Source organism: Silurus meridionalis, chromosome 12, assembly GCF_014805685.1.
Source record: "Silurus meridionalis isolate SWU-2019-XX chromosome 12, ASM1480568v1, whole genome shotgun sequence".
Classification (NCBI taxonomy): Eukaryota; Metazoa; Chordata; class Actinopteri; order Siluriformes; family Siluridae; genus Silurus; species Silurus meridionalis.
In genome coordinates this window covers 7,103,208-7,161,990 of record NC_060895.1, presented here as the reverse complement: position 1 = coordinate 7,161,990, position 58,783 = coordinate 7,103,208, and the positions used below count along the sequence as shown (strand labels likewise).

The 58,783-nt window shown below is 38.8% G+C and overlaps 1 protein-coding gene across 1 annotated transcript; it reads right to left on the bottom strand.

Annotated features, from left to right (window-relative positions):
- Positions 1–224: 224 nt before the first annotated feature.
- On the bottom strand, positions 225–24,362 carry med13b (mediator complex subunit 13b). Its single transcript, XM_046862893.1, has 30 exons — positions 23,765–24,362; positions 22,215–22,449; positions 19,621–19,789; positions 17,821–17,966; positions 13,826–14,023; positions 13,532–13,723; positions 13,272–13,428; positions 13,067–13,174; positions 12,245–12,901; positions 11,855–12,062; positions 10,731–10,761; positions 10,488–10,612; positions 10,199–10,289; positions 9,895–10,103; positions 9,617–9,816; positions 8,454–9,349; positions 8,170–8,337; positions 7,849–8,072; positions 7,540–7,732; positions 6,877–7,240; positions 6,576–6,792; positions 6,303–6,494; positions 5,342–5,565; positions 5,111–5,253; positions 4,864–5,022; positions 4,367–4,525; positions 4,127–4,281; positions 3,698–3,862; positions 2,830–2,930; positions 225–1,083 (listed from the first exon to the last, which is right to left on the bottom strand). The coding sequence occupies exons 1-30, from the start codon at positions 23,828–23,830 to the stop codon at positions 951–953; spliced, it is 6,285 nt and encodes a 2,094-aa protein (XP_046718849.1). The 5' UTR covers positions 23,831–24,362; the 3' UTR covers positions 225–950.
- Positions 24,363–58,783: the final 34,421 nt, after the last annotated feature.

Below are 58,783 nucleotides of genomic sequence, written 5' to 3'. Positions count from 1 at the left end.
TAAAGCACTACACACTGGAAAGACTTCTGTAGAACAAGGAATAAGATAAAGATCTGCTGCCTAGCGGTTACTGCTCACCCCGAGCTTAACAATAACATGAAATGAATAATCTATGGGAGGAATAAGAATTTCAACTAAGTTTTATGGTACACCATAGAAGTCTGATGCTGAAGAATATGCAATTTGCAAGACCAACAAAAAACAAAAACGCAAACCGCAACCACTTCAGGTTGACGCACTTTATTCCTAAAATTGGCTGCACCATTCATAGCGGTACAAGATTGTATGTACATATTTTATATAGATATTTACACACACAATTCTCTAAATCTGATATAAAATATATAATTTGACAATGTATCTCTTGTTCTCTTATTTGAACACATTAAATCGCTGTACAGGTATTTCTGCAACTACAGCCTATCCTGCAGTTTCCATCACACAAGGCTAAGAACAGCTTCAGCATACTTCATTTGTACATCATGGCAATAAAAATTGTCTCTCCACTCTCAGAAAATACTCTAAAAGCAACCTACTGCAAATACATTTGTCAGTTCTTGCCTTGCAATTAAGACAATTACATACATGTTAGAACATTTTTTAATTTTATAGGAAGGCAATATGTACCTTCAGATATATATATATATATATATATATATATATATATATATATATATATATATATAAAAAAGATTAAGAAATTACACATTTAAAAACGTACAATAAATAAGATATATGTAGGCATTTCATTTGCAAAAGATCTTACCCAGACCAAAATATCAGGTCTTTAAAAAGAACATTTCAGTAGACTAGTCCCTTTAGCTCCAGTTGGTTTTTTGAGACGGACTCTTGGCAATGCTAATGTATCCCTGCACTTCCCAAGTGCCCAGACTGACTGCGCGACGCGTGCTATGGTCTGCAGAAGCAGTGCAGCACCGCGTGTGATGGTTTCACAGCACGTTCATGATGAAGTTGTACATCTGGTTAAGCACGACAAAGTGCACGGGGAGACAAGAGCGGCGGTCCTGTGTGGCAGGGTCACAGGTCAGCCAGGAGAGGGCGTTGTACTGCTCCAGCACGAACCTATGCGACCAGCGGATGGAAAACAATTAGCTTAGGTGTCTAATTCACAGCTTATTAGGATGCAGAGATTCATTAGGAAATGCCAAATATTATTGCGGGCCAAAATGCTGCAATCAAATGCTGAAGCAGATTTTTCCTATAAAAATAGACTGCATTCGGAAAGTATTCAGATCCCCTGCACTTTTTGGAATTTTGTTATGATGCAGCCGTTGCTACAAAATCTTTTTTCCCCCTCATTCATTTACACCCAGTACACCATAATGACAGTAAAAAAAATCAATCATTCTTGAAATATCTGTAGATTGTTTAAAAAAAAAAAAAAAAAAACCCTGAAATATCACATGCACAGAAGTATTCAGACCCTTTACTCAGTACTTAAGTTGAAGCACCTTCGGCAGCAATTATAGCCTCGAGTCTTTTTAGCGTTTTGCAAACTTGGACTGGTTTTTTTTTGCCATTCATGCCAAATACTCTCAAGATGGGCCAGGTTGGGTGAGGACCCTAAGCCACTCCCGTGTCGTCTTGGCTGTGTGCTAAGGGTTGTCGTTATGTAAGAAGTTGAACCTTTGGCCCAGACTGAGGTCCTGAGCTCTGTGGAACAGGTTATTATCTCTGTACTTTGCTCCATTCAGCTTTCCCTCAAACCTGACATTGCCAAGTCCGTGCCGCATAAACCACCACCTCAGCGTGATGATGCCACCATCATGCCTCACTTTTGGGATGGTTTAAGCAGGTGATGAGATGGTGCCTGATTTTCTCCAGACATAACATTTAGAATTGAGGCCGAACAGTTCAATCTTGGTTTCACCAGACGAGAGAATCTTGTTCCACACCGTCTTCAGGTGTCTGCTGGCAAACTTAAAGCGGGCATCCATGGGTTTGCACTGTGGAGAGAAAGGCTTCTATCTAACCACTTTGTCATAAAGCCCAAATTCAAGGGGGGTGGCTGCAGTGATTGTTGTCCTTCTGGAACGTTGTCATTTCTCCACACAGGATCTGCAGTGCTCACCCCAGAGTCAGAGTGACCATCGGGTTCTTGGTCAACTCTCTTACTAAGGGTCTTCTGCCCTGATTGCTCAGTTTGGTCGGGTGACCAGCTCTTGCAAAAGCCCTGGTTGTGCCAAATTTGATCCATTTGTGAATCATGGAGACTACTGTGCTCTTGGAAACCATCAGTGCAGCAGAATACGTTCCCAAATTTGTGCCTTGCAACAATCCCGTCTCTGCAGGCAGTTCCTTTGACCTTTGCTCTTAGATGCATCGTCAGCCTTTGTGTGCCTTTCCAAATCATGTCCAATCAAAAAACCCTTTCCACAAGTGCACTCTTAGCAAGGTGAAGAAACATCTCAGGCACGATCAAGAGAATTGGAAGGCATTTGAGCTCGTTCTCAAGCGTCACTAAGGGTCTAAATATTTATATACATGTGATTTCTCAGTATATTCAAATATATACTTACATTGTTTATATTTTTTATTAAAATAAATTACTAAATTTTCAAAATGCTATATTTACATAAAAGATTTTGAAATTATCTATGGTTTTATTGACTAGATTAAGCATTTAAAAAGATTGCACCAAAGATAACAGATGCTACTTGCTGATGTATATCAGAGTTAATTTTATAACAATTTTTTTCTTTTTTTTTTTAATAAATAAACCATATTTAAAAAGTATATTTTCCAAAATAAATAGGCAGCTTAAGATTAAGTGATGTAAAATAAGGTTTTCAAAAAAATTGGTGTTACCTGAGCACATCTGAGGTGTGGATGGAGTCGAGAGGGTGGGAGTGTTTACTGTGCAGCAGGTCATCGGACTGCACCAAGGAGACGTGCAGGTGTAAAGATGCCTTAAAAACAAAAGTATCACAAGGTCACATGCATCTGCTGGCGACGCCCACCAAATCTAAATACAAGAGCGGTAGCATCTTGAATAAGCTTATCCTTATGACTTGCAATGATTGCACTTTGGAACAACTTAAAACTCTTTATATTAACCCTAAAACGCTAAATATATCATATTTGATATATGTGTTTCGGAGACCTCTGCACCACCTGCATTAACAATACTTTCCTCAAAAACCTGTTGCAGAAAATCTGAGACTTGTCTTCTGCCCCCTATTGGATTTATCTATGCTCTGCAGTCAATAGCAGGATTAGGGCAGGTTTTAACAACATGGCTGCCTCATAAATTGACTTGGACATTTCAGATTTCGAAAAAGTTGTGGTAAAAATAAACTTTTGTTACTGATTTTTTTTTTTTATGAATATGTTCAACTACAATTTATTTTATTTTTTTTAATGTTCTCATAGTGTTGAAAATATGTGCAGCAGGTACATAAGGTAATTTAGCTTGGTACTCAATGTATTGCATTTTATGATGCAATCTGCATTATTCCTGCCACAATGTCAAATACAAAATACAATACAAATCAATAAGATTTTATTCATCTTAAAAATCATTTTTAACTGGAAATGAAATATGTCATTTTCGTACATCCAATCTAATTTTGTAGCTTGCTAATATTTGTCTCTTCAGTAAAACAAATGAATAATGATCATAATCTACATATTTACCAATTCGCTAGCTAGAAAACGCTGCTGCATAATGGCTCACCTTCAGGAAAAGGGGGCACTGGTTCTTGGCCTGAGGGCAGGAGGACCAAAACCAGTCAGGCAACGGTCCTGCTTTGGCTGTGGAAACAAAGTAACCCAGTGCCATTGGCTGCTGCAGGATGTTGGGAGATTCATCGTGAGACTCCATGCGATCTGTGCTCTGGCCCTGAGGAAAACACACACACCCATACTTTCCATGAGAAAAATGGTGTTGCATAGATCATTCTTTTTATCTTTATAGCCTATGATATAGCTAGTAAACACCTGAATCTATTTCTTTACTAGTTATCAAAAAAAAAAAAGTGTAACATAGTTGACAATTCCTCAAAATAAAGACATTTGATTTGCCATTTTGAAACGACTGACGCCGGACACTTCATTCGAATGACCGCCGAATAATACTGAGCTTAAAGTTAAGAAGAGAACCAACCTTGCTGCCATCTCCACCATGGTGGTAGTGTGAGCCAGGTGAATGCACTGGGGAGGTGTTTGGAGAATTGGGTAGTATGTTGATGAGGTCAGGGTCCACGTCGTTCTCCAGCATGTCCAGGATTTCATCCATGCCGCCCATAGCATCTGAGGCATCTGACGACAGAGGATTGATTAAAAAAACCGAAACAAGAACAAATGGCAACTGAAGCTGTGAGGGTTTTTAGTGCTTGAGACTGACCATGAATGGGATTGAAAGGTGTGTCGATGACCTGGACCACAGCAGAGGTGGGGAACACTAGTATGTGGGTGCAAGATGTGTCCTGAGGGGTATTCAGCTGTGATGTCTGCATGTTCAGTGCAGTGCTGCGGCCAAACACTGATCCAGTAGATACAGAGTCTTCACATAAACATACAAAAATGAGACGTCAGAGAACTGTCATGGCTAAATATTTTGCAACGGTTAATAAATCTTAAGTTAAAATTATTTTCAAGTTGTTTCCCTGCATTGCCTTTAGGCCACAGACTCAGATACAAGTATTACTATTTATAAATAAACAGTTAACTGATTATAAAAAAAGAAGACAAAAACTATGCTTGCAATAGAGATTTAACATACCACTTTAACCTGGCCTGGGTTTGCAAAGATATATTCATGCTTGTGCTACTGTGGCTGCCTTTTAAGATTCTAAAAAGATTTTGTTTTCCTTTGACTTGAATCCTTCATATATATCCTACCTGGCATAATGACAAATGTTGCCTGAGGCTCAAGGGCAACTAAGCAGGCACTAAGAATGCTGGGACTGTCTGCTGACGAGATGCCGCACATCCTGCACATCTCCTTTAAGCGGCGGCTCAGAGACTGCAGGTTACGCCTGCTTAGCAGGATGCTCCAATCTGTTCGAAATCAAGCAAACCACACATTCAAAACTTGCATGTGTGACACAACTACTGCAATAGTAACTGTACCCTAAAGGTTACCTACCCTGCAACTCCCCATGACCCATTCTTCCAAGCCGGCCAATTACAACTCGCCAAGGCAGTGAGGTCACCTGGACCAGGCTCACACACCACTCCCAGAGCTTCTGAAGGCCAAGTCGGCGGGCTGAGCCCTTTTTCCGCCGAGCTCTGTGGGAGGAAGCAAATTTCTCTCAGTTACATGGAATTAACTAGAGAAATAATAAGATGGAAAAAAACTATTTCTTTCAGCACTGACCTGTTGGGCACGTCTATGCTGATGATGCAAGTCTCCAGCAGCTCTCCGTACTGGTCGGTGCAGCTGGCCAGCAGCCAGCGTTGGTCGTGAGACAAACAGTAGGCCACAAAGAGGACGTTGTGTTTTTGCGCTGCCTCACCAAAGGTCTCGCCCAGCTCTGTCTGCTTGTCCTTTACTGGGGCCAGGACGAATGGTGGTGTGTAGAGACGCACAAACTCTGCTCTCTGAATGATGATGCAAAACAGAACACTGGTCAAGTGTTGTACTTAGAAAATTATTTTCCCATTTTTTTCAGAATATAATCTTAAATACATGTCAGTGCGTCCCTATCCAAAATGATTACTTGATAACCAATGCAAATTTCCCATTGGGATGAATAAAGTATCCAAGTATCCATCTATTTATCTATCCATCTACCCATCCATTCATCTCTATTGCTCAAAAGAAAACGAAAAGTTTGCACTGATTATTAAAACAAATTAAAAAAAGGGTGGGTTTGGTGCACTTGAAAATCAACAGTATGCATAATTCATTTCACATACTAAATAACAAGCCTATATGAAACCTAAAAGCAAATAATAAAAAGATAAAAACCCTATTATACATATGTTAAAATGCTTAATTTATAACAATTACAAAAAAAAAAAAACCAAAAAACGTCTAAACAAACAGATTAGAACATCATGGAAGCTAAGAGTTAAATACGCAGCGTGTAACGAGAGCCAATTATCTAATGAATTTGATTTCTTTGTTTAGTAAATAATGAAAGCCAAGCCAACCTTAATCTCATTTTAATATGATTAGGTATGCAGCCCTAATAATAACTATTTAAAACTTGCCTAGAAACAAAGGAATTCAAAGTAGCTTGTTAGCATCCTAAAACAGATGTGGTTAACTATTGACCGACTAAAATCGCAAGCTACAGAAAAAAAACAAAAAAAACAATCAAAAGCTGTAATACCTCAGAGCTCTGTAATGCAGTGTCAATAGCAAGTCCAGGGCCAAAACCTGTTAGTGTTTTGACGTTGGTGGAAGTTGGGAGAGGCCTCCGGCATTGTGTGTACACAGAGAAAGCCAGGGACTTCAAATGCTGGGCATATATATGCCTCTGCTCACTCCGTACCGGCTGCAGCAGATACTGGCAGGGAACCACCTGCATTACAATACAGAATGTCAGCCATTTTAATGTTTCAAATACTCATTACAAAATGTGACGAAAAAAAAAAAAACTCACCTGCACAGACACTGCATTCCTTATATGTGGAGGCAAAAATTGCAGCATCTCCATATAGCAGTAGAGGAGTCCCAAACTCCAAATGCTAGAGTTGCAGCCTCTGCTCGTGTCCTCATAGCTAAATGGGTCCACTATGTAGACCACTATAGCAGGAGGGTAGCTGACAGCATGAGAGTCTCCATCTGTTGGAACTCCCACTTTGTCCCTCTCCATAGTGCTGTAAAAAGGAAATGCTCATCATCAACTGGAGTTAAAGGGAATAGTATATTTTAAGCAGAGACGTTTTATTAGAATTCTGTACCTCTCCGGTGGTTCAGGATGAGCCTGTGGCTGGCTGGTGGCTGATGTGCTGTCCCCTACAGTGCCTGTGTTCTGGGCTCCAGCATGCTGAATTCCTTGAGGACCAAAGGGAGGGAGAGAGCTGGGCTTATTAGATCCTAAGCCTCCCAAACCCTGAGAGTTAGAGGAGGTGGCAGAGGTGGGTGCTGGGGTGCTATTGTTACTGCTGGCTGTGGAGGTGCTGGTGGCAGTGGAGGTGTTCTGAGGGCCTGTTGAGGTGTTGTTGGAGCTGGCAGGTTGTGATGTCGAGGAGGAGGAGGAGGAGGACGAAGGGTTCCGCTGAGAGAGCAAGGAGCTGTCTAAAGACTGGGCTGCCAGGTATGGAGCTGAAGGGAAAGAAATGCAAATATGAGGGGCTCGACTGTAGCAGTTACTACTTTGAACACCAGGGTCAATACCAGCCTGGCGAAACGGCATTTTCAAAAATTATCCAGCTTGAAAAGCCATATTTTCGTTGAATGAAAACACATCTCATTTTGGACAGACCGGCCAAAAACGTGCGTTTTTTTTTTGTAACAGGGAAAACCTATTCTTGAAAAGAACATTATTAGATGCACTGAATTTTATAAGTTTACAAAACAAAACAGAGCATTAACACAGAAATTAGATTTAGAAGAAATCATACCCAAGTCATGCCGGCACACTTGGGCGTAGAGTTTAAGTTTCGTCACTGAGTCACTGTTGATACTGTTGCACATTTTAAAGAACCAGTCGCTGAGAGGTTGCTCTGCCTGAGGCTTCAAGCCAGCAGTACTCACTGTTACTATCCCATCAGCGTGAGCCCTGCAGATGGGCTTGTGCTGCCCAAGCCGACATGCCTGCATGATAAGTAAGGCATAAATTGGTGTTATATTATATAATATGGTGTTATGTTCCTTTAAAATGCTAAACACGATTAATCGATCATCATTTAAACAGGTTGCACTGCGTTTACCTCGTAGACTGCAGTCAGGTCTCTGAAGAACGTTTTAGCACCAGTCATCAGAGTCTCATTGTCAGGACACACAACAACATAGCCAACATCTCTCTGAGAGCCAAAAGGGTCCAGTAACAGCTTCTCCCAGTAGGGCAAAACAAAAGGCGACAGAACCACAAAGTCATACTCGTAACCAACTAGGAAAGTCGGTATGGGCAACGGCTCTGGAGATTCATCGGTACCTAAAGAGAGAGATGATGAATTTTGTTAATCAATCTGAAAAAATGTGTGCAAAAAAATAACTACTACCCCACGTGCAGTGGCTGGAACTATACATACCATAAGATCCCCTGCCAGCCATCTTGTGAAACTGCTGCCAAGTAAGGGGACCCTGGACGCCCCAAGAGCGCACTGATCGCTTCTTTTGGATGGCGTCCTGCAGCACAGGCTGCAGAGACAGTAACATCCTTAACACATCCTGAGAGAACAGCAAGCTCACATCCATGGCTGAAAGGAAAAGGAGAGAAAGGCTCTGACAACTTGCATAATAAAGAGGAATTTATGCAAATCTATATACTAGGGTAAAATATATAATTTTGTGTCACTATGGAATTATTCCTCACCGTTGCGACTGGCCCAAGGGTGCAAACATGAGTTCTTGACCAGCGTTTCATCCACTTTTCCTCCAGACATGTTGTCCATGAATTGACGACCATGCTCCAGAGCCAGGTAGCAGTCACTGCAGTAGTCCCTCTCCTCCAGGCGGCGAGGTGGCCGTGGTAGTAAGCTGACTCTGGGCTTTGGCATGCACAGAGCAGGAAAGGGATTGGAGCACTGTTCCTGCAGCAGGAGGAGCAGCTCATCTTGAAGGTGCACCGAAGAAGCACGGCGGTGTGCTTCCAGGTGCTTTTCTGCCTCCCGGCCAGCGTCAGTCCCCCTGCCAACAACATCTAGCTCGTCCTCAAGAAAGAGGCCGGCGCCGTTTGCGTAGCGTCGATTGGCGACGGCACTGAAGCCACACGAGCAAGTTTCTGTGCTGGAGTATTGCGAATCCAGACCTGCGTCACTAATGTAAACACCTGCATCAGCACCCTTGATATTCATGTTGCATACACACACACAGCAACTGTCAAAATTACAGTCTTTAAACAAGTTCATAGTCGAGTCAGAGAGGATGAGTGTGACATAGAGGCTGTGGGCCTCAGGCACCGAAGGAGCTGTAGCTGGTTCCACTGAACTGAGCGGCCTGAGGGTGGAGGGGGTGGAGGCAGGAGAATACAGGTCGGAATTGTCGTATTTCATTGAGCCCTGTGCGCTAGCAGGGCCACGTGGGGTGCGGGGCGTACGCGGCGTCCTCGGCGTCGGTGCTGAAAAGCGAGGCGTGGCGGGTGAAGGTAAGATGCCCGCCCCACTGTTGCTAGGTGGGGCACTGCTAGACTGGAAGGGGGTGTGGGTCTGAGGGGTGTAGGTTTGCGTGTAGTCTTGCAGCTCCATGGCACTGCCCACACTAGGGATGTTACTGTGAAAACAGACACGAGCCAAAAACCACACATTGCTTATTAACAAAAAGAAATGGTGGGAAAGAATGCAGGGGTAGCTCCCGATTTTATAAATGCATCATTCCTTCCCCGTTACTTTATCCTAAGTCGTTTCCACCCACTAGCGGCACGATCGAGAGAAGGAACTCATGCTTTCTCTGAGCCATGAATTACACAACATCCCACTTTTACATCGAAACAATTTAACTGACTTCTCATATTGCAACTTCCACATTCTCTGTATTTACCTTTCCTTGCCATGGAAAGACATAGCAGGCACTGGCTGGAGCATCTCGAGTTTGCCCACGGTCCAGCTGGGCCGATACACACAGTCCTCTGGCAGCTTAAGAGAAATCAGGCATTGACTAGGAAGGGTCTTTAGGGGAGCATAGAGAGAGCTGCCCACAAAAACCTGACTTGGCTCTGGCTTAAATACAAAAGAGAAATCCTGAAAGAAAAAAAACAATATCAGTACTGGACTATTATAAATCATCAAAATTGCATATCAGTTGCCACTTGCCCTCACCTTGATCTCTGAGGGTTTGGGGCTGCAAAGGCCTTCCTCCACCTCCATTTTAAACGTGCCAATGAGCAATGGCCCATCAGCCATAGAGAAGCCTGGTCCGGTTTCCATGGAACCACACTCTTTACTACCTATGTTCATGGGGGAGTAGCCCATGATGTGCTGCTCTATAGATGGAGGTGTGGGAAACATCTGGTGTAGATCTGCAACACCTAGACATGCACAAACACACAATTAGTCTTCAGCCAATGCTTAGGTGTATTAATGAAGTCATTTTTGACTAAAAGTAAACGTCCAACAAGCATACTTAAACATGACAGAGTGTCTGCTGTAGCTGGTTTAGACTCCTTGCCACCAAATTTCTCTTCAGTTCCACTTCCAGTTTTCCTGGCTCCGGGCTGCTTGGAATAATTGGAAATAAAAAAAAAAAAAAAAAAAAGCACGTTCACATGCATGACACTGAAATGACACCATGAACTACGTGCAACAGTGTGGCACATAATAGTAAAGACAAAAGGCGAGCTGTCTGTCTAGTAAGACAGCAAGCGCAACCAAACTGATCTACTGTTCGAAGGAGCATGTGAGGCCCTACTGACCGTAAGCTCATCTTCATCAGAATTGAAGATATTATCCAGATCGTTTATAGACACAGCCAGGTCAGTCTCGTGTATTAGGCGGATGGTGGATGGGACAGGTTTGCTGCAGGCTGAGCCATGAGTGTCTGTTGTGACAAAAAAATTGAAATCAAATGCTTAGAAATACTGGGAGGGTAAAAAACAAAAACAAAACAAACAAAAAAATTAAATGAATTGTTACAATGAAATATACAGCATACGCACCATCAGTGGAAGAAGTACTACCGTCATCCCTCTGAAAAAGTCAAATTAAAATCAAATCAACTTGCTGAAATGTAGCAAATATACAATATATTAGGCTCTTGTTTTATTGTTTGGCACAAAAAAAAGAAACCACGGGATATTGTCGGTTATTAGTGGTGCACTTGTTGAGTAAATCAGGCATGACCCCGGATTGGAGTTTGGACTGTGTCAGTCACATGATAATTGTACAGTTCTTCTTCAACCATATGACAGACAGAAAGAATGAGTGGGAAATATTGCATAATGTCAAACTTAGGCAAAGCGTTAGACAAAAAAAAAATGCAATCTGTGGACCAAGATGTGTTTAGCCCTGAGAAAGCTCATTCTCTATATCTAGCCTGACTTATTACACCATCACGGTCATTAGCCGCTACATTAGCTGCTAATACTCGTTTCTGCTATCCAACTGCACTGTTGAACAGCTCTAAATGTGTGTAGAGCTGACTATATGTTGTAGATATCACTCAATATTAATGTCAATAAATACTTTTTTAAACGCACGAAAGTTGGAATCTCAACATGGCAGCACAAGCACCCAATAGCATCTGTTTCACAATGCATTTATTTAAGTACAGTGGCACTGAAACCTCACACTGCCACCTTCATTAATGCATCATGCCATATCTGTCTCACTGTTAGCACTTCGCCATGCAGTATTTTTAGCACAGTGTAAATGATTCAGTGCTGCAATCGTTCCTCTATGCCTGCCCAAACCGAGATGCTTATTTCCACATCTCATTTGTGGTTTCTCTCATTGGTTGAGTTTGGAAAAATAAGAAGCCAAGAGGGCTCAAAACTGAGTTTGGTTAAAATCCGCACTCCTGCTCTCCCTCTCCAAAGAAATGCTTAGCTGGTGGAAAGCAATTTCACTCTTCAACTTAGCATCCTACAAAGCTGCTGTACAATTAAATGAATGTAACCAGGATCTTTTTTTTTAATCACTGTTCCACTGCCTTTACATCATTATTCACACTGAAATCGCTATTCTGTTTGTACAAAACGAGGTACTCAATTCGCATTATTGAAATGCTAAACACAATCAATCGATTGCATTAAACTAGTGACAAAAGGGATGCGTGACTGACTTTGCTTCTCTTTGCCGGTTCTGCTCCAGGCCTCTTCTCCTTATCGGTGAAGGAGAACTCTTCGTCTCCCTCCACGAAAGCGTAAGGATCTGCATCCAGCTCCTGTTCTCCATCACACACGGATACCGAGAGATACTGGTTCTTCTTCTGCATGTACATTTTCACCCGCTCCTCTGATACCTTCAGGGTCGCAGAGGAGGCCATCATCCTGTAAATCATAAATGTTATGTTATGTTATGCTGTACATTACGTTTTCCTAAACGCTTTAAATCTGGTCCATAGTGGTGTATTTGAGGTTGTCTGCTACTTTACACAAATGATATGAATACTATAAAGTGCTAAACAGAAACAAACAATAATAAACGTTTCATTTTCAAAATGTGTGCTTACTCTGTGACAGAAACGATGTTGTCCAGGTTGTCCTGCTTCAGTTTGTCCACAGGAAGCTGAGGAGGCTGTAGGTCCATGTTTCTCTTGCCTGGAAGTCTAAAATACCTCCAGGGGTTGTGGCTCATATCCTCGTTGGGGCTGATGGCAGAGCCAACATACACTATGGGCTCCAGCGAGTCTGGGTAAGCTGTAGCGTACTCTGAGGTCAAAGGGTCAAAGGAAGAACGATCAGGGCTTTTTGAAGGCAGAAGGCATGTCTCCGAAGATGGAGGGTAGAACTGTTGATGAAGAGGGGTGGAAGAGCGTTTCAACTCTGCTGGTGTCTCTTCCTCTCGCCCACAGGGATGTGGGCTGAGTGGTGGAGGCTGCGGGGAGCCGACCATGTCCCTGGATGATGTGTGCAGGGTTTGAGTTTTGCTCGAATCGACATCCCCGTGGTGAAGCGTACGGTAATGGCTGCCTCGCTCATCCGGCTCCAGACTCAAATCCTCGCCAACAGAACTGCGGTGGTGGAAGGGTGTTTGAGGCCGCTTCTGCTGTTTCTCTGCCTTTTCTGGCTTCTCTGCCACTTTGTATTTGGAGGGAAGTTGAGAGGGATGGCCAGCAGGGAGGGGGAGTCCAGGAGTGTTACTTGCACGCTGCTTTAGGTTCTTGTGTCTGTATTAAAAAAAACAAAACAAAAAAAACACAACATTACATTCATGTAACAATGTTTCAATCTATTTACAACCACCTTGTGTCTTGATGGTTGAAATAAGAACGAATAACAAAAAGAAGCATCAAAAAAAATTTTGACATGTGAGGAATTTATGCCCTCTATACCTTGAGCAATTGCACTGCATCCTTTGATAGCGTTCAACAAAATCCCAGACGCCAGCTTTATCCATCTCCTCATCACACAGACCACTGGCTAAAGCTGAAAACTTTCTCCTGTAAAAAAAAAAAAAAAATAGATCAATTTTGCTACTTCCTTCAATATACACTAGCAGGATAAACAGAAAGAAACAAAAAGAACAAAAGGTCATACTTCTGAGAACGGTTGACATTGCATTCCTGCCACACTGCCTCCAACAAATGACTGGCCAACCTGCGAGGAACTTTACCCCCATGATGACTAGTACAGTCCAAGCTGAAGCCATCAGCAGCTGAGGAAATTTTTGTCCATCTGGGAGCAGGCTGAGAAACTACAGAAAGGGGGGAAAAAATTAACCACATAAAAACTGCCTAAAATCAACAGAAACTGTTTACTAATAACCAAACAGACGTCTTCAAAAAGTGCAATCATACCTTTTTGAGCTTCCTCTGGTGAGGTTGGAGGAGTTAGTGTCACTGATGAGAGAGCAGAGTCTCTGTGTATGGCGTGATTATGATGGCCTCCGGGGGCAATCGTAGTGCCGATTGCGCTTGCTGCAGCCGGGGCTGGAATATCTGACTGGGCTACAAGCACCAAGCATGCTGGGTAGACCATCCTCACTCCGGCTGCCAAAGAAAACAAACAAGAACGTCGAAACCAAGTCTACCTAAGAATACAATCTAAGAGATATACAGAATCGTCAGCTGGTAATAATTATTGTTTCATACCAACAAGAACCTCCACAGCAGCCAAAGAGTCATCTTCCCAGTCCAGGTCATCCAACTTATCTTCTGGGGTCTCCTTGGTGTTAGGGCCAATGGGATAAAACTGCTTCCATTCTTCTATTAGCTTCTGCGTTGGTGGATCAGAAAGCTTAAAGGACTGGCCTGTGAGTGTACCATTCAGACCATATGGGCTGAGAATCACTGGAAATAGAAAATTAGGATTGGAATTAGAGTAAACATCAATAGGAAATATTTCTTTGTTGTAACACTAAAGTATACAAATAGTATTTTTATAGTACTTTACAATGTTTTAATCCACTTGCTCGTTTATACAATTGAACAGTATAACTGGGCTTTTCTCACAGAGCCCAAGCAGTGACAGCTTGCTAGTCCTGGGATTTGAACATCTTATGCCTTAAGCTGCCCACTCTCAAAAAATGTGTGTCAAGGCAGGGGAAGTGGTGCGAAAAAAAAAAAGAAAAAAAAAAAAAGCATTCTTGCTAAGTCATGTATACAGAAGAGGGTTTATGGAAAGAAAGGAGGGAAAAAAAAAAAAAAAAAAAAAAAAAAAAAACCACTCCTGCAGTACAGCAAGAGCAGCAGTTAAAACATTTTTTTTAAATAAAAATTAACATGGGGAAACATTAACAAAGGAATTTTGCATGTGTGCAGCCCTGTATGTATACTGTAGGGTAACAGGGCTGCACACATGCAAAATTCCTTTGTCACATGTTATCATGGGGGAAAAAAAATGTACACAAAAAAAAAAAAAAAAAAAAAAAAAAAAAAAAAATGCACACTGTCCCACACACAGTTAAGAAAATGGTGATCGGGGAAAGGCAGACCAAAGATAACAGCTTTAGAATTGCAGTATAGACGATTTCTTTGTCTGTTAGGTTTACATTTTTAAACTCCAATTTCATAACAATGTGTCTGGAAGCACTGAAAGGGAAAAATGCAGAGCCTGAATTGTTATTCTTATTATAATTGGCACAGAACCTACAAATTTAAAGGAGCTTTAAATGTGCTTCACGGAGGTTTGGACAAAAAAATCTCCCTGAGTGTTTCCAACCATCTAAATCATTACAGGAAGAGACTCTGCTGTATTTTTTTTTTAGATGTCACAAAAAAAAAAAAAAAAGTGTACAAATAAATCAGTAGATTTAAAACCACTGGTTTGCTGAACACGCTGCACTTCTTAAAATCTATAGTATAGTGTAGTATATAGTGTATATATTGCATAGTTTTTCCACTAGGGATAATTTTAAAAAGTTCCCACATAAGTAGAAAATAGTTTAATACGCATGCAAATACTTTTTCTACAAGATGAACTTTGGTGTGTTGTGTAACTTCAGTAAATCTTGGTATAATTCTCACTTTTATAAATGCTTTTGGCAGCAGTAGGGTGGGAAATGAATACTGAGGGATTGATCCTGTTTTGACTGGATGTGACCTGAGCCACATTGGGCTGAGCCTATAAGCAAAAAAAAGCTTTTGTAACTGCCTAAAATTCTCCCAGCAACACATAAATGTTTGGATATAGATGAAGAACCTTGTCAGGAATCACACACACAATCGGTTATTAATCTACAAAATAAACACCCCATTGGCCAATGGCCCTCTTTTATATGAAATATTTATCGCGGTCCCACTTTATCGCGATTTTCAATTTTGGCACATAGCTATTTTGTTCCGCAAATGGTTTTATGTTAAAATAAGAATTTATGAATAAAAATATAATTATAACTAATTATAAAATAAAGTAATAGTATACATAAAATACAGTACAATGTGTATCGTACATTTACACAAGAACATGTAGCGCTGTGTACGAAATCACGGTGCTGGGATGCTGAAATCAACATTAAACGGCTGGAGGAACGAATCTGGCCAATCGGAGTGGCCCATTCATATAATCTGGGTTGTGATTGGCTCTGACGTCCAACAAAAAGGGCGGAGTTAAAGACATACATCACCAGATTTAGCCAACGAAAATAAAGAATGCAGTGACGTGCATCTTTAACCCCCTTATTTGACGTCATAGGACAACCAATAACAAACAGAGAAACTATGCATAGGCTACTCTACAGAACTGTACAGTACTCACTATAAATGTGATATTTCTAGTGTGGGAGGATGATTTATGGCTTAAATAATAAAAAAATAAATTAAGCATTTCGCGGAAATTCGTTTTGCACGGTCAGTTTTGCCACGTAACTACGGCGATAAACGGGGACGACTGTTTACACCGTCTTGCTGAAATATCTGCAACATGGCTCTATGATGACGAATGAGCCAAAGCTAAGAAGAAAAGTTAATCAGCGCAAGCCTTATAGGTTGTTTAAATGGGAATTGAGGTTTTGAACTTGTAAGTGTGAATTTGCAGAAGGATTCATCAGTGCTAGAGTAAGCCTGTACTGTAGTTAATTACTAGCAGCAAGGAAGGCAAGAGAGTCCCAGAAGAATCAGCAGGATGCTGTCATTACTATGCCCTTGAGCACAGGGGGGAGAGAAACAAACAAAAAAAAAACCTGCTTGCCAACATACTGACAACTGCAGGCCTTTAAGGAGACAACAAAAAGTAAGACACATTATCACATAAACTTACGATACACATCACTGAACTGCAAATACATTAAGGCCATGCGTTTGGGGACACCTAGTCATCATACCCACATAACAAAACTGCTGCCATGAACACGGAAGCACAAAATTGCACACAATGTCACTGTAGCAATTCTATTTCCCTCCACAGGAACGAACAGGCAGTGTTACACGGAGTACACAAACCATTTGAGTTACAGTAGAGATACACTAGGTAAAATATTACTCCAGTAAAAGTGCTTCAAACTTTTACTTGAAAAAAGGAGAAAAGTATCCAAAGTACAATGATTTCTGGCTATAATGTCCTATTATGATATGTCCTCTTATGTTACTCTCAGCACACCAATCTCTGATTGATTGGCAATTAAGAATCAGGAGTTTCTTTCATCTTTTATTCCTCTCACAATGTTCTGCTGATGTTGAACAGACAAACTATGAGTTTGTGCTAAGTAGATACACCAAGCAGCAATCGAAACAAGCTCAAAACAGAGCTCGACCCTGATTGGCATGCAAACAGTAAAAATACGATATTTGACTTATTTGAATTGTAGTGAAGTTAAAATAAATGTCTCCCCAAATTGACGTAATTCAGTAAAAGTCTCTACTGTCCACCACTGCTAACAGGCCTGAGCAGCATGTGCAGAACCCTACACCAAATCCCACTTTGGGATGACCTGGAAGAAGAAAAAAAAAAAACCCAGGGGGTCCGCCACTTAATACATTCCTGTGTAAACTCAGATTTTAATTGTTTCCAACGTAAAAAGGAGTGTACCTAACCGAAAGTCCTGCACCGAAACATTACGATATGAATACGTGTACTGATTATAGCCAATATATAGATTTATAGTAAAACAGAAAATCCCCTTAAAAAATTTAAATACAAAAATAAAACAAAATAATAAAAAACACCCTTAACACCATGCTGACACCATTTTTGTACACTAACATTAGACACTAAACCTGTGGATGATTAGTCACCTTTATATTAGTCACCCAATTTATTCCTTTAGTCTTATAAAAACAATATACAGAAGCGCAAACTGTCCAGATTCAATTCTTTTATAGACTGGATTCAGAAATTCAGCACTCGTAATGTGTCGCAGTTTGGTGCAAATGTGAACCGAATATTTGATTACAGTTCAAACGAAGGAAAGTCGCTTTATACTTTTTAGTATTCCTATCAATTACAAAAACAGGCTCTGTTTAGTACAGTGAATCCAGGAACATCTTTATATATTACTTCAGTATGTTTTGAACCATGGTGGTGTACCCAGCTTATCTATCTATTTCTGTAATTCTCATGAACTCTACAGATTATTATTTTTTAATGCTCTGGCAACCATGGAAATGTGGTGTTTGGCATCATGCTGCCGAGCCGAAACGCATGAACTCACCTTGCACTGGGCTGCTGCTGTGCTGGGCCTGAGTCAGGTGTTCCTCACTCAGCAGGTAGACAGGCTGATGCTGGTTGATCTCCACGCTGGTACACACGTTGTTGTCTCCATGCAAGAAGAAGGTGAAGGAACAGGACAGATGCTCGCTTTTAAGAGTGAGAGAACGTAAAGGAAGAAGAATCAGTACGGACGGTATGCGAAGTGATCGGAAATTTATTTTATAATACTTGCCGAGAGAAAGCAAACATTTATATAGGCAACTTGTAGAGGTATACACCGACTTCCTAGTAGGGGTTTCTCCTAAATCCGCTGAGACTTTTCAGGTTCACAATTGGGGTTGGATTGAGCGATTAATTCAGATTAAGATTGCTAAATATACTCAATCCTTCTTGCAGTACAGATAAATGTAAAAAGATTGTAGAAGCTTGCATTATGAAAATGTGCCACCCAAACCACAATTTTGTTTATGGTGTTCTGAAAGCCTTCCAAGTACACGCAGCTTTCAGTTTTTGTTATTTTGATAAAATCATGGCATTAAAAACAAACCACAATTAGTTTAAACCACAACGTACCAAAAGACTGCCAAAAACCTCGGCCTGTTTAACTGTATTAGAATTACTGTTGTAAATAAGGATAAACAGCTCAGGACTTCTTTCCTCACCTGATTCTGAACCCTCACTCACAGCCCATTTTACACGACTTACAACTCTTTTTGCATTTAAAGTCATATGCAAAAAACTACACTTCAAATGTGCAAAGCTACGGGGTCACCTTGCTGCACACAGACGAGACATAAAATAAGACCATGAATCACAACCCAGGTAATGAGAGAGCAGGGCGATTATGCTGAATGGGGAAAGTGTGCACATTCCTCGTACGACTGCTGAGCGCCCAGTGGAGTGTCATTAAGGCATACTACCAACTCGCCATCAAACTCCACACCAACAGATGGCACTTCAAAGCCTGCACACAGCCCTGTGGTGTTGAACACAGCCTGACATCATCCTATGTCATCTGTTCGTTGTCTTTTTGAAGAAAATCACACCACTTCCAAATGATCAGCCTGAACCACTAGTGGAGTTGATTCTTAAGAACTTACGATCGCTCGCACCTGGGCAAGTTAATGTACCCGTACTGCAAGCACGTGTGCAAAGCTTCTTTTTTTTTTTTTTTTTGTGGTTCATTTTTAAATTGAAAATTGCTTTAAAGTACATTGCAAAGATAAAACGGGGAAACCGGTCACATTTTCCAGTGCGTTCACGGCGACTGTGGCCCTGCGCGTGCACCGAGAGCAGGAAGCCAAGGGGCTATTTTTGACACATTGTCAAAACTGTAAACACAGCACAACAGCTCAGTCTTGAGGGAGCAAATTACCTCTCGTTGATTCCGACCGAACACTGAACTCTTCCCTAGCTAATTTGACCTGAGTCAGGATTTAAATTCCATACACCTGACGTTCCAAAACCAGATGACTCGGCTAAAAAAAAAATAATAATAATAAAAAAAAAAAAAAAAAATTTTAAAAAATCCAGCGAGGAACCCAAAACACAAACGTACTGAGTGATTACAGAGGTGATACAGAAGTATATACGGCTTCCGGATGAGAAATTGCACCCTGCTGTATTTACAGCTATACGCAATTTTCCTTCTGTGATAATGTTTCTATGAGGTTTAATACAGCAGCCTGTGGGATGTGGTTATATCCCAGAGTTAGTGAGAAAAAAACAAACAAAGAACACCACAATAAAAAAAACAAAAAACAAACCACAGTTGTTGTCACAATGCTGAGAAATGCGTTACCTCTTGTTGATTGGCTTCTCATCTTTCTCGTAGGGTTTGACAAACCACTTGCCGATGCGCACGAAGCAGCGGTTCATGAGGCAGCGCTCCAGAAGGTTGTGGATGGCTTTGAAGAGCAGTGTGCGGCACTCGTAAGTCAAACCGCTTTCCCACCCACCGTCGTCATTACCTAACGAAGGGCAATCCACAAGATTAATGTCAGTCTCTTCGAAAGATGTCATGTTTGTTTGGTATAATCATTTTGTCAAGTTGCATAACCTTGCTATTTATTTTTTTTTTTAATTCCCTTAATTACGGTCCTTCTTTATATAATTTCTTTATTATACTTTCTTAATTTGCACCTGGTTTGTCTCATAGATGTGCAGTGATCACCAATTACACACACAATACACAATCAAGTGTAGAACATACAAATTGCTGCCCAATCTTTGTCTAAAATACAATTAAAAGTGCAATAATCATTTTTTGTAATTCAAAATAAAATAAATCTACCCAATGAACCTATACGTTCTGTAAGAAAATAAACTCAACTATGAAAAATTACAGGATTTTTATATATTTATATATATATATATATATATATATATATATATATATATATATATATATATATATATATATATATATACAAAAATATCTACAATATTAAGTAATTAAACGTTGATTTTTATGCCCATAGTTGCAGGACTATGAAGCAAACTCAAAAAAAAGTGTGTGTCATGCGTCACTTTGTCACCTGCCAGTGTGAATACACACTTAATGTGGTACATCTTTGCAGTGTGAACAGAAGAATACAGTGGATCCTTGATAGTTCGCGACTTTTTATTTGGAAAGTAATGTATGGTTTAAAAAACTATTTTATTATTGTATTATTCATTTAAAGTAGTAAATAAAACATTTGACAAGTAATTCACATTATTTGTTGCGTTTACACTACACGACATGTACAATTCCCCTTGAAAAAGGAACCATCAAAAGGAGAGTCAAAACCTTGCGTTTTTTTTTTTTATTCTTGAGGGGTCAGAGACCGCAAACCCCGCGAGTACCGAGGTTGCGCTGTACTACAAGATTCTAACCACCAAACCATTAAATCATGCATGTTTGTCATGATCCATGCATAAGTAAGCACAGGAGGTGAGTAATTGTTGTTGCAATTCCAAAATATATTAATCATATTCACCATGTAGCCACAGGTTCTTAGGGTTTCTCAAATTTCTCCCCAAACAGGATCAAACTCTAATTAAACCGTTTCCTGTGCTAAAGTTTGGTGACCAAAAAAGCTCAAATCGATACTTGCGCGCTTAAAAGCTGCTTTCGTTTCCCACGTGCAAGTGTATTTGTGATGCAAGAGAAAGAAGGATTATGGGTAAGCGCACCATGTCAAAAGGTGCACCGAGAAGCTTACATGTGCACGAATCCTTATGGCTCACAACCAGCAGGAGGAATACAATTGGTCTGTTAGAATGGTTTTCACGCCTTCAATAACTCTAAACTCATAAAGCAGACTGCTTTTTCTGGTCCAAATGTTTAATCTGACTGGAAACCCAGTTCTATAATGATCACCAAGCATCTGGAAAATGCTGCCAAGAAAACACACACACACACACACCATGGAGGGGGGTGTGCTGCTCTGCACAAAGCATGCCCACACATAACTAAGCAATCCCATACTGCTTTATTTGGCCAAGCTGATGTTGCAGAGCTGCAGTGGGCTATTACTTCAGACAATAATACACTGATAATGCACAGTTGATGCAAGGTGAAAGCTCTTTAGTAATCCATGTTCTTTTCCTGCAATATCAACACATGCTTTTTGATTAATTAATGTATTTCTTTATTTAAAAAGAGCATCTGAATATATCTAACTGTCCCCACTCTGACTACCTTCACCACCTAATATAATGGCTACGAGTAATTCAAAACCCACAAGTTGTAGGGATCCTGGGTATTATCTCACACAGTACTTTATTCTTCACTCCGTTTGCTCTGTGGTGAAATGTGAAACTTGATTCATTTTCTGCCCTCTAGTGGACATCCTGATGTTCGGTGCGAGGCAGACACCTATGCGACCGCCCATGTACAACGCCCTCAAGTGTTCACAAATATGTGGCCACACAAGTGCAAGTGTTTAATCATCAGGGCTTCTGTGCACAAACAGTAACCAAGAGTCTGCGTTTGTACGTTCTTCCTTTCTCAACGCATCACTGTGCACTGAGCCCAGCTGCGACGAGAAACATGATCCTACTAGCAAGCGAGTGCAAACACCCACAAGCCATTTTCCAAAAGCTAAACTGGAGTTCTTCTTCACAGACTTGTACCCACTGTGGTCTCTCGAACATCTACATAAAACATATATTTTGCTAACCACCTTGTTTGCACTATTATGATTTTTGTGCGGATGCAAGTAAAGTGAACTACAATCAATTTAAAGATGAACAAAAATATTTATGTACAGTACTCGATCAAAAAATAGAAAGAAAAGAAAGAATCAGAGGTGGCACCTTTTAACAGCCAACAAAATGTAGTGTGTGTTATTTTAAGTGCTGCGGGTTAGTATTAGGATCTAGAGAAACGGAGAAAGCCAGGGGACCTACTTGAAAGTTCGTGGTGGATCAGCTCCGCAAAATTGGGATCGTCGCCCCACCAGAAGAGCCAGAGCTCTCGGCGTCCAGGCGTCTGGTGCCGCCGCCACACGCTCAACACGTCTGCCTTCAGACACCGGCTGAAGCTGCACAGGATGGGGTCCTCCTCAGTCACAGGGAAGACGATGGGTGAAGATGTGGGGCCTTGCCATACGAAACACTTCCATTTTATGCCTGTGAGGTCAGCCTGAGGTCAGACACACACAATAACCAACATGGTCAATTACAATGTTATAAATCTCCATAAGTATTATTTAGATCCTGAAAACAGCGCACTTTTCCAAAGCACTAGGCTTTAATGCACAAGCGCCTGCAAGACGTATTGATTCTTGTGTGCCATCCCATCTGAAGGTGCACTTCCAAGTAAACATGCGTAAACGTGAGGCTGTCTACGAGCAGCTGAACAGGAACATGTAAAAATAGGTGTCAGATTATACAGAGAGAGGGAGAGAGAGAGAGGGAGAAAGAGAGAGAACATCCCTATGGTTTGAATGACTACACTTTCCTGAAACCCATAGCATCATAGCACTGCCTGCCAGGGCATAAATCCAGTTATACAAGACCATCTGACTGGAAAAGTTTTCAATTATCTCCAGGAAATACTCCACTCTCTGGGCAGGAGTGGGTTTATTTTCTATTTGGGAAAGGGGATGTAAATATCAACAGAGTAATCAGATCATATCAGTGTTTATGTCGAGCAGTGCAGAGGTCACTACCTAACTTTGGAAAGCGATCAGGGAATCACACGGAAGAGAAACTTGCTGGGAATCGAAGCAGCAAAATGTGAACATGAAATCTGAATTATTATATAAAACATGATGAGTTGAACAGAGCACAGCAGACCAGACCCACGTAGGGCCTTCCTCGTATTATTTCTGATTGATGGCTAGCCATGCTAGCTCACTAGCTTTAATCAGAAAGAGAAAAAAAATATATATACACATATCAATATTAATTTATACACATATATATGAAACCTGATTACATGTTAAAGCTTGCAGAACATGCATTGGATGGAAACGAGCAACAGTATTTAGCAACCCGATTCCGGGTTCCATTAGAAATCGGGTATGCACGATTTCTAACAGGGAAGGTAACTAGCTAATTGGAGATCAATCCACAGATGGCAAACGTTTAATCAGGTCTTATAAATCATTAAGATCCTTCTTATTTTAGTGGTTTATGAGAAATTGCAGGGTTCGAGAAGAAACTCTGGCTAGTTGTAACATTGTTTACTACCGACATACTAGCAACAGCTCGATTAGCGGCTGCTAACTTTCACCGTAACAGAAAATCATAATCTTGACGAGAAACTTGAATAGAAACCCTGTAAAACGATGGCGTATTCGTGCAAATGTGCATGACTTCTTTTCAAAGCTAGAAACACATGTTTTACTTGTCCAGACAGCATTAAGTAGCTCAACAGGCCCCGGGCCGCTACTTCGAAGGAAGCTAGTCTGGAGCTAGCCGCAGTTTAGCTTTAGCTCGGTTAAATCTCTTACCAGACAAAATAGGTTGGAGTGGCAGTCCTCCAGGCTCGCCCCGTTGGGTACAAAACAAGAACTCATCTTCAGGGTGAAGCCAATCTCGCCATCATTTCAACAGCAAACGAACCGATTTTCTTTTGTGTGTGTTGAAGTCTGAACTCCAAGCCGAGCAGCCCCGCAAACCAAAATCAGCCGTCAAGACCTCGGCGTCTTTTCTCGGCCAAGTTGAGCTGCTAAGCGAGCTAACTATTCAAAATCCTCCGGGCTCTTGTTGAACTCGCCGACATTCGCTTTTACTTACTTCAGTCGCGGCGGAAAAAAAAAAAAACCCACACAAAATCTACCCGGTGTTAAAAAGATCCACCCGGCTCCGTGGGGCGCTTTCCTGTTTTTTTTGTAAAAAACGACCCGAAGAAAAAAGATGATAAAAACCAGCGTAAATCAAATTGTTCGAGGTAATTCCCCCTCCCCCCTCACTTAGCATCAGAGTATCTGGACACGGCTAGCTAGCCCAAACCAACCTAGCGTTAGCTAACAAGCTAGCTAGTGTTAGCTTGTTGGCTAACCGATTGGCAGCCCAGGCAGGCAGTCAAGTCCAGTTTAAAAAAAAAAAAAAAAAGTGCTCAGTTTACAAAAAGAGAAAAAAATCCCTTATATCTTCTTGGTTTTCACGAGAACGTGTCCCGTTAGAAAATGTCCATTAAATATAAATTAAAAAGCCGGCTGTGAAATAGTTTAAAAACGCGAAAGCAACATGGTCCGCTTTCTCATCAGTGGCTGTGTGTATATTTTTTTTTTTTTTTTTTTTTTTTTTTGCTGTTTGAATAGCTACATGGCTCTGGATCCTTTAATGGCGGCCACAGGGACACACTCTATAGCTGCCTTCGGCTCCGGCTGGGAGTCAACAGAGGAGAAAAGAGTCGACTCCGGATTTTAAAGTGGAAAACCGAGGAGAAGGTGGAAAGAAGTCGGTTCTTCATGGGAATCGTTCTCCTGAATTACAAATGATTCTGTATATATAATATACAATATACTATTTGTGTGTGTATATACATGCATAACATCCCAGGGAGTATATATATATATATATATATATATATATATATATATATATATATATATATATATAGACACTATGCAAATTAGTTTTTATCCATTTACTACTCCACATAACTTCTGTGAGAGTTTAAAAAAAAAAAGTAATGAAAAGGCAATCATTTTTTTTGTTTATAATTTTCTACACTGACCGATCCAGAGAGCGATGAAGAGTAATAATAACTTTTATAAATATATATATTTTTTGTGAGTCATAGAAATAATGTGGCATTCGCAAATAAATAAAAATCTTATTTAGGATTGCAGCAGTCAACATTGCACAAAGGGGGACTACCACAGTCACAAGTGAAACCTTTGTTAAGACAAACGGATCTTTACAGTGAAAACAATATACCAAAACTTGTTTCTGAATAGACAGTCTGCAAATTAGTCTTTATGCATTCTGGATTTCACATGGTTTCTGTGGGAGTTTAAAAAGGTAGGCAGCTCATTCTATGGAAAGGCAATCTTTTTTTTTAATTATTATTTTCTACACTGACACATCCAGAGAGCCATGAAAAGTAATAAAAAACATAGTTTTTTATCTAAGTATAAAACAAATGAGTTCTATAGCTCCTTTTGGTCTATAGAAAGAAATATAAATTATTATGAAATTGGTTTTCATGTTTTTTTTTCCAACATAATAGCATGTCCTAATAAAATCCGATACAGGATTTAGACAGCATTGATGATAAATTGTAGGTTTGTTCATATTGCTGGTGTACAACAGTAAACAAAGTAAATGTAATTTGTTACAGTATTCAAGTGGCTTTTTTGCGTGTCTGTACTTTACTAAAGTATTTCCATTTTGGGACACGTTTACTTTAACTTAACTACATTTCCAAGTCAAATATCTTACTTTTTACTTAATTATATTTTGTGAAATCAGTCGTTCCGTTTTATTTATGAGTGGATAAAAAACCTTAACAAGAACCCATCAAGCCACCAATCAGAATAGAAAACCACTCAGTTTTGAACTTGTTTTGATTGCTTCTTTCTGGTATTTACTTAGTACGAACATACAGTTCAGCAACAAACAGAACATTTTGAGAGGAATAAATGATGAAAGAACCCCCTGACTCTAACTTGTCACTTCTGTGTACAAACACTGATGTTTTAACACTCGTGGCCTTATTTGCACTTTTTCTTTTAATTAGTACAAGGTTTTGTGCTCATAGTCATTTCAATAGATATCAATAGATATCAGTGTTTATGAATTCTATTAATTGATTGGTGTGTTAATGGTAACAGAGTCTTTTCATATAAACTGAGTTAATTAAGCAAGAGTCTTATGACAAATAATAATAATATGACAATATGGTCTATGTATTAAATCATAGTACTTGGATACTTAAGCAAATCTTTTTGTAGTTTTACTCAAGTAAAAGTTTAAGGGGTGAACTTTTACTTTTGCTGGAGTAATATTTTACCCAGTGTATCTCTAATTAACACAAGTGTGGTTTGTGTACTTCATCCACAACTGTGTTTGTATAAAAACACACACTGACTTTTAGCTGGTTTAGTACGTTTGCAGACAGACATGAAGAAAAAATGAAGACTTATATTTAAAATTGTCATTTTAAAGCCTTTCTTTCTTAAGCTATCCAATAAAACAGGTTACTTGACGGTTGAGGAAAAATAGTCAGAGAAATAGTCATGTGGCATTCATAAAGAAATGAAACTCTCACTTAGGATTTTAGCAGTCAACATTGTACAAAGAAGGACTACCACAGTTACAAGTGAAACCTTTGTAAAGACACCAGCTCAGCTTACTGGAAAAGCATCTAGAAACAGAATGCAAATTATAACAGAAGCAAAAGCTCTAATGTGAAACATCACCTGGGGATCAAAAATATCAGCCTGGTTATGAGACTTCCACAGAGTTTTTAGTTATCTTTAAACAAACAGGAATTTGAAAAACCAACTATGTGCACCAATCTTAAATAAGAAAAGAGAAAGATATAGTCTCTGACATAAAACTGCCATGTCAGTAATCAGTAATATTAGTTACTGTCCTGTCTACTCTCCCTCTCCTATTTACAATCATATTAGTCATAGTAGGAGCATGAGGTTGAGTGATTTCTATCATGGGTGCCCTCTGTTAGACCATGTTGCAGCACCAGGTTCATATTAAAAAACCTGTAACTAATTATGTCAATACCAATACAGAAAACCTATTCTCTCATCCTGATTTATTCTGGATGAAGTTCTCATCACTTGGAAGCCACGTGCTGGATGGCCCCATATGGACAGTCTAAAGACTAAATATACCTGAGAGTCCTGTAGGTGGTATTCATTTGAAACATAAATAAATGATATAAACAAGTTTGCTTTAATGGCTTAGGAGTACAGTTTTTTACTTAAGTCTCCATCAGTGAACAGATAAAACTATAATATACAGTATGTCCTGGTTAACATTGCATATTCTGACCATATAAAACAGTATATTAGGTTAATAATCACGTCACCTCCCAGTGTTACATATATAAAAATATTTTTTTTAGTCTGGTTCCTCACAAAATCTTTGCGACAAATCTTCTGGGGTTTTTTCCTTAGCATTATCGCCTATGGCTTGCTAATTACGGCACAATTTATAGAGAAAAACTTATAATTAGATATAGAATTTAAATATTTCAGAAATTAGAGTTGTGTTGGCACAATTGTTATGAGCACTATACAAATTGAATTAAATTAAACACTTACATTTACTGTAAAGAAAATTTACTATAATTTACTATCAGCAGTAATTCTTTAAAGTTGCTCCTTAAAATCTAAAAAAAATGCCATGTTTACACATACAGTCTTTATTATTTTATGGTTAATATCTCTGCACTATTCCAGCTAGCTCTATGTACTGGTCACTGTTAATCACAGTGTCTATTCTGTTGTTATTTTCTACTGCAATTATTGTACTGTGCTACATTATTTGCACATGTCCACTTTAAGTAATCCATATCATAGGTTTGCTTAGTCTTGGTTAGTTCTTGTTATGTGTGGTCCTGTGTAAATCTGTGTTGTTTTATGTAACCCCTTGGTCCTGGATATATGTTGCTTTGTTTCACTGTGTATTGTACCTGGTGTATACATTTAAAATGACAATTCTGCAATTATTATTTGACTTGATTTGACTTGTTCTCAGCCGACCCCAGAGCAGTTTTTAATTTGTCCATAGATTATTTTGCATTATGTTAAAATCTGTAAAAAAATGTCTTCCCTCACCACATCCATGAACCTCCTCCTTGGCCTTCCTCTTTTCCTCCTACCTGGTGGCTCCATCTTCAACATTCTTCTACCAATATAATTCATGTCCCTTCTCTGCACATGTCCAAACCATCTCAATCTCGCCTCCCTCACCTTGTCACCAAAACATCCTACATGTGCTGTCCCTCTAATAAACTCATTTCTAATCTTGTCCATCCTCGTCACTCCCAACGAAAACCTCAACATCTTCAGCTCTGCTACCTCCAGCTCTGCCTCCTGCCTTTTACTCAATGCCACTGTCTCTAATCCATACAACATCGCAGGTCTCACCACAGTCCTATAAACTTTCCCTTTCATTCTTGCAGATACCCTACTATCACAAATCACTCCTGTCACTCTTCTCCACCCACTCCACCCTGCCTGCACTCTTTTCTTTACTTCTCTAACACACTCTCCATTACTTTGCAGTGTTGACCCCAGGTACCTGAACTCCTCCACCTTCTCTACCTCTTCTCCCTGCAACCACATCACTCCACTGCCCTCCCTCTCATTCACACACATGTACTCTGTCTTACTCCTACTGACTTTCATTCCCCTTCTCTCCAGCACATATCTCCACCTCTCCAGGCTCTTCTCAACCTGCTCTCTACTCTCACCACAAATCACAATATCATCTGCAAACATCATAGTCCAGGGAGACTCCTGTCTGACCTCGTCCGTCAACCTGTCCATCACCACTGCAAACAGGAAAGGGCTCAGGGCCGATCCTTGATGCAACATCAAATAAACCATCATCTGAGAAATTCTAACCATGTTGTGTCTCCCTTCTAAATTCATTATTACATCAATAAAAAAACCCAACTCAGTTTAGTTTTCTAGAGTATTTTGAACATAGATATTTTTTAACAATGTACCTCTTTATAGAAACTAAAATGTTAGTAGCATTTAATAATGCATGGAAAGACCATTCAATACTTTATTGATTGTTAATAATATTTAAAACAGTTACTGTTAGATTGTCAGCGAAAGAACGTGCCGGAAAACCAAAGTGAAATCCACAAAGGTTTTTAATGAAAAAAATAAAGAGCAAGGCAGAAAACGAAAAAAAACGCAACGAAACTCCAGGTTCAATAACCCTGGTGAAAAACTATGGTTAGACAAAATACACAGAGTCCTGTAACCAATGATAAGCTAAACAGATTGCTAGGATAAGCTGTAGAACGGCCAATAAGCTGGTGGAGGAACGGGGTTTAAGTAGCATGCAAACTGATGAGGCCAGGTGTAGCTGATTAGTATGTGGGCGAGCTGCTTGGAGTGATAGGTGCAGGTGTGGTTGGTGGATCCCTGACATAGATAGAGCCAATATAGCATGGATGAAATGAAGGTTTTGTTTGGTTATGGTTGGTTTAAGTTTTAGTAAGAAACTACTAAATGCATTCTGGACTACCTGCTGTTTATATATATAGTGCATCTACTATAACAATCAGAAAACAAGGCATTGAAACAATGCAATCCAGATGCAACAAATGGCTAAACTTGTCTCCAGTGTCTGTACTTCATTTTACAGTTAACAGTATCTGTTCTTTATGTTGTTTACACTTTACAGGAAATTCATGCTGTGTACTCCAATTATCACAGTCTTAGTAAATGCTTAACAGAATATACAGGTTTCTTAGACAAGAGAACATTTCTCAAAAGTACTTTGCTTATAAAAATGATCATGCTGTTCTTCTAAAAACTCGATGTGCTAACATTTACTACTTTTTTGTAAGTTTGTGATACAGTAAAATTCCATATTAAATAATTGTACAAAAAGTACAAATAAAGAGTAGAGTTGGGAGAAGGGGGTGTGGCAGCAAACCTACAACAGAAGCAGTAAACAGAATCTGGTTCTGAGACCAAGTGAAACACAGAATGACAAGCTTTCTGAGGAATAGCCAAAACCCATAAAAGCAGAATCAAATTCTGGGTGATAATAATAAAGGGAAAACCTTTTTTTTTTTTTTTTGTTTTGTTATATTCATTACTGTCAAGTTGATACTAAAAGTAATACATACTCTGGTAGTGAGGTGGGATTAGTTCAGACAAGAAAGAAGAGAATCTACTTGGCAGCTGAGCAGGTTACTACAGCCTATGTCAGTTCTGGAATTCAGTTTAGGGGTCAGAACCTGCTCTTTGTACCTTCTGAAGCACCTGCATTAGCCCAAGGGGATGTTTACAGAAAAGGTTTGGTCACAATTAGGGCAGAAAGGCAAGTGAAGCTATCATTTTGTTTAATATTATGCCCCAAGACCCAACTTCTGTGCCAAAATACACACATTTCGGAGCAGCAAAATGGAAAAGAATACCTTCAGGTCTTTCTAAACGTCTTTCTTGTCTGAAATGTGCTGGAAAGCACACTCAAGACCATATAATGCATTACCTGTGCGAGAAAAAACACTGAGAGTTTCAAGTTGAGTTGTGACTACAGGGAGCTAATGCATTTGACCAGTGGCTGTAATTTGTAATCCCCTCCCTGTGAACAAGAAAAGGCAAGATGTATGCAGAACATTCAAAATGAATGTTCTGCAACTCAGAATGGTCTCTTTTACTCTTTATAAGTTCATGTAAGTTCATATTAAAATGTCTGTGTACAGCATCAGTAGCAAAGAAAGTACCACTTTAAATGATGTATGCCACATATAAGCATAATATTGACTTTACAGAGCACTACGAAGAAAAGTATACATCTATCATCACAGTTTGTTAACCAGCTTAAAATGACAAAATATGAACAGAAAGGAGTCTATGTTATTCACTACTTTGTAGATCAAATGCAAAAACGAAAAAAAAAGAATTGTCATTGCAATTCAACTGTGGCATAAATAATAAAATACGTTCTTCTCATAACAATAAACACATGATACTGGAATTGCTAAACTTTTTGGTTCTTGGGTAAATAGCAGGAAAAACCAACCAACCTTCTTTATACCCATGTGGACAAATCCACTGATTCCATTTGGGACAAGTTAAACTACTGCCAAATTTTTAAGTAGTATGGTCTGGTGTCTGGTGGGACTATAGTTGTAATTTGTCGTTCGTGGTTAGACAATTTAGTACAAAGCCCTAGCTTTAAGAATGATGTGATACAGATTAAAATAATCTTAATTAAAATTAAAAACATTTAAAACAATTAAAAACATCTTGAGGTAATTCACTATCGCAGCAAAGTAATATGTACACAATGTACCAGCCAGATGTTTCCTATGCAAACGTTAAGAGAAGACGTTAGATCAGTGTTGGGTTTCCCCATATAGGACATGAATTCTCAAATTGTTCTAGCAAAAACTTTCTAGAATAGCTCCTTTCAGTCATACTGTATTAGCGCTTAGCCCCTACACAAACCAAAAACAAGAGAACTGTCAAGGCAAGCAATGCAGGCCAGTGGTCAACAGGAATGCCCATTAACTGGATAACTGACCAAAAGCAGACTAAACAGTCTTATTGACAAATTATATGAGCTCCTCATTTTACATTGTATTACAGAAGGGACTTGCATTGCTGTATAAGGTAAAACTTATAAGGGGAACTTGTTGGTACTAGTATGTATCTCTCGAATTCAAACCCCATACAAGAAATACTAGTAATTGCACCCAGTAAGGCAGCATGATCCAGATATCTCAGAAGTTCCAGATGTCCCGGGATGGACAGTTTCATAAAATAGCGCATTGAAAAACAGGCCAGTATGAGAACCTTTTATTGATTCTTCTTTCTAGAACAAATTCATGAGAGCCAAGACAAAGACACCATCACTGAGTAATTCTTCCAGTTTAGATGGAAGGACCAGCAGTCCACTGTTAACCAACTAGAGAACAGAACATCCATATATGCATATATATATATATATATATATATATATATATATATATATATATATATATATATATAATTTATACAGAGATTTTGGCTTTACTTTTTCTTAATTTGCACACTTGTCTTTGTTAATATTTACATTTGCTCAACTGAATGACACAAAAGATAATTATTATTTGATTTTTGTACTGTGTCCCTGTATATTAATGATTATACCAAAAACTGGGCCCAGTGTTGAAAACAAGCTGGATGGCGACAGGTTTCTGTGGGTTAATAATAAATATCAGTGTAAAATTTTTGCCATTTGACTTTTCTCCCAAATATCAAGTTTAAAGTCTCCATATTAGTTTGGGAGTAGCTAGACCAAGGAGAGCATTTGCAAAAATGTATGGTTATAGTTGGCAAAACCCCTCAAAAGATAATAAGATACACCTTTACCTTTATTCGTCCCACAGTGGGAAACTTCTCATGAACAGCAGATGACTCATATTTACCTGTCTAGCTTCCTTGAGAATTGTAATAATTTAGTTTTGAGACTTATGCACTACCTATCAATTACAGGTCTATGGTATTCTGAAGTCTTTTAACAAAACTTTCCAGGTAAGTATTGTCATCACTGCCACAACAGTTACACTGCCTGCCAGGGGCAACAATGTGGCTCCATGACAAAGGTCAGGCCTGATGGAATTTTGGTTGTGAATTGTCCTCTAGGTATTCTATGTTTTTTATCTTTAATTCTTTTAAGTACAAATGTTCCTTGGTCATCATTAATCTCAAGCAATTTTTTTCTGTTTTCTGGTTTCTTCTCTTTTTGTCTTAATTTGTACCTTGTGTAGGGGTCCATATCATTAACACTGTTTGCTTTATTTTTTTATATACAAGCATTTGGCAAGGTCAAATGTGCCTTTGACCCACATCGTTTAGCTCATAAGTCACTCTACTTTGGTCTTTCTTTGCATTTCTAAAATGTCATGACTGTTTATCCAATGTGCAAGTTAATGTCAAGTCTTTTTTCCATCAGCAGCCATTTTTGCATGCCTCCGTTGTGCAGCTTGAGGGCATTAAACGACACCTTGCCAAACTGCCAATGCTCTGCACAGTTCTGTGGTTATTTTATTATGAACAAGTCCTTCTGCTGAATTTGCTTATGAAACAGAATATCTTCTGCAAAAACCAGAAATAACCAAATTTTATGAATGTTTTCTCAGCACATTTTTGCTTTTGATAATGCTTACACCTTAACTGTGCAGTCAATGTATCCATTTATCCTACAGACTCAAATGTTTTTATCTATTCGGATGAGTTGTTTAAAGAGTTTCTAATACTATTCTTTTGCTGAATATATACGAATAAGCTCCAAATTGCTTATACTAGCACCACAGTTAGCAAAAAGTGTAAGGTGGGTAGACAATAAAAATCTGTTTTGAGGCAGATAGTATACAATTATCTTCTTCTTCTTCTTTCGACTTTTCCCATTAGGGTTCACCACAGTGTATCATCCGTCTCCATACCACCCTGTCCTCTACCTCGGCCTCTTTCAACCCAACTACCTGCATGTCTTCCCTCACCACATCCATAAACCTCCTCCTTGGTCTTTCTCTGTTCCTCCTTTCTGGTGGCTTCATCCTCAGCATTCTCCTACCGATATACCCTATGTCCCTCCTCTGCACATGTCCAAACCCTCTCAATCTTGCCTCCCTCACCTTGTCTCCAAAACGTCCTACATGCGCTGTCCCTCTAATAAACTCGTTTCTAATCTTGTCCATACTCATCACTCCCAACGTCTTCAGCTCTGCTACCTCCAGCCCCACCTCCTATCTTTGACTCAATGCCACTGTCTCTAAACCATACAACATTGCAGGTCTCACCACAGTCCTGTAAACTTTCCCTTTCACTCTTGCAGATACTCTACTATCACAAATCACTCCTGTCACTCTTCTCCACCCACTCCACCCTGCCTGCACTCTTTTCTTCACTTCTCTAACACACTCTCCATTACTTTGCACTGACCCCAGGTACCTGACCTCCTCCACCTTCTCCACCTCTTCTCCCTGCAACCGCACCACTCCACTGCCCTCCCTCTCATTCACACACATGTACTCTGTCTTACTCCTACTGACCTTTATTCCCCTTCTTTCCAGCTCTTCTCTCCAGCTCTCCAGGCTCTTCTCACCCTGCTCACTACTCTCACCACAAATTACAATATCATCTGCAAACATCATAGTCCATGGAGACGCCTATCTGACCTCGTCCGTCAACATGTCCATCACCACTGCAAACAGGAAAGGGCTCAGATCCAATCCTTGATGCAGTCCAACCTCCACCTTATTTTAACACTAATAGAAGTAGAATCCGTTTATTATGTTTGATGTGAAATTTACTGTGCATTGCATATAACTCATTCTGGCATTTTGTCTTTGTAAACCACCACAATGGATTTGAAATGAAGCAATCAAAATGTGATTGATGTGTGACAATCAAGATGTGAGACACCTGTAGTAGCTGCTTTGTTTGTGAGTCTTTCTGCCTTCTATTTCTTTACAGTAATATTCTCTTTGATCGTTTCCCCAAGACGTTTTGGGTAATTAACCATCGGTACTGTGAAGTGCTGTCCTATTAGTTTTGCAGCATTTGACTAAATCTGACCAGAACATAACACTGCTTTTCCTTCTTCATATTCTTTCCATCCTATAATTCTGGTACAAACTAATCTTGGTTTTATTCAAAGTATCTTGTTTCAGAATTGAGCACCTTTATTTTTGATCTTTACTAGAAGTCTAATCTGGCCTTTCTTCTCCTAATTGTTAACAGTATTTTGCATCTCAAAGCCACCTCTTTATTTTAACCTTTGACAATGATAGACCCACATTCTCCAAACTGTTCTTGATTTAGATAGATGCGGAGGTGTTTTTCTTTACCAAGGAAATTTTGTAATCTTCCACTAGTTGTCTACCATGGTCTTCTGGGCCTTTTGGTGTTGCTGAGATTGTCTGTACATTCCTTCTTTTTAAGAATGTACCAAATGGTTGATTTGGTCACTCATAAAGTTTCTGTTGTCTCTCGGCTAGGTCTGTTTTTTTTTCAGCTTCCTGTCACTTGCATCAACATGTCCTGGACCACATACTGAGAATTCCCATAAACAGCTACCAAATGCAAATTCAACAGTTGGAACCAACTCCAGATTTGAAATTACATTTGACCCTGTGTGTTAATAAATGTCATATCAAATCATATAAAATCTTGATTTGCTTTATTTCCAAACCATTTTGGTGACATATAGAGACAATATTAAAAATATTTACTGCCCAAATACCCATAAATGAGTACTAAAAGTATTGATAATATTACCAAAATTATAATTTAGGGGTTTAGATTGGTATTTTTTATTGTTTTATTCCCTATGGTGAATATTTTATGTAATATGTAATGAATACAGTGGGGAAAAATTATTATTTAATCCAATGCTGATTTTGTAAATTTACCCCCTTACAAAGAAATAAACAGTCTAGAATTTTTAGAGAGAGTCATTTGTAAAATAAGTATTAGATCCCCTACCAACCAACAAGAATTCTGACTCCAACACACATAATTTAGTCCTGTCCCTTTAAGAAAGAACTCCTAATATCAATTCACTGTGTGTATAAAAGACACCCGTCACAGAATCAACCTCAAAAGAGCTGTCAAAGGATGTCAGTGACAAGGCTGTAGACCTGCACAAGGCTAATTCTTGCTAATTTGATATGAGATCAAATACTTATTTCACTCGATCAAACACAAATTAATTTATAACCTTTCTTTAATGTTTTTTTTAATGATTTTTTTATATTCTGTCTTTCTCTGTTAAAATTCTAGACTGTTCATTTCTTTGTAAGGGGGTAAACTCACAAAATCAGCATGAGATCAAATCATTATTTTCCCCCACTATATTTGTTTTAAATACATAAATATTCCATATTTCAATATTTCCTCATCTAAGGGAGTTTTTCCTTGCCACAGTCGCCATAGCTTGCTCATCAGGGATAAATACACACCATTCACCATAACTCTTGAAATTCTGTAAAGGCCTGTGTGAAAAGTTTAAGATAAATATAATTAAATGCCAAATATATGTAGAGAGATCATATAAAATTTCAGACAAACAATATTCTTTAAATCTATATGTATCTATATGTATGTAATTTTCATTTTCATTTTCTAATTGATTTATCATCAATCATTTATATATGGTTGATGATACATATACAGTGGAACCCACTTATCTCGCCCTCGGTTACCTCGACAACCCTATTAAGTCGACGTTTTTGAAGTGGAACCGGCAAATTCTCGCTTTTTCTAAGCATTTTTTATCGGTTATGTCGACTTTTTTTATGTCGCCGAACCCTAATATCTCGAGCACAAGGAGGGAAAAATTTGCCATTTAACGTCGGTTATCTCGGTGCAGCCGCAGAAGAACTCGCGAAAGTGTTGGAAAAATCAAGCCTTACAGCTGCTACAGGTGTTGTATTGTATACTGGTGAATCTCTGCTGTTAGTTAGTGCACATATGCCTTTTGTTGTTAAATGTTATGTGATGAACGGGAGGCGAAAGCCGCGATTGGCGGCGCGGAACGTGTGATGACCAGCAAAATCATAGAATGAACACCGGCAGGATCGGGTTGAATCCGCGGTGCGCTTTGGGAAGAAAAGAGCAGCCGTTGAGAGAGTGCCGGTGGGAAGGCACGTACGCATGAGCGATAACAACGACCGCCGTGAACCAACATATCCCAACAATAACGGACGGTGAGAGTGTGGAAGTTTAAATAGGAGCTGGTGATGATGATAAACGAGCACCATATGTGCGCGATTGAAGCCGGGAGCTTCAGAGAAAGCGGCCGAGAAAGCACCTGACATGCTGAAGGGAGCCGAAGGGGGCGTGGCAGGTGGATTCCTGACAGATAAACATGTACTGTATGTATTTTTATAGCATGCCTTCATCAAACAAATCGCGGCAACGCTGTTGTGTAAAAACCTTCAAAACACGCATGCACATTCTCATTTATTAACGCACATCATGTACATAAAGAAATTTCAAGCACGTTAATATATTGCCGCCATTTTGATTTTCGTTTATCTCGATCATCGGTTACCTCGATGCTTTTTGGCGATCCCCTAGGACATCGACATAACCGGGTTCCACTGTATATCTATCAGTGGCGGGAGGTCAGAGCCAGCAAAGCCTTCTCTGCTGGCCTAAACACTATCAGAAGCACTAACCTACATTTACAACATAAATTCTAATATTTGTTCCATGAAATTGTATTAATTTATTTTCAACAGTTTATTCTCTTCATTTCGAAGCGTTTCTCTTGGCTGCACTGCTTCCATTACGTGTATATGGATGTTAGATTTTTTACTTTAAATTCCCCGTAAGCTAGCTAGCTTGTCTTAGACCAGGAAAGGGTTTGTTCGCCACTTCCAGAACAGTAAATACACTTGAAAGACTGGTCAGAAACTTCATCATTGCATCACTACCAGACACACTGGATCCTCTACAGTGAGCATTCCGCCAGAACCGCTCTACTTAGGATGCCATTGCTCATCTTCTTCACACAACAATGAGCCACCTGGAATAAAGAAAAGGGAATTATCCAAAAATGCTTGGACTGCAGTTTGTGGACTACAGTTCAGCGTTCAACACTAAAGTTCCCTCCACGCTCACCTCTTAGTTTGATGTCCTGGGACTCAGCCTGCTGCTGTTTCAATGGATCTCCAACTTCCTGACAGACAGACCACAAGCCATATGGTTTGGCAAACACACCTCATCCACCCTCACCCTCAGCACTGGAGCTCCCCAGGGTTGTGTTCTGAGCCCCCTGCTGTACTCACTGTACACATTTGACTGTGTGGCCACTGTGTGGACATCAGCACGAAGCAGGAGCGGTCATACCAACCGCTAAACTTCAATGGAACCCCAGTGGAGAGAGTGGACATTTTCCGGGACCTAGGTGTTCACATCACACAGGACCTGTCTTGGTCCTGTCACAACACCCTGGTGAAGAAGGCCCGGCAGCGTCTGTACCATCTGAGACTTTAAACTACTCTCTCAGGTGCTAAGGACCTTTTACACTTGCACTATTGAGAGCGTCCTGACGGGTAGCATCACTTCCTGGTTCGGGAACAGCACCATGCAGGACAGGCGAGCCCTCCAGAGAGGAACGCACCATTCCACTGAGTTCCCTCACCTGCAGGACATCTACAGCACACGGTGCTGAACCAGGGCCAGGAAGATTGTGAAGGACCTTAGCCATCCCAACAATGGACTATTTTCTGTGTTGCGTTCAGGGAAGCGCTTCCGCTTCTTGAAAGCAAACACAGAGAGAATTCTATTCGGAGTTTAAACCAGGAAACTAAACCCAGGATCTAGTACTGGACCTCTCTCTCTATCTTATTTTGGACTGTCACTTCAACTCTGAACTTGCACAGCACAGTGTCACTTTATACCACACCATACTGCACATGGGCACTTTAAGGACAATCACACTAAATCACTTTAATTTATATCTGTCATGCGCATCCATCCCTAGATTCATGTATATACATATATTTTCTATAGTTTATACTTTTTTATTTATCTACTTTATTTTTTATCCCTAAATTCTATTCCTTTTTAATGCTTACATGTTGGACATTCGTACAAAGCATTTCACTGCATGTCGTAGTCTGTATGTGCTGTATGTGTATGTGAAAATAAAAATTTAACATGATTTGAATTTGAACTTGAACTTAAAGTCAAATCATGTGTTTAAAATTCAATCATCCGTTGAAGAATTTTAAACTCATGGGTCTTTGGGGATAAACACTGTGGCAGTTCTCATTTTGGAGAAATTTTTCAGCATAATTTGTTTTCTGAATCTGTCTGAAGATTGATGGAGCATCATATGGTAATACATATAGTAATAATGGTGGTTGTTGCTTAATCTTTCACCAATCTCTCTTCTCTGTGTGTGTAACTGAGTAGACTGTTAAAATTATAGAACTATCTATCATTTCCAAACTGGGGCCTTACATATATTCCTGCATAGCATGTGCAGCAGCATATTTCTCTCTATTTAGATTGTTTCAGTACAAGCTTGCTTAAAAGTCCAGACTGACAAAACCTGCAGAGATCTGTACTTCTCACATAGTTGTCACAAAAGGCACCAGCTGTTGCATTAACTTTCGAAAGACCCAAAGTGAAACTAAGTAGGTTACTGCATTTGGCCAACAGCAGTTTCAGATCTCCTTTCCAGTGCTGTGGTGTGCAGCCAGGTACACCAATTTCAATACCTTCCTCTGAGAATGAAATCTACAGGTGCCCTGTTGTTTTTCAGTTTCAATGAACTTAACGGGAGTCTTTACTTAGTTTTTATATACTCCTGCTTCCACACAAAATGCTTTATTATAGCTTGTAGTTTTGATTTTTTATTTGCATGTAACATCTGTAACATCTGTATCTGTAGAAGAAATCAATGTTTTGTTTTTCAGCTCAGTCTAATTAACTGTGGTTATAGCCTTGTGTGTAACACAGAGCATTTGCCTTATTGCTATACATAACTAAAAGAAATCAGCTAAACTATATTTTTTAAATGATGTGCTGCAGACATTAGGAGATTCTGTAGTACATAATAAATTATACAAACTTTTTTTTTTATTGATTCTTCTTAACTTAATTTATAATAAGATTAGATAGATAGATAGATAGATAGATAGATAGATAGATAGATAGATAGATAGATAGATAGATAGATAGATAGATAGATAGATAGAAATAGAATCTTTTTGGAACCTACAGTATAGCATTTTTTAACTGATTAGGGGTCGCCACAGCGGATCATCTGTTTCCACACTACTTTGTCCTCTACATCTGCCTCTTTTAAATCAACTACCTGCATGTCTTCCCTCACCACATCCATAAACCCCCTCTTTGGTCTTCCTTTTTTCCTCCTCCCTGGAGGCTCCATCCTTAACATTCTTTTACCAATATATGCCATTTCACCTCCAGCTAAACCTGCTTAGTCAGTGTCACTGTCTCTAAACCATACAACATCGCAGGTCTCACCACAGTCCTATCCTTTCCCTTTCACTCTTGCAGATACCCTACTATCACAAATCACTCCTGCTATCACTCTTCTCCACCCACTCCACCCTACCTGCACTTTTTTCTTCACTTCTCCAACACACTCTCCATTACTTTGCACTGATGAACCCAGGTACTTAAACCCATCCACCTTCACCACCTCTTCTCCCTACAACCACACCACTCCACTGCCCTTCCTCTCATTCACACACATGCACTCTGTCTTACTTCTACTGACTTTCATTCCCCTCTGCAGCGATACCTCCACCTATACAGACTCTTCTCAAACTGCTCCCTACTCTCAAAACATATCACAATATCATCCACCACTACAAACAGGAAAGGGCTCAGAGACGATCCTTGATGCAGTCCAACCTCCACCTTGAACCAGTCTGTTGTTCCTACTTCACATTTCACTGCTGTCACATTGTCCTCATACATGTCCTGCACCACCCTCACATACTTCTCTGTGACACCATCTCCACCTTATCCACCCTTCTCTTTCTCTAATTTTCCTCATTCATCAGCTGCATAAAATACTCCCTCAACACACTCACCTCACTAGTCAACACATTTCCATCTCCGTTCTTTACTGCTCTAACTTGTAGCATATCCTTCCCAGCTCGAAGAGCCAATCGCTACAAATCTTTTTATCCTTCTTTGCGTGTCCAACTTCTCATACAGCTCCTCATATGCATTTTACTTTGCTATGAAATAGTAATTATTACATGTGAAAGGAATAATAATTACAATAAATAATTACAACAGAAAAAATATTTTTGTATATTGGTCTGCCTATAACATCGGAATGGGGATGAGTGTGATCTCAAAAACTGTGGCATATTTGTTGTTGTCAGACGGGTTTGGGTATTTTTTGTAACTACTGTTCTGGAATTTTCAATCACTAGTGTATAAAGTTTATACTGAATGGTGCAAAAAAAAAAAGGAAACCAAAATAAATAATCTAGTTAGTGGAAGATCTGTGGGCAGAAGCAACCGATGCACAAATTCATTGTTCAAATGGCCAGACAGGCTCAAGCTGGCAGGAAGCCTACAGTAACTAAATAAACCACTCTTAATAATTTTGGTGAGCATGACCCTTATAGAACATTCCGGTTGATACAAAAGAGGAAGACCACGTCAGGTTTATTTTCAGGTTAACTAACAACTGGAATCTAAATCTACAGTGTGGCACAGACTCACTAAAACCTTGAAAAAGTCTGAAAAACTTACTTGGTTACTTGGTAGGCTTGTGCTTATTTTTCCCTAATTGTGATTCATAAAAAAGTACTCCAAGGAGTTGGAACTTACTGAAACACATAACTACTCATACTACTACTACTACTACTACTACTACTACTACTACTACTGCTACTGCTAGTAATAATAATAATAATAATAATAATAATAATAATCATAAAGCATCCAAACAAACAAAAAAGGGACCATGGCTTCCCATCATCATTTACTTTTATTATACTTTATTGCGTGAGAGCTTGTACTAGTGCATCATGAAAACAAATATCGAAATTAAACTCTCCTACACAAAAAATGTGAAGGTTGGCAGCTCAGGTATTATAATGAAACTGGAAAAAAACATCACTGGATGACCTGGATCATAGAAGGTCTTGGTTAATTTTCTATAACAGATGTATCTGAATTATCACAGGTTTACATTTGTGTTCTTCAACTTTCTTTCTCTTTTCCTGCTACTTGTGTCCTGGAAACACTACATAATTTTAACATAATAAAAATAAATTAGGAAGCCATGCTTTTAAACTAAAAATTAAAGTGTGTTATCAATGGTGTGGTGTGCTGAAGTATTTTACACATACACAAAAATTAAAAAATACTTAAGTATATTTGTTTAGATTATTATTATTATTATTATTATTATTATTATTATTATTATTATTATTATTATTATTAGTAGTAGTAGTAGTAGTAGTAGTAGTGAAAGTAATCATCATCATTATTATATTAGCAGTTGCAGTTTCTTTTACCTAAAATTTGGGGTGCTGCAGCCTCCAGAGCACCTCTACTTCCTGTGTCCTTGATCATGACAGTGTAATTTTGTGCAGAGACAATGAAATTGTTATATCACACAAGTAGCTGTTTGGTCTGTTGAATCTCATTATGCTATGACATGCAGATGGTAGGGTCAGAATCTGGCATTACAGGGATGGGCCCAACCTTTCTTGTGATAACAGTTCAGGCTAATATGATGGTGTGCAGAGTGCATCCTTGGCACACACTGGGTCCCTTAATACCAATTTGAATGCCAATCTCTATTTGCACTGTTGCTGAGCACTGCACTGTTGCTGGCCATCCCTTTATGGCCACAATTTGTGCATCTTATAATGGTTACTTCTATCAAAATAATGCATTATCTCCCAAAGCACAAGTCATGCAAAACTGGCATGATCAATATAAGTCAAGAATAAGTTTAATATCAACATAAGTTAATAGCATCCTCATTTTTTTTTATGTAAACAGACAGTCCCAGGTTGAATATATAGATGAAAAATCTACTGCCATAATATAATTAAACTTTTCATGGGACTGTCTAGATATGGGTGTCCAACCACAGTGTTTCAAGAACAACTGGAGTGCAATTTAAGAATCTGGAGGGCATCGTAAGAACAGGAGCATGGAGGATGCAGTTTCCACAGCGCTGCACTCTGTCCTCTCTCACCTCGACAATAAAGACACATATGCCAGAATGCTGTTGCTTGACTTTAGTTCAGCGTTCAACACTGTCATCCCCTCTAGATTAATCACCAAACTTGCAGACCTGGGCATTAGCACATTACTCTGCAACAGGACTTTCTGACCAACAGGCACCAGCATGTTCGGGCAGACCACCACTGCTCTTCCATCCTCATTATTAGCAGTGGAGTACCACAAGGCTGTGTGCTGAGTCCCTTTCTCTACTCCCTCTTCACCCACAACTGCAATCCTGTATATGGTTCCAAGATCATCATCAAGTTTGCAGACGATACAACGGTGATCGAACTCATCAAGGACAACGATAAGTCAATCTACAGGAAGGAGGTGAACTGCCTGGCTGCATGGTGCACTGACAACAACTTGCTGCTCAACACCAAGAAGACCAAGGAGCTCATTGTAGACGTCGGGAAGGAGAAAGTTGACACACACACCCATCCACATTAATAGAGTGGTTGTAGACCGTGTGACCCGGGAAAGAAAGGGTCCTTGTAGCACTTGTAGAGTCGTCTAATTCACAATAGTCACCAGCCACAACAGTAACGCTAGGTGACTTTAGAGGAGATGGTGGAATGTTTAAAATTTTTGCTGGAAAAAAAGGTTAGTGTGTGAGCACCAGGATAGTTTCACATGTAATTCTGTTATTTATCACAGGAGTTATAACTGTTCTCACCTGTGTTTGCTGATGTTTTTTAAGGTATAGGTGGCTTAGAAGTGATTCACAAGTTATTTTACACAATAGGCAAAACCCATTTTGCTTGGGAATGATTTTTTTCTGGATATTAGTGGGCACATACTACTTTCATGTACTCCTTGTACATTGGAACTAGGCATTTTTTTAAAAGACTCTGCTAAAAGTTGAAGTACTGACTATCCCTTTTTACTCAAGTTAAAGTAAAGATGTATGTCTCTGACATGTACTGAAGTAAAAGGTAGCCATTAGTACTACCTGTTTTAGTGTCATGCTGGTAACTGGACCTTGATCACACATTTTTATCTGTTATAATTGTAACTTAAATTAATACTTTTTAAGTTTTTAATACTCAACATGGGCATGGACAAATATTGATGCTTTATGCAAATGTATGTTTAATATTAGTGAAACCAAACTCAACATAGAGCATGAAGACAAAATATACTAAAGATTAGAAGTAATTGTAGTGTTTTAAAGAAATGACGGCAGAGAGCGCCCCCTGTCTGTTTTCTTTGTTTCACAAAAGCACGGCGTTTTGTTGTTATTGAGTGTATACAAATAAGATGATGTATGAAAACACCCATTGCTCTTCAAAATAAAAAAAGACAGTAATTTAAGTTCGTTTCAGCATTAAGAGGAAAAAATGCCACAAAACACGTTGCCGCGTTTATCGACACCAGAGGGTTAATTGTCAGGTGTGTGCATCATGGTGGATATTGGTACTTGATTTGAGACTTGGCGCATCAGTAAACAAATGTTTATTGATTAAAAAAACAATTATGTGGCGTTTATTAATTTTTTTTTATATCTGAGTAAAGAAAGGACACTGTGAATAAATGTGTGTTGCGTTGAAGGTTTTAATTTCGCCTCTTTTATATTTATATATATTTTTAATAAAAATGGTCAAACAGAAATACGCGCTGCATTAATTGCATGCTAATAAAATTAGTGCTGTTAAAATGAATTGGCCTTAACGCGTTAATAATGTGTGGTGCGTGAGAGCCAGGAAATGATACACCAGTGGTAGATTGGAAGTGTTTGTGCGAGGGCATGTCTAAACTTGTGGGCTCAAGGCCTGGATTGTAAGGCTTGGATGGAAAGCAGAATAAGATGGGAGAGCATTCATGGAATCATGGATTCATAGGATCTCTGTTTAATTGAGATTGGAAGGAGAAACATTTTAGTGCTGGTTTGTTCCGTCTACTTTTGTCTACTGTGGTGTGATAAACAAAATCATAATCAGTGACAGTTTTTGTTTTGACAGTGACTGTTTATTTTTTTATTTAAAAATGACTCTTTCATGCACTATTATATTAATTCAGTGTGATCACATATTGTATATCCCAGAAATTTCTTTTGAACTTGGTGAATGTTTGATGCGTGTTGGTGTGAAATGACAGTAGCATTGAGTCAAGTGAATTTTTCCCTGGAGAAAGAAGATTTTGTGGTAACAAACATGCTGTATGAGAAAACTTTACCATTTTCCTAACAAACCATTGATTCCCAGTTTGAAAATTACAAGGCCAGGAGAGAACTCTCAAGTTGGCAATGGAAGTGCCAGTATTCATACTACTTTCTGGATGAGTGAAAGGTGTTGCTAATGTATGAGAGCTAATATGAGATCACAAACCTCTACTGAATCCATTGTTCCTGGCAAATCCTTCCATATAAAAGGTGATGTAGGGAAATATTAAGGATTTATGTGCAAGAGTTTATTAATAGATACATCTAGATTCAAAGGTCTTAGTCAAAAACATTTCCAGTTCATACACAATAAAATAACCAAAGTGTATTTATGTATCCAATAGCTATATTTTATACTATACATGGGTTTCCACCTCTGGAGATGCCATGTTTGAGTGATGTGACTGTGGGGAGCTTGATGGCTCAGGTAGAAAAACAACCTGGCTTTATTTTGCCACTGTCACATTTTTCAGGTTTTATTTGATTTTTCTGTGCAGTGCCCATACACATATACACCTGTGCTCGTGTTCAGCTCTCTCTCCTGAGTGTTCTCTCCCTTATCCTCTTCGTTGCTCACTGAAACAGAGAACACTCATTAATGAAAATTACACACAGGTATTTGATCCTTACCACTCACTTCCCCCAGCTTTGCTCTCCATTTACAAAACAGTGCTTGACCACACCTCTGCTGCCACCTACCCCCACCACATGATTCAGACTGGGGAGCCATCCAGCCTGCAGTCGACTTTTCCCTGTTATGAGAGAAAATCCCATCTTTTATGTGATGGAGACACTGAAGCAGGGCATGGTTCAAACAGAGAGTAAAGATCCGTCCAAGCAGATAGTAACGTAGGATGAGGGCCACATATGACTGATGGGCATTTTTTTTTTACTTGATCACGCAGTACTTGCTTTCCTACTTTTTTTTATTGACACTCTGTGTTCAGATTTTGTTTTTATTATTAGATGGGTCTCTCCTCCAAATTTTACCAGATAATGTCTAACACGCCATGTGGCTTTATAATAATTAAAATGGTGGCTTGCAGGACTGCAAATAATACGGGTTTAGCCACTTATCCCTAATACTGTATGTGCATTATCATAAACAAAGAATCATATTCTCAAGTATTTAATTAAACCACTCCACTAAACTATCTATTTGCGGATGATAAATGCATGTAAAGATTGATTTAAGCGCCTTGGTCTTTCAGGATTTCTTTCATACTGAAATGCTGGAAGGGGCACTGCTTACAGGTATCACATTTCATAGTCTACCAAAACAGACACAAAGTGATTCCCTTTGTCCATCCTAATTCTTTTGAAGGGGACCTTGATTAATTGTGCTATAGGGACGGTTGTTAGATTTAACATTTAACAACATGCTCTACACCACTTGTGTACATCTCTGTGAATGCCCAGGCAATAAAACAGGTGATGGTTTAGTGTTTTCTCCTGCGTTAAGTCTCCTGCCATCAAAGTATTACTAGCCTCCTGGTATAACGGGTCATGAGTTTAAATCCGAGCACCACCATGCAGCCACTGCTGATCCATAACTGATCAGTTGTATAAAATTTAATTCGCTCTGGATAAGGGCATCTGCCAGATACCATGAATGTAATGTCATGCAAATGCAGTACAGTGGTCACCCGGAACTCCGCGGGGGTTACGTTCTAAGACGCACCCAGGAGCCCCTATGGTACCTTAGCGAATTCATCAAGACATTATGTCACTTTAATACAATAATTTGTTTTAAACATTTTTAGGAAATTTGTTAGTGAAAACAGTTTAAAATGTAATTCCTAACATTCTTGAACATTCGGTCCTGCTGTGGATTCCCACAAATTTTAAGATCCGCAACTTGCTGTTAGTTAGGTTCCAAATAAGAACCTGTGAATTTTCCAAGCCGCAAACTACGAGGGATTGACTGTAACTGGGTTGTCTCTTTACCAGTTTGAGCGTCTTGTGTCATTCAGTACAATCTACCTTTAATAATAAATATGCATGGAAAAAATCGAGTTATAAAATCTTCAGCAAAATGAGATTTTGTTACTTTTTATGTGATTACTTTTTAAGTGTGGCATGGCTTTGAGCACACATATGCAGACACCTTTGTCCCACTCCAGACTCCTTCCTATCCATACCCCTCCTGTCTTCTGAATAACCTACAGCCCATATGATGCCACTGGATGGAAAATTTATATTTCACTTCTTGGGAAAAGAAAATCCCATGCAAAGCCTTAAGTTAAAGAAAGTTAATAAAACATGTCATATTTAAAATGGTTTCTTAAATGAAGGACAATTTTTTTATATTTATTTGTCTTATTTCAGCCTCATTAAACTCCAACTTGGTTTATCAGCAGGTTATGACTATTTTTATTTGAATTTCTCTATTTGACTTTTAATGGCACTGTTATCTTAAACTAGAACGTATCTTAAACTTAAAACAACAAAAAATAATAATTTTAACTGTTATAAATATAACAACAGGCATTATTTTTCAAATATTCGACCACAGATATGGAACAAATTTGACCATCAGCCATTTATATTTTTAAACTCCCTAAAACATAATCCAGTTCTGAATGCTTACAAATGTACTTGCTGTGATTATAACCTATTCATTTAATGTGTATAATTAGTGCAATTATGTTGTAGCCCAATGTTATTTAATGTCAAATCAGATATACATCAAAATATATCAGATTAATTGAAACACAGTTGATTTAAGACAGCATGGAGTTGTATTGTGTGTTTGTAGATCTAGAGAAAGCTTAAAACAGAGTGCTGAGAGAGGAGTTGTGGTATTTTACGAGGAAGTCAGGTGTGTCAGAGAAGTATGTGAGGGTGGTGTGACAGCAGTGAAGTGTGCAGTAGGAACGACAGACTGGTTCAAGGTGGAGGTTGGACTGCATTGTGGATCAGCTATGAGCCCTTTCCCGTTTGCAGTGGTGATGGACAGGTTGACGGACGAGGTCAGACAGGAGTCTCCGGACTATAATATTTGCGGATGATATTGTGATTTGTACATGTGATTTGTACATGATTGAACACCTTTTATATGGAAGTACATGTGTGTTAATGAGAGGGAGGGCAGTGGAGGGGTGTGGTTGAAGGGAGAAGAGGTGAAGAAGGTGGAGAAGTTTAGGTACCTGGGGTCAACAGTGCAGAGTAATGGAGAGTGTGAAGTTAGAGAAGTGAAGAAAAGAGTGCAGGCAGGGTGGAGTGGGTGGAGAAGAGTGGCAGGAGTGATTAGTGATAGAAGAGTATCTGCAAGAGTGAAAGGAAAAGTTTATAGGACTGTGGTAAGACCTGCGATGTTGTATGGATTAGAGACAGTGGCATTGAGTAAAAGACAGGAGGTGGAGCTGGAGGTAGCAGAGCTGAAGATGTTGAGATGTAAAGGTGACCATAATTGGTCAATGGAGTCATCTAATGTAGGTGTAAATACAAATGAATATTTAACATCTTCCTACCTCAAATAAGCTTTTCCCTTAGTTTATGTAATTACATTTTATAGGATGCACTATAATGTATTGATATATAATTAGAATCATACGATTTCCAACATAGCCTCTATATACAATTATATGTAGTATATAAACTCTAAGCCTCTAAGTATTTCATTTAGTATCTTAGTGTACCACAGAAAGAGAAGATAAACAATACATTTGGTTTCAGTAAGATAAAATGTTGTTCCCCCTCTTACTAGCATCTTATTTTAATTGGTTTAAGTTGAACAGTCAGAAAAGGCAATATTATTAATATATCAAGATTGGCTGAATATTGGTAATGTCTTTTAAAAGTTAAATGACAAATTTCCCAATAGTGCATAAGCATGTTACACTTTTCAATGTAATAGTACAGGTTTTTGTACCTGATTCAAGTTTATCGATGATTGCATGTAGCCTCGCCATTCATTGCACTCATTGTCTCTCATTTGATGTCTCATGTTGTCACTTTTCCTCATTCTCAGTTTAGATTTTTCTCATTTATTCTACTTGTGTTTTGTGTGATTGTTTGCATTTCATTTAATAAATTAAACAAATCCACTTGCATCGACTTCTGCCACGTTACATGACAGCTTTTCTTGCCCCATGTATCTTTAACATCCTTTTGACAAAAAACAATATCTAGTCTTACTAATTTACACTTACTGTTGGCCATATGTAATTTACAATTACCATTACATTTACAGAATTCAGCAGATGCCCTTGTCCAGAGGGATGTACAAAAGTGCTTTGAGTCTTTATCAATAAATAAATCTACACTGGTACGCTAGATTACAAACTTAAGATAAGATCAGCCCTGTTGAGAGGTTTTTTTTCAATTTAATGTATAATATGTTGAATTAAGCAGGTCTAAAACATATCCCCGACATCTATTTAAATGCATGACCAGAGGCACACGGGTTAACCATACCCAGGTCCAGACTGGGACCAAAACTAAATTACAAAGTTATCTTAAAAAGACTAGAGGAAGGTTTTCATGTGTGAAAGATAGCATAATAATAAGAATTTTGCAATATTCAAAAACAAAGAATGTGTTGAATGTGCCATAAAGTTAAGTTTTATTATGACAAAAACATCAGTTTTCAAGCCATTTACACAATGTATTGTGCCTTGTGGTTGACAGAGATGAAGGTCCTTAGCCTGATTACAGAACCATTAGAGCTCCTGTGGATTACCATGTGGTGAATTTGAGGATAACTGTCTCATGTGGGTTTGGTATATAACATCCGACACCTAAAAAAAGAAAAGAAAGGCAAGCTATTATATGTGTACATAAAAAAAAAAAAAAAAAAAAAACAATTGTAAAATAATAAATAAATAAATAAATAAATAAATAAATAAATAAATATATATATATATATATATATATATATATATATATATATATATATATATATATATATACACACATATTGAATTTGCCACTAAAGAAAAAAGATGAATGAATCGGTACTGACCCACATCAGGCCTTATTATTTTCTTATTCTGCTGTTTGACCAGAAGTTCCCAGTATGTACGATCAGCATCTTTACCTGCCACTCCGTTCACACTTACAAGGAAGGGACCGTAGTTTGGATCGTCTCTGATTGTGAATCTATGAAAAAAATTGTGTATATACAGTAAATGAAGTACATTTAATTTTTTATATTTTTCAAGTAATTGGTTTCTGGGAGTTAAAAATTAAAAAATGATGTGATATAGAAAAAAATATATAACACTTCCGGGTATGCTGTATTGTAAAATGATCACCGACTATCACATAACAGCACCTCAGCATTGATTACTTTCCTATAACAGCATGGCCTATTGTGTTTTATTCCTTGCTTATTGAACATCTTCTGAAGATCTAAAAAGCATAGGTTGGTTATACATTATTAAGATTTCATCCTATATGCAGATCAAGTGTAATATGCAAAATACTGTGTCAGGAATTTTGGCTTGATACAAAACACAATTAGATTATAAATCAATGCACAATATCTAATTTACATCAATAAAGGCCAAACATGCATCTCTGTTTTCTGTTATATCTGACTTCGATGGTACTAGTACTAATTAACAGTGAATATTGCCAAAACAGTTAACTATGTGACCTACATGACCCATAAATATATAATATCACTTACTTGAAATCATTATATGTGGATTGGATCTTCTTCATAGCACCAAGTAAAATTCCTCTGTATGCAATGTCAGTGGTGAAGGTCAGATTCTTCTGTTCGTTGACTGAGTTGTATACAAGCAGTGAAATGGGATAGGGCTTCTGGATGTCTGCAAGCAGTAACACGAAAATCACATGCTCTATATTTGTCTTTATGCTGCTTCTAAAATAATAAATAACTAAAACAAAATGTCTTTGTAAATACACATTTGCATGCAGGTACTGTGATTTATCACAATCTGAAGTGAACAATAAACTACAAGTTCAAAACCCATCAACAAATCCAAAATGCAAAAGCAAAACCAAACCATATTGATTTCAGAAACATGTTAACAACCATAAACATGAAAGCAGAAGCAAAATTATTAATATTATCTTGAAAATTTAACAGAAATGCACCATTATGCTCAATAAGTATTGTTCCACTCTGAGCTAATAGGATTTTTTTGCTCTTTGAGATTTTATGTCCAGTTTCCGTTACATTTTCGTGTCTTTTACTGTGTTTCTGGCTACATGTTCAATTTGTTTACGTGTTAAAATCTGTATATATTTATATAGTCTATGCAAAGGAAGAATTGAATCAATAGGACTTACACTACACATACACAAGACCTTTTGTCCTAAAAGATAAAATCTCACCTGAAGTAATGACCAATGGAACCAGAATGTATGCGAACATACACACGGACAAGAGACCTGCGACTTTGAAAGCCATTTTGCTTCTTCGTTTCACTGGAGCTGTGTGTGCCCTCGTCCGACAGTACGGCGCTTTATTATACCACCACATGATCCTGCCCAGTTTGCTTATCAGGACCAATCCAGATTAATAAAATGCATTTGCAGCATTGGTTCATGGCCAGGTGCTGAAACCTTTCATTAATGCTCAGATAAACATTGCAACATACAGATTAATCTAAGTGATTTGAGCTTGATTGTCCTTGTTTTTCATATTTGCAGGCTTATCTCACTTAATGCATTTCATTTGCAACCTTGATAACATAGTTCACCAAGATAACTAAATACACTTTTTGCTCTCACAGAACACTGTGTATTTGTGTGCACTTTTAGAGATGCGTGAGAACTGAACACTTCCTTTCCTTACAACACGCTTAACAGCTATGCAGTTGTGGTGTTCAGACATTTACATTTTACTTGAAACAATTTTGTAATGCAACTATTCATCCCTCGTATACAGTATTTTTTCCCCTTTTTTTCTTGTTAAGTGCATTGTATTCAATATGCGTTGTATAACACTTTTGATACAAAGCAGTAGCAGATTTGTAGCAGATGTTGATTTAGATTAAGGTTCCAAATAGACAAGTCACAGTAGACACTTTCAAGGAAAAACATGAGGAAAACACCTTGAGTAGAACAAGAGTCAAAAAGGATCCTTTCTTCTTCAGGATGACCCCCAGTAGTGAGGTTATAAATCTTATCATTAATAATAGATCTTGCACAGCTATCATTAGGGCATCTTTGTGGGAGGAACCACAGCAGCAGAGAGTGACTCATAATTGTAGAAAGCTCCAGACAGAAACAGAGCATCAGGATGAATCACTCGGGCCCAGAGTGTGTGAGAAACTACAGCAGTAGAAACGTCTCATGAGCAGGCACAGGCTCCTGAGTACACATACAGAATTTGACAAAATCTTCACATTTATAGATTAGTCAGTATAGGTTTTACCCCTAATGAGCAAGCCAGTGGCGACAGTGGCAAGATGGTATGAGGAAAAACCCTGTGAGACAACCAGACTCAAAAGGGAACCCATTCTGGGTGATACCACATATCCATTCATTATAGTTTTATTAGTGATCAATCATTCACTGTTGGGCACACTGTTTATGACTGTTGCAGCCCTAAGCCATTGTAACAGACTGTATTTTTAATGTATATTTAATTACATGCATTATTAAGTATTCTTATTGTTACATGATAGTTAAGGACTCTGTGCAGTGTGATCAGAGCGCAAATAGAGACTCTGGCAAGACGAACTATGACCACATAACTAAAAGAGAGAGTTAGAGTGTTAATAGACATGACGGAGATCTGGAATATAAGAGGGCCTGCCACATCACTGTCAACAAACACAGCATCTAAACACCCCTGTTCACCAAAACACTATAACCATGATCCCTAAAAGTCTGCTCCTTTACCAAAGAAAAATCTATGCACAAAACGCTTGACTAAACAAATAGATTAATTCTAAACACTGAAATTGTGTCTGAGTCCTGAACACTAATTGGAAAACTATTCCATAACTGAGGGGCTTTGTAAGAAACAGCTCTACCCCCTGCTGTGGTCTTCAATATTTAAGGTACCAACAAATAGCCTGCAGCTTTTGATCGAAGTAGGCATGTTGGATTGTAATAGGCCAAAAGTTTGCTCCTGTTCTGTGGCGTGAGCTCATTCCGTGTTTTATACCTCAGCAGTAGTATTTTATAATCAATGTGAGATTTGATTGGGAGCCAGAATGAAAAAGCCAGGGGGGGCCAAGATCATATTTTCTGGTTCTTTTGCTGATGCATTCTGGAGCACAGAGTAAGGCATTACAACAGTCTAACCCTGATGTAAGCAAAGCATGACCCAGTTATTATGCATCATGTAACATCATATATCTTGTTTTTTAATATGGAGGTAGTTTATTCACCATATTTATTTATTTATTTATTTATTTATTTATTTATTTATTTATTTTAAAGAAGGGGCAATGGCAAACATGTGATGAGTCTTGGTTTTAACCAGTCAATAAAAACAGAAAAACAGTAGCTGACTTAACTGTACACTTTATGTTAGTGAAGTGCATATATTTTAACTTATATCTGAATTCATGAATTTGATATACAGTGGAACCCAGTTATGTCGATGTCCTAGGGGGTCGCCAAAAAGCATCGAGGTAACCGATGATCGAGATAAATAAAAAATCAAAATGGCGGCAATATATTAACGTGCTTGAAATTTCTTTATGTACATGATGTGCGTTAATAAATGAGACTGTGCATGCACGTGTTTTTGAAGGGTTTTACACAACAGCGTTGCCGCGATTTGTTTGATGAAGGCATGCTATAAAAATACATACAGTACATGTTTATCTGTCAGGAATCCACCTGCCACGCCCCCTTCGGCCCCCTTCAGCGTGTCAGGTGCTTTCTCGGCCGCTTTCTCTGAAGCTCCCGGCTTCAATCTTGCACATATGGTGCTCGTTTAGCATCATCACCAGCTCCTATTTAAACTTCCACACTCTCACTGTCCGTTATTGTTGGTATATGTTGGTTCATGGCGGTCGTTGTTATCGCTCATGCGTATCCCAGTACGTGCCTTCCCACCGGCACTCTCTCAACGGCTGCACCGAGATAACCGACGTTATATGGCAAATTTTTCCCCTCTTGTGCTCGAGATATTAGGGTTCGTCGACATAAAAAAAGTCGACATAACCGATAAAAAATGCTAAGAAAAAGCGAGAATTTGGCGGTTCCACTTCAAAAACGTCGACTTAATAGGGTTGTCGAAATAACCGAGGGCGAGATAACCGGGTTCCACTGTACTATATTTCCTAGTAAAACCTAAAGTATTTTAATAAATTAATCTTTATTATTTGGCTACTTTGGCCAGATGTATGTACAAAATAGCCAAAAGAATATCTACCCATGACCATCACACACAGATCTCATAGGGGCCTATAGTAAATTTTTCTGCAAATATATGAAAGCAAAAAATGGTTAAAATGAAAACAATGTTAAAACGTTTACATACCTTTATGCAAAGTGTCATTAAAAAAAAGAGAACATAAAATTAACATGAAAATTATATCAGTGATGCAGTGGTGCAGAGCTGCAGGGTGTAGCTCTGCGGCTATAATTCTGAAGAGCATGACCCAAACTGCAACAAAAAATTCTGTTCCATGGGCTCCGGGGCATCCAAATATTATGTTTCCTGCTCTGTGTGTGTGTAATTCAGCTGGTAGACTTTCAGGTTTTGGATCTGGGTCTGTGGAGGGCCTTGGATTTTGTAAGTTGCACAATTTCTTTAGGACTTAGCTGAATTGATCAATGGCAATCTCTAAAGGAAGGCTGTTTCACAAGCAAAGGTACAATTAAATAATTACCACTGGATAAACAGAAGTTTTTAATATGATTATATTGATTTTTCTAACCTTTGGTTTAGAATGGTTCAGAATGTTTAAGGATACAATGGACTTTGTTAAATATCCTTAATTTAGGTATGCAAACTTGTGTCCTCAACTGTATATATTTTTGCCAGTAGGTGGCAGTATAGCCCATGAAGACAGTAAAGCGGTGCAAAGCATCTTGAGCAGGGCTGCTGTTCTGGGAATAACGACTATATCCATCAACCTTAGAATGTTAGCTTACTAATGATTTAGAATTTCCGTTGGTCAGTGCCTGCAGTGAAATGGTAATTACTACCTCATGAAACTTTACCATATGAACAAATGTCATAATGTATGTACATTGTTTTGTTGTAAAACATAAATGTATTATAGTAGCACTGGTAATTTTTTGGGTTTAAGTAAACGAAAATAAATTTGTCATATTTTCTCAATGTGTGAACTCTTTGAATTTGCTCTCTTTTAAGAGGCAGTAACTGTATACGAATCTACATTCAGCTTTTTTGAGTTTTGCTTGTAGTGGAAATAAGAGCTTAATATACAACCTAAGCATGATATACAACCTCAATTCCAAAAAGGTTTTAAGAAATGTGACTAAAAACAGAATGCAATGATTTGAAAATAAGAAATCCCCATATTATATTCACAGCAGAATGTCTCTAGGTTACGTATGTAACCCTAGTTCCCTGCCGCCGTTGGAGCCTCCGGCGAGGCGTTGGGTCCCCGGCATCCGCGGTGATCTCTCGGTGAAGATGGGGGGAAGCACCCACCCGAGGGAGACTGCGCTCCAAGGCACATCCTGTGGAGGACTAATTTCCTGGTATCCTTGTGGTGACGGGGAGGTACGGGCACCGTGCAAGGTGTACACCGCCCTCCTTGATGTAGGGTGCTCTGGTTGTCAGGACCACTTTACCACTGGCTGTTTGTTCGAGGAGAGGACCACCCTCAGGTTGGCCGACTCCTTCGATATGGGCCTAGAGCGTCGGGGCCAGGGTGGCAACGATCTGCTTTCAGGCTTCATGCTGCCTCCATGAGAGCGGCAGAGAAGTACCACTGAGACCGCTGTCGGGAATCTCTACTTATAGGGTGAGCGAATCCTTTCTGTGGCTACTAGAGCGGACATGGACCGTAGCTTGGTGGCCCTAAGGGTTAGGTCGCAACGCGATGTAACTCCTCTTTTAGAGCAGTTTAGCCTGGTATGCCTGCAACACACTCATCGTGTAAGCCCTACCTACTAGAGCCGAAGTGACTTTTGTAGGCAATACCGTTTCGTGATGCATCACCTGTGGAGAGATAACCAGCTAGCGTCTTTTCAACCCCTGGCATCTCCCCATAGCCGCACTCCCTGAACCCTACTATATTTGCGTATAGCAAATGTGGGGGAAAGGTACCACACATGCGGTCTCCCAGGACCTAGACACCCCAGTGAACCCAGAAAAAACTGTAGGCCCCGGGGCGGAGGCTGTGCTACGGGCCACAGGAAACGCTCATCCAGCCTGCTGGGAATGTGTTGCTTTGGCTTTTCATCATGCCAAGCTATCTCCAGCTTAGCGACGGCCCGTGTCACTATCTCCAGGAGCTCCTCTTACAGCACAGGCTGTGAGGAGTCCGTGCGTCGCTAGCATCCAAATTCTCCCTCCTCGGATGAAAAAAAATACGGAGCTCCGCAAAGCTCTAAGCTAAGCAAACAACACTGTGTGTATTCCCCTGAATTAGGATCATTCATTCATGAATGGGTATAAAAAGTTTGTCTTAGAGAGGTAGACATCTACAAATTGTAGAACAATTTCAGAATAATTTTCCTCAACATCAAATTGCAAAGACTTGAATATCTCATTATCTATAAAAGAGAATTTTTTAAAGAAATCTCTGTGTACAAGGGACCCGGCTTCTTCTGTCTCCCAAGTCTCCTGGCTCCTTCTGTCTTTCCCAGTCTTCAGTCTCTTCCTGCCTTCCCAAGTTTCCCTGTTCATGTGCATTTCTTTGTTCTGTTTTGACATTACTTAAATTTGAATTAGTCTTGTTTTATTATTTTGTATTCATTAACCCACTCTGCCTGTGTTGAATTTTTGGTTCTCTTTTCTGGAGCTTGTTTGTTGGAATTATTTTAATTAAAAGAAATAATGCCATTGCACATCTCGAGTGTGTCTCTGCAGTTGGGTTTCAACACTTCCCAGTGGCAGACTGCTAAAGTGTCTGCCACTTGCTCTAGCGACTGGAGTTTGAAACCCGCTCTTGAACCTGATAGGCATAATTATAAATAATATAAAAAAAAAGTTATGACTTAAATACAAGTGGATGGTTTTTGAAATGGAACTAGTTTGAATAAGTGCTTTCTCGGATTGGGTCTGCTTTATGTGGTAGGTTAATTTTCAGGCAGACATTGGCCACAAAGTGATTTCACTGATCAACTCAAGCCACATTTCTACCCAGCTCTTCATGTATCCCCTTGAAAACTATCTATTGATGCTAATTTTTGGAGGATGAAATGGACTCCCCATGTAGAGTTTTTTTGTTTACTGACATAATGTTTGGTTAAGGACTCACCCAGTCTTTCTTAACTTTTGGCTGGGCCAGGCATCTACCTAAGGCAGATACTATAAAAGCATATCCTTCTCCATCCATGTTTGCTGTCTTGGCCTAACGTGGTATATTATTATATACAATAACCCTTCTGCAGAAGTGCTCATTATGTCCTGATTTCTTTTTTTCCAGAGCATTATTTCATGAATCTTTCAAAGTCAAAGTCTGTGTCTTTGTTGTGTTTATCTGGATGGTGAAGTTAAAATCAACTAGTTCAGCAAGTTTACATCAAGCTATGCTGTCAAAAAATACAGAGAAAAGTGTTGTCTATGAACCATTCACAAATGGCCCATATAAGAGATAGGAATTTTAAACCTGAGAGCATGTAATAGTCTTTATGTTCTTAGTTTTCCTCACATGGCTTACATTTTTATGACTACAATTAGAAATCTGTTGTCATTTATTTGGTGTCCCCTTGGTTATTTGTTAATTTACAGAAGTTGGTGGGGACCATGCAATTGTTACTAAGGCCCTGATAGACAACATTCCCTTTATTAGGAAGTAAAACTGTTCTTTCAATTATGAGGTGTCTGTGCAATGCAGAAAATCATACAGCTAAAGATTGAGATCTCTGAATATAATTGAAGGAGGGTGTACATTCTTTTTCCCTTGAATGCATGCTGTGCACAATAAAGACGAAAATACTTGTTGGTGCTATATTTAATAATCTCTAAAAGTATTAAGAATGCTTTTCAATGTAATCCACAACAAAATCGTAATTAATATCCATAGCTATTTCAATTAAACCACATTTTCACAGAATACAGAACCCAAACAGTAATGCAATTATTACCAATTATTACCAACAACACATGTTGTAATCCCTCATTATTATTCATGATAATATATTTATTACTATTTTAATAAAAAAAATGCATAAATCACATTTTTATGTTTAGGTCATTTTATTTCAATTTCAGTTGTAGCTTCTAAAACTACACCTTGGTTAAAGAATACAGGTTATGCAAAGCACTAGTCAGAAAGTATAATGACAACTTATCAAATATCAAACATTTGGATTAAAATTTGAAAACAATGAGCAAAGAATTTTGAAAATATATTTTCTCAATAAGACCATTGAAGAAAAATATATATAAAAGAAGTCTTAAAGGCTTATATATAGCAAGAGTTTTATAGTTTTGCAACAAATAACTTTTTTATTTTTATTTCACTGATTTCATTTAAGTAAATTTTCCACATGTATTTTGCTCAGAGTATAGTTTTTCTTCAGATTTCCAGGTGGTAAACTTGAAGATAACTAAATCATTTGGGTTTGGTATATAACATCCAACACCTGAAAGTAAACCAGAATTACATGATTATACTGTAACTTTATTATATAAAAACTAAATGTATATACAATTTGTATTTAAATTGCAAAGATGTGATAAAATGTAATTGGTACTGACCCACATCTGGCCTTTTTATGGTGCCATCTTCCAGTTCGCAAGAATCTCCCAATACGTATGATCATCAGGGTTCCTGCCATTCCGTTCACACTTACAAGGAACGGACCATAGTCTAGATTGT

What these genes read in the sequence shown, in the direction of transcription:
- med13b (XM_046862893.1), bottom strand. Translation starts at nt 23,830, where the DNA reads ATGAGTTCTTGTTTTGTACCCAACGGGGCGAGCCTGGAGGACTGCCAC. An exon ending in GATCCACCACGAACTTTCAA is followed by an intron (nt 19,790 to 22,214) that starts GTAGGTCCCCTG and finishes GCCCTTCGTTAG; the next exon opens with GTAATGACGACGGTGGGTGG. An exon ending in CCCTTGGGCCAGTCGCAACG is followed by an intron (nt 8,338 to 8,453) that starts GTGAGGAATAAT and finishes TTTTCCTTTCAG; the next exon opens with CCATGGATGTGAGCTTGCTG.